This window comes from Silene latifolia, unplaced genomic scaffold, assembly GCF_048544455.1.
Source record: "Silene latifolia isolate original U9 population unplaced genomic scaffold, ASM4854445v1 scaffold_195, whole genome shotgun sequence".
In the NCBI taxonomy this organism is placed as follows: domain Eukaryota; kingdom Viridiplantae; phylum Streptophyta; class Magnoliopsida; order Caryophyllales; family Caryophyllaceae; genus Silene; species Silene latifolia.
The window spans coordinates 1-69529 of record NW_027413159.1 but is presented as its reverse complement, the minus strand read 5'-3'; the positions used below and the strand labels follow the sequence as shown (position 1 = coordinate 69529).

The following is a 69529-nucleotide window of genomic DNA, read 5'->3' as shown; positions in this document are numbered from 1 at the left end:
CCGGCTCACCACTGCGGTTTATGAGCCAAACTATAGTTCTCCACTCCGGGTTATGAGCCAAACTATAAATCTCGGCATTTTCGTATGCCCAGCTCGCCACTGCGGGTTATGAGCCAAACTATAGTTCTCCACTGCGGGTTATGAGCCAAACTATAAATCTCGGCATTTTCGTATGCCCGGCTCGCCACTGCGGGTTATGAGCCAAACTATAAATCTCTAGTCTTGACTTTGAATCTTAACGAATGCGCTAATAAATTGTAAAACTCTTAAAACAAAGCCGAGTTGTCATAATATAAAAAAAACAATATAATTACTTAAATAAATCCAATCTCCCATAACTGATTCTCAACCTCAAAACCCAAAGAACAATACTCGTACAAACAAAGCAGACCATCTTCTAATTCTTAAACTTACTATATTAGGTACAACTTATATTCATTGAATGCCAATAGCTACTCTCCATTCACCAATTATGAATCTACTACCTCACAACTTGTAGGTTTATAACATAAATCAAAGTTTAAGAGATATACCTGCTATACAATTTCTCCCACTAAACTTGCGTACATTAAGGCATAAAAACTAACTTTGGATTACAAGAACTTTGAATTTCTAATCACTCACAACAAAATAATAATGATTACTATTAAGCACAATACCAATTACCATAATCCATCACCTTGATTGATCTACATCTCGTAAATCACAATACGTCAATAACAATTAGTAATTAAAATATACAATCCCAAATAATGATAAGATCAAGTATTAGGGACGGTGGAACCGTGTTACCTCGAACATATCGGAAACAACCTTGAGGAAAATGTTGGTTAAAGGCGGAGTTCAAGAAGATCCATGACCATGATGTCAGTTGGTATGAACATGGCAAACAAATACAAGTTTGACGAATATATTACTACAAACTGATGATGCAATTGATAATCATACAAATTAAATCAAAGTATGAAATAAATTGATGAGGTGATGAATCCTGTGCTTGGGATCATTACCAAGAAGTTAAGGGGAGATGTGTTAGGCGGCAAGATGAGACAAAAAGAATGGATAGATAAGAATAAGGGTAGACCTCTCAAATAATCAATCGACTTTGATTTTTTTTTTTTTTTTTTAATATATTCTAAAATATAATATTAGACTATAAAACAATTATAATCAAATAAAAGATAAAATAATAGGGGTATTACAGATACAGGAAGAGAACACCTCTGATCGCATCTTTATCTCTTCTGCAATGTTGTAGTACGCCAATAGTCCCGAAACTGAGATCATATCATCCGACAGGTTCAACATGAACCCTTCTCATTTGCGAAGGTCTGCATATTTTTATAACTAAAGAGGCCACTAGAACCTGTACCCACTACAAAATTTGGCGGGTATCCTCAACGTATTTAGACAAGGTTTAGGTACTCTGACGACTAGCAGATGGGGACGATTCCACAGCACCAACTGCATTAGGATTCTCACTGTCAGTGCTAGTTGTTCCATTTGATAGACTTCTACCTGATTTCTCCTTTTGTGGCTGTTCCTGGTCCTTTACCATCAGAGGTTTAAACTGCCAACAGATGGAAAAAATGCATGTGTACAATGGCAATAAGAATTAGCAAGTCATAAATCCATCCCTTCTTTTAACTTCTTATATATTTACATCCATACATGGGCAGTAACATGGCAATAAGCAGTAGTAACTGAATGTAGTAAAGAAGGATCAGATTTGATACAGACCTGGTATACTGCGTATATGACATTTCTTCTTATCTGTGCCATCATTTCTAGGAAAAGATTATAACCCTCAAGCTTGTACTCTATGAGCGGATCTCTCTGTGCATATCCACGAAGACCAACAGCTTGTTGGACAAACTTGATTGCTTGCAAGTGCTCCTTCCATAAGCGATCGATGTTGCTCAAGATAAGATATCGTTCTGCTTCCTTCATCAAGCCTGGCGTTTGTTTTTCTACCATGTCCTGCAGCAAAAGGTACACAAGGGTTTATAAATGGTTGCTCAATCTTGGTGATTCCCATACTAGGTAGCATGGACACTTCTTTTAATCAGCCGTCCCGTGTCCGACACCGTGTCGGACACCGACACTCCTCGGACACACGCCGAAACGTGTCGGACGCCTATAAAGCCGTGTCTAACTTTCAACATTTATTTGGGTATGTGTCCGACGCGTGTCCATGGTGTTTGGGCCGTGTCCGACGCGTGTCCATGACATTTGGACATCATTTGGAGTGAATGATATTCTTTAGACGGAAAATGAGCTGTTGAAATAGCTTGATTAGAAGATGGGTTTTGATGCGAAATGAAAATGAGTTATAATCATGGACAAGTTTTACCTTTACTTATTTAAATTTAATATCAAATACTTTTATAAAAATAAAATCGAATGTTTATAACTATAAAATATATATTTTATTAAATTTATATAATGTGTCCCGTGTCCTAAATTTCATGGGATGCCGTGTCACGTGTCCATGTCGTGTCCGTGTCCGTTTTGATGCTACCTAGCGGGGAAGTACTGAAATGTTATTACTATTGTTTCATTAATAAGAGTAAAATATTAATAGCGGGAGTAGTGAATTTGTCTTAAAATTTATTTCATCGTAATTTTAGAATATATATCATAGAAAAATATATTAATGATAAATTTATGAGTTATGCAACTTTAAGTAATTTTATTTAATGAAAAAAACTTTAATAGAAAGTAGAGGTAGCCCGGGCGAAGCCACGCGACCAATACTAGTGTATGAAAAGAAAGAAAACCACGACCAAATTGTAGTACACACCATAACCCCACCACAAGTTCAACCACCACCCATAGATCCATAGAACCATCGTCAAATCTCCACCACTCACTAGTCGGTTGCTGCGCTAAGCCCCACCATCCCCTTGTCAAACAACCGGTTCCCGCCCCTACATGCACACAACCACCAACGAACAACCTTTCACGACCTCCAAATCCCCCCCCCTCCCGGCCGACCCCTCGCCGGCGAAATCGCACCATTCGTTGCTCCTCGACGGCCCTCTTCATCCTCCCCCTTACGCTGACGCCACATACTCCGCTTCCCCTCCCTAGCGGTAACATCGTGGCCCGCACAATTGAACCAACGATTTTACGTCGTGCTACCCCTACGCTGCGCTCTCCTTGTGCTGCCCTTCCCTCGCCGTCCCCACCCAAATCGTTTGTTCACCATCACCAATAACCAATCTTTCATCCCCCTTTAACTAAAAGAATAAGCAACTCTAAAAAATTTCCCGCTCAAATATTTTAGTTAGGAATTGGGCCTCCTGATTCTATAGAAATATTCTTTTACACAAGTGAATATATTATCTTTAATAGAAGTATCTTTCCAGACTAATGTTTGAAATAAAATTGCAATATACCAAGTTATGTAGCACAACAAATCTTTCACCTTAAATTAAATATACCAAATTATATTCTTATGAGATGTAGTTGTTGCCATATTTTTTACTCATAGTATTATTAACATTTCACATACATATATCTTAAATTTTATAATTTTTTGTCAAAAATTACCTTATATTTAGGGGTATTTGTAAAAATACTACCTTATATTATTTTTCTTGTTTTAGACTTGATCTTTGTTTTCTCATTTTTTGGTCAATAACTACCTTCGCTAAGAGTCTAGACATATTTGGTCTATTTTAACAATAAGTCTTTAACCAAAAACTCTCAAAATGACTTCTTTTATGTTTTAATCTTACTTAGGCAAAATATTTTGGGAAGTGATGATGTACTTACGCTTAACTTTAGTAGATGTTTGTAGTTATTATTAAAATGTAAAATTCATAAATTTTTCTTATCTGAATTCAAATTGTCGATTGAATGTGATTGATCATTGTTGTTTGATGTTAACAAAGACATAAATTAGATAGGTTAATTCCAAAATCGACCAAATCTTGCTATATTTTCTTATTAGTTATTGACCAAAAAATGAGAAAACGAAGGTAGTCTAAAACAAGAAAAATAATATAAGGTAGTATTTTTACAAATACCCCTAAATATAAGGTAGTTTTTGACAAAAAACCCATTTTATAATTATAATCACTAATTTGTTCAAGTATTTTTCAAGACTAATGCAAAATGTTTGACGTTTATAATTTGATCTTATATATTCACCATAATTGCTAAAGTCTCAAAAACCTTCATCTAGAAGAAATCATACAAATTGTACGGGATCTACACTAGTTAACAATAAGTCTTCACCAAAACCTAACCCAAAATTAAACAAGAAAACTCTAACAAAACATTGATCTGATTCATAAATTTGAAATTAGCAAAATAAATCAGTTTTTAGTTGAATTTTGTTTATAGTAGAAGAAATTTGATTAATTGAAGAGAAGGTACTAAGAGAGAGAGAGAGAGAGAGAGAGAGAGAGAGAGAGAGAGAGAGAGAGAGAGAGAGAGAGAGAGAGAGAGAGAGAGAGAGAGAGAGAGAGAGAGAGAGAGAGAGAGAGAGAGAGACTTTTGAACAAGGGTACGCAAATGGAGAACATTGCGTAAAATGTACTATAATGAGTAAAAAATTTACCGCGAAAATAAACTACGTTTATAATTTATACGATGTTTAATAGGCATTACTTAGTTGTTGACAGGACAAAGGGAACGCTTATTAGACCTGTTGTATGCAACACAGAAATGTAAAAGACTACTGACCTTTTTTTTCAAGTAGGCTTCACGACCAAGATTATGCAAGTAATCTCTTAAATCTTCGTACGTTGAGCAGCTCTTGAAGAGTAACTCCGGAGTTAAATCCTCCAACAAACAGCAGTACCTGCGAAAAAAAATTCCTCTTAGAAATCACAAGCTGCCACTGGGACAAATTGGCATCGAAGATGCAATAAACATGCTGTTCAAGAATACAATGCTGTGTTTGTTTGAATGGGTAGTGGATCATTTATTTATATAACCACATGTAAGAGGCCTTGAGAGTCCCACATGGCCATATTCATTCGAATTTTTTGTTGAAATAGTGTTAAAAAAATAATTAATTTCCATTTTAGGTTGGGAAGTAAACTATTCTTCATTTAGAGGTCCAAGTAGGCATGTTTTTGTACGAGCCTAAGGGGCCTAAAGTCGCCATTGGGCATGCGGGTCTAACACAAAACCGCCACTGGCCATGGCGAGTTTAGCGTGTAATATTTTACTTCACTTGTACATAATATGCTTCTACTGAACTCAAAGCCGCCATTGGGCATGGCGGTTCTATCATAAAACCGCCAATGGGGATGGCGGCTTTATCCTAAAAAATAAAGCCCCAAAACCGCCATACGAGATGGCGAGTCTAGGCTCTTTAGGTTCGTACAAAATCCATGCTTACGTGGACCCCTAAATGAGAAATAATTTACTTCCTAGCCTAAAACGAGATATAATTTTTCTTTTAGCATTATTTTAACAAAAACTTCCATTCATCCTCAACCACACAACATGCCTAAAAAGAAAGCATAAACGGTCGTATATGTACAATATATGCGGGGATTCAAGGAGTATATCCTATGGTATATTTATGGGTAACAAGTAAACCTATAAATTCTAACCAGACCCGTAAATTCGACTCGCCGACCCATTCTTTCAAGGCTCCTCAACCCGAGACTTATAATTAAAAAACCAATATTATATAATTTTTGTAACCTCTAATAATGAAATAATTATTAAAATTACTTAATTTCTATAATTGTGTCAATATAATTAATGTAACCATTTAATATGATTAAAATATTGGTTAATATTAAAAATATTTTGTTTTAAAAAATGGTAGAAAAAGCTCATGTTCTTTTTCAAGGATGTCGATATAGTGCCATGGCCTCCACGTAATCTAAAGAATGATACATCCCCGGCAAAATAAGTGGATTTTGCTCAAACCAACAAATAAATCCTGCAATAACAGTACATCTTGCTGCTGCCCAAACCTAAAAAAGGTCTCATATGAAATAAGTCTGACAAATATAGGATACATCCAGAACTCCTCATAACGGTAACTACGCTACAACTTCCATGCATAACATTGGTGAAGGGAAAGATGACGACTGGTTTCACAACCACGGTTAAGTAGCCAGACATTCTGAAAGTAAGGAACACATTGGACATTTCAATTTTAGTGACTAAAAGTTTGTATTGTGTTTGTTTGTTTTGAGATTAAAACAAGAGCTTACAATTCCAGCAAAAAATAATGATGAAGGTCCTTAACGGCTAACGCCATTTCAACATCACAATTTTGGTTGAAATGAAATGTCACATCTATACTTTGTTTCCTTTTATGGCACTAGGCAAAATAAATAAGCTAAGAACATACGGGAGAGGTCGATTAACGGGTCACTTTTTTAAAAACTTTTCACCGACATTAATTTAATATAAACTCGTATGTTGCCAACAACAACAACAACATCATATCCGTAATCCCAAATGATTTGGAGTCGGCTAACATGAATGATCCTTTAGAACCGTCCATGGGTGAACGCGCACCTCAAAATGCGAAAATATAGAAAAGAAAAAATGAAAAACAAAGGGGGAGTGAAACATAATACATAAGAAGGTAAACTTGTAGGTTTTAAAATCGAAGTCTGTTTTTTTTTTTTTTTTTATAAAAACTTAGAATTTAAATCGAGAATAAATATTAAAACGATTTTGAAAACCGAAGTAAAACTTAAAAGGTCCGGAATACCTTAAAAGTGAACCAAGTATTAATATATAAGAAAGTTATTGGTAAAAAGGTGTAATAAATCTGAAAAGAATGAATACATTTTAAAAAAAAAAAAAAACATTAAATATTTCAAATAACGTCAAATATTAAAAATTTATAAACTCGTATGTTGCCAACTTGAACTTTTTATAGTAGGCACTTCGTACTATTTTGTAAAAAGTGGTATATAATAGGTAGTTATCGACGATTTTTTCTTCTAAATATATGATTATCCTCAAATTTGAGAAATATATTTGAGAGAAAAAGCGAGAAGTTATTTTTTATGTTAAAAATGCTCAAATACTAAACATAATATCATTGCCTTTATATAGGGTTACACCAATACCTAAAACGTTATAGTACTTCCCTTACAACAATTTTTCTTATCGAACAATATACGCTACTTCAAAAAAGAAATATTGGACCACTGTGGAAAACTTATGAATGGCCCTAGATGTCAATGCAAGTAATAAGGGTATTATTTGCCGGCTTGTCGCTGTTACAGCAACGCAAAAGCCACTGGCTCCGGGGTATTTTTTTTCCTTAGCATGCATGGAAAACCTACACATATTCAACAAAGTAATGATCTACAGTTTTATATTGCTCCTTTAATCGTGCAAGTGGAATAGTGAAAGCTATTTCAGAAGCAACAAATAGTAAAAAAATCATAGTGGTCCTTCTTGTTTATATTACTCCTTTAATCGTACAGTTTCCGTATTTGGGAAGGGTATTTGTGAAACTGAGGGAGTATTAGATTCTATCGAGTATTTTAGTAAACACCGTCTACCTCTTCTGAGTTTGGCTCAAGTGGTCCAGTAAATAAGCAGCTAGAGGACATCCCATCTTAGAGAGTTGTTTAGCGATGGTACTAAGATGGATTGTACTACATTTTATTGCAATAAGATCACTATCAGTTAGCAAAAATCACAATTAACAGGTGCGCATTAATTAGAGTAAGAAGCAGTCATGGGTAATCGCTATAACAAAATATATCACGTCAAAAGGAGACCCCAAAGGCTGTGTGTGTGTGTGTGTGGGGGGGGGGGGGGGGGGGGGGGGGTGGGGGAACTCCTTAAGCCCAGCTGATGTCCACATCAGAAGTCCATTCTTGCGAAGGACCATCAATTTGGGTACTCAAGAAAATTGTTTCAAGGTTGTTTTGAAATTTTAAACCGGGATAATTGTGTTACTCACTGTTGAAGTTTTGCAATCAGCTTATTAAGATCCCAGCTTTCCTTTGGAACATCAGGACCAATATTTGCCTGTACATGAACAAAGGCGGTAACAAAGATAAAAACAGTGTTCAAAGAAACAAACTATTTTTGCAACAATTAAAGAGTAACGCAATTATATTCACCATATTACCTCTAAGATGTCATCCATTGTTAGCTCAGCATACTCAATTAGAAGCGATTCAAGATTATCTGACTCAAGGGCTCGCCTTCTCTCTGCATAAACTCTGTCTCTTTGGCTATTTAGAACTTCATCATACTCAAATAGCTGCTTCCGTATATCAAAAAAATAACTTTCAACTTTTCTCTGAGCTTCATCAAGTGCTCTTGTCAGCATCTTGGACTCAATAGGCAAGTCTTCTACTCTGAAGGCTCGCATCAAACCCTACGGTACCAGCCAAAGTGTCAATAAATGTGGCTTTAAAAACGAAAGTAGGTTTGGAGAAGGATATACTTGAATCCGGTCGCCACCAAATATCCGGAAAATGTTGTCTTCGAGGCTAAGAAAAAAACGAGAACTTCCTGGGTCCCCTTGCCTGCCACTTCGACCACGCAACTAAACAAAAAAACCAAGCACTTAGATATTCTTCATCTTGGCAGTAGGCAGCACACAAAGAAGCAAAAAAAAAAAAGAAACAAGACTACACAAAGTATAGAAAAGAGAATGACAATATATGATCTCCATCACCTGATTATCAATACGACGTGACTCATGACGCTCAGTTCCAACAACATGAAGTCCACCGGCTGAAACTACCTGAACTAATATACATCATCAGACAATTGTATTTACATATTCACTTGCAATTCAAATCTAATGAATTACAAACCTTGACTTTCTCTTCCTCGGTATAAACCTTGTATTCTTCAGAAATTTCCAAAAAAGCGCGACGGAGTTCTGCTATGACATCGTTCTGAGTAGGACCCTGGCTTGTAAGATAAAACGACAACAAATATGACTTTAGGAAATTTCTATAACCGGCAAAAGCTTTTCAACATCTAGATTTTCAATATCCGGAGGTTTTTTTCGAGCGATTATGGAGAGTCCAAATTATATGAACTACCTAGGCCTAAATAATGAATTTAGATTAATATAATATATTTACGTAGGCCTAAATAATGAATTTAGATTAATATAATAAATTTACGTAGAAGCATTCACACTAATTTAATATAATGATCTTTATGCCTACTAAAACACTTCCACGAGATAAATAAAAGAGAAGATATAGTAAGATCACGCACACTTGGTAGTGTTTGTATCAGAATGAAACTATAAGGTTTGCAATTTTAAAATATTATGTATGTTCTGTATCTTTCAAATAGCTAATTCACTTATGCACAAATACTAAGGCCTCGTTTGGTTCATACCGGAATTGAATTGATGTGTTAATTTGCAATGCACGTGATTTAAACTCCTACATCGAAATTCACATGAATTGCAATAATATGTTTGGTTGCTCATACTGGAGTTTATTTCCTAGGAGTTTCCAATGACCATGAGAGGGGTAGGTAGTTCAATTCCCCCATGTAGGAGTTGGAAAATCCTATGGAGTTTGAAACTCCCCCATTTTATAAAATATAGGGTAACCAAACACGCTCCCAAAACCACAATTCATGGGATTTTAGAATTCCCATGAATTGGGTGGGCAACCAAATGAGCCCTAAGTATGAACGTTTAAAGATCTAAACAGATTTGAAAGCAAAACACATGTATAAATATGATAATCAACTCACGCACACCACCGCCTTTCCTTAGCTTATTGCTCCCTCCGCCACGCATGCTTTTTTATTTGTTGATTTTGCATATTACTCCCTCCCATTCACAATAAACCTCCCATTTCATTTTGGCACAAAAATTAAGAAAACACACTACCCCACCATGTAATTAAATTTGGACCACACAAATACACTACCCCACCATACAATTAAATTTGGACCCCCACACAAATATTTACCAAAAAAGGAAATAGGGAGGTTATTGTGAATAAACGAAAAAGGAAATAGGGAGGTTTATTGTGAATTGGAGGGAGTATTTGTTTTACTTATAATATGTTTATTGCCTATTACTTATCATAATGTGTTGTATTCTTATTATAGGCCTATCTAAAGTACTAAGGGGGCGTTTGGTTGGAGGTTTATAAGAAAGGGAAAGGGAAAGGGAAACAAAGCTATTGATTTCCTTTGTTGGTGTTTGTTTGACACAAACAAAGAGAATGAAACTCCCTTCCTTACCCCTCAATCCATCTAATTCCTTACCCCCACCCCCCCAAGGTATCAGATTTCATTACCCCTGTTACCCTTCAACCACCTTATTTACCTACCACCACACTTGCGACTCCCACCACAACAGTCACCATCAAGAAGCCATCACCACCACCTTCAAAACCACCACCACAGCCACCCCACATAAACCACCACCGCCACAACCACCATGACGCCGCCACCACCATCACCACCACCACCATAGCCACCGCCACCACCACGACGCCATCGCCGCCACCACCAAAACCACCTCCACCACCACCAAAACCACAACCACCCCACATAAACCACCGCCACAACACCACCGCCACAACCACCATGACACCACCACCACAACCAACCTATTGCCACCACCACAACGCCATCGCCACCGCCACAACCACCATGACGGCACCATCACCACCACCACAGCCAACCTATTGCCACCCCCCCCCCCACCACCATCACCACCTCCACAACCACCTCACCTAAACCACTACCCGCACACCAAAACAAACCATAACCCACCACAATTCATTTTCTTGATGTAACCAAACAACTAGTTAAATTTTAGGTAATCACTTACCTTTCCCCCTCTTACCCTTTCTTATTTCCTTTCCCTTTCCCTTTCTCTAACCAAACGCCCCCTATTAGTGCAATGTGGTTTGTAATTTCAGGTAATGGTAAGGGTAATGGTTGAGGACTGAGGACGGATAGTGTATAACATGGTTAAATTCATAACGAAACAAATCTTCTAATAGTACCACCAGAAGAGGTATATGTTTAATACCCATATCGTTTTACAATTTATGAAGGTATGGAGGTAATTTTGAAACATATCATCCTTCGTCCCATTCATTCAATTATAACTTTCTCTACGGATTTGATTTTCAGAATGCCACAAGTCCAACCAAACTTCATAATAGTTTCTCAGTTTTTTTATCATTATTTAAAGCAAGCATACAGAAGTTCTTCTCGCGGGCTAGGCAAGGTGCATGAGACTAGACCTGAATGTAGAAAGTACTCCATGTATTTTAATTTCATGAATGATATGATTAAGTGTTCAACCTACAACACACTCGAGGATAATAATTCCTACATTTACGTTTATATTTTAACTCGTCTATACTTGGCCCTAAAGCGGATGTTGTGACTTGTGAAGTGAGTAAATAACTTTGTTGTTTTCGTATATGTTTCTCTTTGATGTCTACCGTGTATTATTTATTAAATCTACCATACTTTTATAGTGCTTTTCGTTCATGTCTCATTGTCTAGTGTTTAGTGAAATACTACGCTCTTCGTCTCGCTTATTTGTTTAACTTTGTTAATTTTTGTAGGGGGTATTTTATCAAAGGTAAAAAAATGATTGTAACGGACGGAGTAAATCTTCCCAAACAAGTTTATGCACCATTACACCATGGTTTACTCATTTACAAGAAAATTATTTGCAACGTTTATAACACATAGTGATGATAATATGACCCGTAAGACATAATTTGATATGTTAAAGGACTATAAAGGAGGATCACACATAATATATTGTAACAAAGATAGAGAGGCAACATATTGTAACAAAGATAGAGAGGCAACAAGTCCTACGCTATTGCACGAAGATTTTGTTAAGACTTGTTGATACGAATCCGGATGATTAAATAATTCAGTACATAGAGATCAGAGATCGAACACGGGTGAACCGAGTTTGGATTATAGGGAGTAGTTTAGATAAATAAAAACTGTTCATTGTATCAAAATTAGTTATTTTATGAGTTGTTAGATTAAGTTTAAGATTATTTTATTATTTTTAATTAGGTTAGTAGTCTTGTCCATTTTCTAAACGATATCTATTTAAGTAGGACTTTCTGATTCATTGAAAGTTAATAAAAATTCCAGAAAAACGATAGAGGTTGATCAGTTCCAGATTTGAGAGAGTACTTCAAATCTTTGATTTAAGTTAAATAGGTCTTAAACTTAAGCATCCATTGTTCGAGATATAAGTCTATTTCGAGGAAATATTCCATTGACTCGAAGTCTTATCGCACTTTTAGTCAAATACCCCACGGAGTCAAACTTGTCCCTCAGTCTAACGAGTTCGATCCTCACTACTATCATGTTCCATTTATTTAAATCGATTCCGCATTCGTATCATATGGTATGAGAGCTTCGACTCGGCTCTTGATTTCCTTATATCTAGACGATCCTAAGTGCGTCAAAGCCAAGTTGTAACTGAAAATTAATATTATTTTTTTTTATGAATTATTGTACCTTCTTTTAACTTTCTTCCGATTTTATTGTCAATAAGATGTGCTTATTAGACATTAGATTAATGTATTGACGATTTTAATTTTTTTTTATACGGTTAACAACAAATTTTACTGAATTTGAATACATTGTAATTTTTTTTTTGATACACTTAATAAAAAATGTTATTGAACTATATATGGGCTAATTTCTATTGTGAGTTTTAAAAAAAAAATGAAAGGAGAGGAAGAGATAATTTATTCCTTTGCAAGTGGGGAGTGTGAGCCCATATCATTTTTTATGCTTTTTTCTTGAGAACCAATGACAGCTTTATATGAGTTTGCATTTATATATAAGAGATTTTTTATTTTTTATTACAAATCATTTTATTTGACTTCCATTATTTATTTTATTTTTCAAACTTTTGCCATTTTAATATTTTCCATCGCATTTTCTTTTACTTTAGTTTTACTTTACAGCTTACAGTATTTGGCTCATGCTTAAACGGATTCGAATGATGTATCATGTTAGCCGATCCAAATCATTTGGGGACTAGGGTTTGTTGTTGCAGAAATATTAAGCATTTTCAATTACTTCACCTTTTCACAGGAGTAAGACAGTCTCTCCTCAGCCTCCAGCTCACTTAAGGATCTTTGCCCCCAAGTTGTAACTGCTAACTGCACTGCCTCCTCAACCAAATTTGTCTTTTCTAGGGAGAGTTTGCAGGGAAACAAACTTTCTTTAACCTGAAGGAAGGCCAAAATAAAGTGATGTAAATATATTCACAGTTTCAACACAAACTTTATCAGTAACAATATCAAGGGATAATCAGCTAACCTTCCAGGTTTTCATGGGAGAAGGCTTCTTAACAGAAACAAATCCTCCATCTCCTTGCCTAGCTATCCTGCAGGAGTCATTCGAGCCTACAGAATTAAAGCATGATCTAACAAGCATGGAGATAAAAAGACTATCTGAGGACAAAAGTTAATAAAAGCACCCACGTTCTGAATGATTTCGGTACCAGATAAGCGTGCTCAGAACAAACAAGAAGATCAAGTTCTAAAATATATTGACATCTCAATCTCAAGATACTCAATGACTAAGCTTATTATGTGATGGTGCATCTTAACTAAACTCGAAAAGAGCGAAATCAGGTAGGCCAAAACCTCTAATTGTCATCACCATTAGTCATTACTCAATACCCCAGTGGCATACTGGATTTTGCCTGATTTTTCAGGAATAGTAATTATGGAAAGGGATATTAAGCAAACTGGATGGCTCTACTACCAGTACCTTGGCATAAGCATCTCACGAAGCTTCAACCTTGCCATGAATTCAGCATTACCTCCGAGAATTATGTCTGTACCGCGGCCAGCCATATTTGTAGCAAGAGTAACAGCTCCAAGGCGACCACTTTGGGCCACAATCTCTGCTTCTCTTTCAACATTTTCTGGTTTTGCATTCAGAACCTTCACTTGGAACAATAATCAGCTATTTTCACCAGGAAAAAGGAAAATTATCTGACGAAGATACAGTTGCCTACATATATCAATATTGATTAAAGCCAACCTCGTGTGGTATGCCAACTTGTGTCAACTGCTCAGACAGTAACTCACTCTGTTCCACACTTGTTGTTCCCACTAGCACAGGTCGGCCTGTTTTGTGCATTCTTGATATTTCTACCACCACGGCCTGCCATTTTCCTGTAGTGGTCCTAAAAACTACATCAGATTCATCCTGAAAGGACAGCAAAGGTAAGAATTGTTAGCATGAAGTGAATCTCTACAGATGGGAGTGCAGATGTGAGACGAAGGCAACGATTCAACCAAACAAACTTACAATTTGAGTCTCATTGGAAAGGGAATTGGGGGACTAGGACTCCTAAATATGTACTCCTTCCGTCCCGGTCAATTCTTTACTTGAGGGTGTCTCAGTCAATTCTTTATGTTTCTTTATTTAGCATATTTTTCCCTTGTAACATTACCACCATAAAGACCTTACACAACCCATGTGCAAGTAGGCCTACAAAAACAGAGGACAAAAGTAAGGGGTAGCTTTGTACATTTGTAGCATACCTTGGTCTTTGTACAAAGCAAATGTAAAGAGTTCACTAGGACAGAGGGAGTACAATAATTAGCATTGAAGCAGGCGAAACCTTTTAAAACTAAAGCTCATTGATGACACATAAGGTCGCAAAATTTTACTCATTGACTGGCTGCCATGTGTTCAGGATGCAGGTCATGTGTTCAGGAAATAGGGTCTGAGCACTCATCACTGAATTGGAGGCACATGATCCTGGCCGGAGTAGCCAGGATTGTACTTCAGTGAATAAAGAAACTCAGCTTGATTCAAGCATGAAACGATTACACCAAAACATGTAACAGTAAAGTAAGTGGCTCACACACTTAACAAACAAGGCAAAGTACTTCAGTTCTTTTAAGTCATTATAAAAAACTAAAAAGCTGGAAATTATCTCCAGGGGATAAGAAGGTCATTCTTCGCAGATCTGCGAAAACTCGGAAGTTGAAATGTTGCACTTTAGTAATTCTTAGTTTCATGGAGAGTGTCATAATTAATGCAGAGCAAAAAAAAAAAAAAAAAAGAAAAGGATAAATCACAGACCTTTCTCATCATGGGCTTGTTTGTTGGTACAATAGTGACTTTAAGCTTGTAGATGCTCTCAAATTCTGCACTTTCAGTAGCTGCTGTGCCGGTCATCCCACAAAGTTTCGGAAACTAAAGTGAAAACAATATCACTTTTGAGAAGTGAGGAGAAAAAGGGCCCAATAGAATTTGATATTCGTTTGTGAAATGCGGAGATAAAGGATCTATGTAAATGTTGTTTTCATCGCCATTCCGCTAGATTTGTTAAATATTAGAAAAATACAAAAAAAAAAAAAAAAAAGTGTCATTAGATTTGCGCTGAACAAAGGTCTCATATAAGTTCTGTTGATTTATCACAAAGTTTCATCTCAAACCATAAATGATAGATACAAAGGAATGCATAGAGCAATTAATTAAAAAGCTCAAATATATTAGCAGCAACCTGAAGAAAGAAGTTCTGGTAGCTAATTGAAGCTAATGTTATTGTTTCATTTTGTATAGGCAGTCCTTCTTTTGCTTCAACAGCCTGATGAAGCCCATCACTCCATCGCCTTCCCTGACACCAAATATCAAACATTAATAATAGTTATGCACGGCAAGTTACTGAACTATGTGTATTTCTACAAACCTTGGGTTCCTTAGTTGCCAACAGGTTTACGCCTCTAAGACAACGGTTTGACCGTGGCTTTACATTTATTTATCAATTTTTATTGAAAGTACAAACTTTATGAAAGATTTTTTTATTACTTGTGAAAATATTTTAGTATCATAATATACTTTCGATATTTCCCGATATAATTAAGGTCAAAGTTTTAAAACTTCGGACTCAAATAATCAAACATGAAGATCATAGTGAAAAGGAGGGAATAACTCTTAAATAGAAAAGATGTACAAACATTTAAATAATCAATGTGCAAAGTGTGAAAGAGCAATACAACCAAATTTAAAGAGGATATGAAATAAAGGCAAAGCAAATCAACGACGGAGGCAAGAAAAACCACCATAACTTTCGAATTTAAGTGGAACACTCTATTCGGTTAACGCGCGAGGGCATACTTCTCTTTTCTAGTTCAGGGGAGGGGAATAACTACAGTGCACACCGAGGTTACACCAACAACATTACCTAAATGCCCCAAAGGCTCCCACCCATGGAGGCATACACCACAAATACCATGTCTTGACATTAATGAAAATGCGTCAACCATTTCACTACTCCACAATGTAAGAAGTGCATTGTAAATGAAAAAAAAATGGCCATTATAATATAGTCCAGTATAATGCACATATATACCAATCACACAAAAATCAAAATTCTGGCCAGTAACAAGTCTAACAACCCATGTGGCTAATAGGTCAATTACCCGATCAGTCACTTGATAGCTATGCTTTCATACTAGAGAATGAATCATCAAGCAAACAAAAGAAACATGTGGGTGGAAATTACACACTAACAAATCAAAGAAGAAACATCCCACAATTACCTGCATAACCCGACCTGTGAATTCATCCACTATAAGAATCTCCTTCCCACGGATAATGTAGTTGACATCTTTCAAAAAGAGCTCTTTTGCCTTAATTGCATTCAAAATGTATAGAGCCCATTGCTCACGTGGATCATACAAATCGTTAACACCAAGAATCTCTTCAGCATCCTGATAACCTTGCTCTGTAAGCAATATGGTTTTCTGCTTCTCATCTACCTGAACAGATATGAGCATGAAAGTAAAAGAGCAAACACTGAAGAAGTTAAATCTAGCTGCATCCCAAAAATACTGCAGGTCACAGCTAAGACTACTGAAGTGTTCCAGACTAAGCCAAAGTTACACAAGCGAGCTAGGAATCATAGCACCTTACCGTGTAGTGTATATCAGACTCAAAGGCAGCGGCTACTTTAGCAGCTTTGTAGTAGCGATCACTTGGCTTCTCAGCAGGTCCAGATATGATCAGAGGAGTTCTTGCTTCGTCAATAAGAATGGAATCAACCTCGTCAATGATGCAGAAATTGAAGTTCCTCATAACAAGCTCATCAATGCTCTGCAGCATATAATTGTCGCTTTGAGTAAAAGGAGGCCTCTAGAGAGTTGTTTAGGAGGTAAAAGAAGATGATGATGAAGATGAGTACTTACTGTGGCAAGGTTATCTCTCAGAAAATCAAATCCAAGCTCACTATTAGTGACATAGGTGATGTCACACGAATAATTATCTCTCCTGACTTGACTTGTCATGTTTTCTGGGAAACAGAAATGAAAAAAACTTGGTAGTTAGAAGATGAGAAAGTGAGATAAAGTTGAGGAAAAATGAAAAGGAAAAAGGGAAAAGGTACGTTGAATGAGGCCAACAGAGAGACCGAGAAAGCGGGGGACTTGACCAACCCATTCACAATCACGGCGGGCCAAATAATCATTGACAGTGACGACATGAACGCCTTGAGAGGTGAGGGCATTGAGATAGGCGGGTAAAATGGCGACGAGGGTTTTGCCTTCACCGGTGCGCATTTCAGCGATTTCACCTTTATGGAGCACCATGCCTCCTGGGAAACGCAACCAGTTAGTTGATGGAGTGAAGAAGAAAGCAAAAGAGAGTGAGATAGATATAAAGATAGATAGAAATGAGAATACCGATGAGTTGGACATCAAAAGGGCGGAGACCTAAAACTCTGTTGGAAGCCTCCCTAACGACGGCAAAGGCTTCCTGCGGGAATTATTATTATTATACATAGATAGAATCAGCACAGCAGCAGAAGCAATAAACTAATAAAAAAGAAGAATCAGAAAGAAAAGTAGTGAGAACATACAGGAAGTAGAGAATCGAGTGTTTCGCCGGAAAGAGCGCGTTGTCGAAGGAGAGAAGTGAAGTCTCTGAGCTGGGAGTCGGAGAGGGAAGCCATACGAGGCTCCAACTCATTTATACGATCAACAGTAGCCGCATACTGCTTCCGAGTCGACTCGCCGGGGTCTCCTCCCTTGAATAATAATCCTCCTACATTTTTTAAAAGAGATGCCGACACCTTAATCCGCCGTCGCCGTCGCCCTCCTTGTTGTTCAACATTCCAATTCAAGTTCCGATTCAAGTTCCGAGACGGAGACGGCACCCGCAACAACTGCTGCTGCTTCAGTTGAATACAATAAGGTACACCACTTGTTGCACAGCAGCTAATCGCCGATGACGATGATTCCCTCACCCTCATACTTGCCGCCCACGACATTGATTCTTTCGTTGTTCAAAAATAATAATAATATTATTATTATGAGTGACGTGGAATGCTAGACACACACAAGCCGATTGAGTGAAAGGATAAGACTCTAATCACCGCTCTGCTGTGTCCTACCTAGTACCTCCTAGTATTTCATTCTCAAATGTTTACATGTCAACATTCGTCACAATCACACTCTAATCAAGTGTCTAACAATTTAATTACGCTACAAGCTAATTGGGATATCCTAATCCTAAATTCTTATTGAAGATGGACAAAATTCGTCATTTTTTGAAGAGATGTGAGATAAAAGGACAACTGACACTCTAAGAAGGCAAATTGGAAAGGGTGTCTCTTTAAAGAAACGGTCACAAACAAGACGCTTTGTTGGAATATCACAAATTCTATTCATTTGTTGGGATATATGGTACATTTCTACTCATTTGAATAATAGATACTCCGAAGTCCGAACTTCAATCTATACTCCAACACTTCACTTAGTTATTATTGTCGCTTGTGTACCTTTCGTGTTCGATACAATATTTTCCTTTCAACATTTCACTTTAAATCAAAATATTGAAATTTTTTTGCAACCCTCAGCTATTTGTCTCATTGTTTCGCTAGTTTCATTAATTGTAAAAAAAATAGTCTTAAAAACTTTAAATATATAATCATTATAAAATAATAAAAATAAAGGTCTTCTAACTGTAGTGTATTCAATATCTATGAATTTCAATTGTACTTGAAGAGTGCACCTAAATGCCGATTTGAATGACATAAACGTTGTCATTTTCATATATTAAACCACAACTTAACACGTATGCTATTTGATTATCACTTCATATACGTATTTACTTTATTTTTTGAATAGTTGGATAGATAATAATAACCGCTTACAAAGTTCGAGCCTTTTTGGCGGTATTGTGCACCAAAAGATTCAGAGTTCTAAAACGAATATTAAACCAGTGAAAATATTTCCCTACTTCTAAAATATCACAAATAGTAATAGAATTAGCACGATGATTTCTTGAAGTGATCTCAATGATCTACAAGATAACTTTGAAGTTTGAACCTTTGAGGCAATCGGACAAGTATGTGTAGAGCACATACATGAAGGATGTCCACTCATCTTTGAATATTAACTTCTGATCGTGATCTATATTAACAACAGTAATTCCAACTCCATTTTCCTTCCTATGAAGAGCCTTGACACCTTCCAATGTCGCAAAATGTTCCGTTTCATAGATTTTAACAATTAATGCCAATAAGACTCATACAGGAGAGGATCATGAACTCAGGATCATTTTGGGTAATGAAGAAGTTAATCCAGCTGATAATCCATTGTTTTACATTAATAGACGCATCCCAATCAGTTCTTATACCCAAGTGTGACGCTTTCCACAACCTAGCTGCAATAGGGCAAATTTTGAACAAATGATTGCTAGATTCTATTTATTTAACTTGCGAGTTACAGAAAAGGAGTTGCCAGTGAATCGTACAAATATGCAGCTTACGAGTTACAAATGACTAGAAATTACTCTGCCCCAAACTATTTACAATGTTGTGAATTGAATGATGTAGTTAAAAATCCCGCCATATAGTTGTCGACCACTAATCCATTTTGATCAACATAGAAATAGAATTACAAACAACCATATCAATTTTATTTGAGATCTCTTAGAAATCCTCATTGTTCACCTTTCAAGCAAACACTACTGGCCAAAACATGCCAAGTAGTAACTTTGAATGACCTATACACAAAGCAGCGGTGAGTCACTTGTCAATTCTGAGGTGTTTACAGAGATAGCCAAGTTCAGGCCGAGCATTCATCCAAGACGTAAATGAAGTGTCAATCGCAGAAGCACAGTAGAGGTAAGATCTGAATGTTATCAAGAAAAAGTACCTCCTGCACATGGAATCAGCAAGATATTATTCACACGGAGAAAAATGAATGACCTATCTGTAATAGATACCTAACAAAGAATAGCGGAGGTAATAAATCCAGAATTTCAACCATAGAATTCCAGCTTCAGTTTTGGATTACGTCACCTGAACTTTAGGTATATAATTATATTACCAATTATTTTGGAAGGTTACTTCAACCCTAAGACACTTGAGTATATATATACTCTCTAAAAGTTTGAGCCCGAGAAACATACTACAGAGTACATAGACATCAAAAGGCAGCAAATTAGCACCTTTTCATTTATTAGGAAACACATCCTTTCAACAGTACATTATTACACCTGAAAGAAAATGAATGATCTTTCTGTACTCCAAAATTGCAAATAGTCCATGCCACTTTGACCATAGAGTTCCAGCTTCAATGTTAGATTATGCTGGCCTAAATCTTTTTAGTTTTTAATTATATTACAAACTTGAAGTTACATAGGTACCAGAAGGATCCACCTTTTCATTTAATAGGGAACAAGAGTTAATATTTTAAACCCTAATAAACATGGTCAAAAGCCTTTCCAAATATATATATATATATATACTCCGTATATAAATATTGTCATAAGTTTTGAGGTTTCTATTAGAAGTACTTTGTAAGAAAACGTACATATGGTAGCATACACCAATTAGCCTTGGAATAATTGACAATCAAAAGATAAAACTCATCATGGTGGACAATTGAATTACCTTAACGCCTTGACACCCATATCTATTAGGTAGGCTTGTCGCTCTTCATTGCCAGTACAGGCTTGCTTCAGTTCCACAGTATAGCTAACAATATCATCATGTATGTTACCGGCTCCTACACATCTATGAAGGTGCAGCAAAGACAATTAAATTAATAGAGGTTCAGCCTTAAGTTATTATAACCATTATGCTAATTAATTAGATACTGAGGAAGAAGCAAAGCATGTACGTTAAATTACTTGATACAGTAAGTACTGTGGAGTACATGAGATATGCGAGATATTTTAAAAGATTGGCTAGGCAGTTCACAGAATTAGATTATAAAAGGATATAGTGAATTTGGCCTGATCTTGCGGTGATGAGAAGTCTACGGTAAAGCACTACAGTTACTATCAATATATTAATCTTGACAATCATGAGATTGTGACTTCATGATAGTGATACTATGCCTGCTGGATTCTCTCTATCCTTCCAATGTTTACTCCTCGGTCAACTCCAGACACCAGTTGTTTTCATACGAGTGTTTTAAAAGATAACAGAAGGGAAAGAGTAGCTCCTTTAAAGCGCAAAAATCCCAACTATCTTTACATAAATGCTCGCCTAGTTACCCTTTTATTGTGTCAAAGAAGCCACAAGGCAGTACAAGACGCTAACCTTTCTATGATACTGTCAACACACGCTTTACTCCTAGGCCCATGAGGAAGAACTCTCATGAGGCTGAGAATGTCCCTATAATCTCCTGACTTGAGTGTGGCTTCACCAGATGCTGAATAAGACAACGTATCAGGTACAGGAAGTGGAGACTGAGTGACAGCCAAAGAGCAAGAAGCATCATGTTGCACATTTAGATCAGCGTCAAGTCTTGTGCAAATGATTACCATAGCATAAGCCACCCCTCCAAATCCTGTATGTGACACATACAAATAGCATCCTGCGGAGCTGCAAGTGAAAGTAACATAGATCAATAAATAAAGATTTCACTTTAACTCTTGCACAAGTGAGAAACATCCTTGACAGGGGAAAAGAAAAAAAGCAGTCCCAGTTACTCACTCGTCTTTGCAGTACTGGATCGCATCAATGTCAGAAGAAAAAGCTTCTCTCTCCCTTGTTAAAGGTATTCTCCGGTATACTATATCAAAGCCTTCGTCCTTAAGTGTAGCAAAAACTTCTGCAGGAGTCTTAACATCTTCGGTGAAGATATTCTCCCAGTATCCAACAACACTAGATTGATTCAGCGTTGGACTGTATTCTTCTCTATGCAAAAGCATACGTCCACCAGATTGAGTAACCTCCAATATTATATCTTCTTTCAGTCGTGTCTCCATATGTTCCACCTTTATAATTAGGGGGGAAGAGCATGGTCATTAAGCCTAGTAACCTTTGCTCAAGGATACTTTAAACAGTCAAATGATGCATAGTGTAAAAGGAATTAATGGAACATACCACCGGACCAGTAATTCCCACATGTTTCAGTGTATCAACAGGTTTGTTCAATTCTCGGAGCACAAAAGGTATGCCATTGATGTAAACCACAGCCTCCTCTCTCAAATCAGTTATCACTACTTTTTTCCCACTTGCAGCACCCTTGGAAACCAGGAAAGACAGCATTTCCTTAGCACCAGTGATTGTAGGAGTGGCCATGCTGTAGACAGGGTATCCTGGCACCTAGGTTAAAGGTAGTATCAGATGCGAATATGAAACTGTGACTTGTGACCATAGTAAGACTTGGTAAAACATAAGAAATTATAATGTAAATACCGACAAATATAGAAAACCAACTTCTATACCTCATAAACATGAGGTGCCCCATGTATCTGTATGTTGCTCGAAGTTCTTTGACCAGGAAAGAAGTACATTTTTAGTATAGAACCCTTCCCCAGCACTGAGCCATTTCGAGCCCCGATAATAGCCTCCATTACTGCATCTCCATGCTGAGTCTCATATGGTGTTCGCAGGTCTTCCTAAATCATGAAAGCCAAATAATTGGCACAATAAATTAAAAGGAGACTAATCCTCTATCTACTAAAAGAATAGGTGATCTTAAAAAATTTCCCTCCAAAATGCATATTTTTAAATAAGGAAACTAATAACAATTAGTTCATTCACTAAATAAGGAATCTAATAATTACAATTTATTTCATATTATTTCATTAAAATTAATCTTTTCATCAAATTATATTATTCTCATTAAACTCGAAATTATAATATTTTAATTAAAATAAAATAAAACTGATATAAAATGTAAATTGCTAAATCTTATATTGATGCTATTATTAAATAAAGAACATGCCATACTCTGAATAAAAAACAAAACTATAAATCGATATTATTAGTTTCATGACAAAAAAAAAATTGAGAAGAATCTATAAATTGAAATTATTAGCTTTATGGTACTTATACAAAATATTTTCATTAAATTACATTTCATCTTATTACTCAATTCTCTAGATGTTCCAACTTTTTTTATCAAAGCAAAATACAATAAAGAGAAATGTGAAGAAATAATGACGTACCAATTTTATGTAAATAATTTTATAAAAAATAAAAAACTTTATGCACGGGATCTAAACTAGTGAGTGATGAAAACTATAGTAGTCCATTTTTGAGTCTTTATGTTTAGGACGTAACACATAAGCCAAAGAAGACATTACAGGAACAGTGAAGAATCGTCCTGGACGCAATCTTATGCTCCATTTCATTGCTTGGACTTCTGATCTTTGCTGCAACCAACTCTTGAACGTCATCTTGTATTCTCCTTGGCCACAAAATCCATCAAATGCTTCACTTCCGAGATACGCTGAAAATGCAATTAAACGAAAATACCGCTCTAAGTACTCAGCACCACGGTTTAAGGCAACCCTTCTAACCCTTGGCTCAACTCGCTGCAAGTTGAATAATTCGCGATATCGCAGGACAGCATCCCGTATATTCTGCAGAGCTGAACATCTATCAATAACAGCATCTAATGCCTCTCTACATTCAACCCCGTTATCAAATAATCTTGTGATTTTCCACAAGAGTAATATATCATTGATGCCAAAAGCACGGCTTGACTTTCTGCCTGTTCCAAGATCAACCCTAGAACTCGATACAACTTCATCACCCATAGTCTCTTCACCACTTGAAGAACTATCATCCATTACACAATTTGACCAGTCATCAGACAGAATGCGTATAGGCTTCCCATAATCTATTCTAAGTTTGAGTAGGCAGGCTATCACTGTGCCCGTTGTCGTCCTTCCTCTGCCCATCTGTACAAGATTGAAACGGTATTCAAAATCCCCTTAAAGTGAACTCGTTGCAAAAAGTCAATGACATTTGCACCCACAAATAAACATACCTGGCAATTGAACACAAAAGCAGTGTCCTTTGAAGCTGAAGCCACATTTTTAGACAATGTGTCGAAATCAGAACTTTTTGGAGCTTTTCCGTCAGTTATAGGGACACGTGCATACTTCACTTGATATCCCTCAGCCTCTAGGCAACTGAAAACTTCATGTGGTGTTTGAACTAAGTCAGAATTGACATGTTCCCAGGCATCATATATTTGGCCATCGTCTGTTTCATGGATAACCATAATAGCACCTCCAAAGCGTTCAGACTCACTCAAAATATCCTGCTTAAGTCGAGCTTCCATTCTCTCAACTCTCTCACAATCAATTCCCTGGACAGAGTAGAAGAAAGACCCAATAAGTTACTCTTGCACAATTCATTGCAGAAATCAAGACCCTTGAACATCCATCAAGCTTCACAATAGTCAGCCAAATGCAAGTAATTGAATCTACCAACAAGAACAATAACTGAATATATTTTCCAGCCATACAATTTCGGATTTCATACCTGCATTATCTCAAGTTCACAAATAAAATGCACAGAATAACTATAGATCTGTACAAGCATACTTGTAGATAAAAGTTTTGGGAGAAAAAAATAATATACGTACTGTGTATTCCAACATGTTCTTATAAGGTCTTTCAACTTCACGAAGCACAAATGGTTTGCCATTGATGTAGATAACAGGCTCCTCCCTCATGTTGTGCCAAAAGACAGGACGGCCTGCTTTTGAGCTACCAACTCGCTGAATAACAGAATGAATGCCATCAATTGTTGGATTTGCTACACCATATACAGAAAATCCAGGGACCTCTCTGAAATTTGGAGCACCTTCTACCCTCTCCGGCAAAGTCGAGTTTTGACAACCTGGACAATGATCACTCTTTAAAACCGTTTGACTGCCCAGTACCGCTCCGTTTCTCAGTGCAGCAACAACGCTCATTTCATATGGACGGCCATTTGCAGATTCAGCTAACTTCATAAGAGATTTTTCTGCATTAAGATAACCTAATGCACCCATTGGGTCTCTCCGCAACAACCTGTACAACGTTGAGTTAGCAGAACCATCATCAAAGAAAAAGACAATTATTTGAAATGCATTTGTATTAGCCTACATACCTACGAAGTATGCTATAGAGTTCTGGCCTTGCACTCATCCACTCGGCAAAACTACACTCCACAGTTGATGTAACGGCACTCTTGGTGTGAAGATACACGGCGAAACATATCAGAAAATAGTATCTCTCCAAATACTCCACAAAAAAGGAAAGTGAAGCTTCTCTTTTCATCTCATCTGGTTGGTGTAAAATACTGTTGCGATAGGTCGCTATAGCTTCTCGTAAATTCTGCAATAATGATAATGACATAAATTAGCGCCAACCTACCTCTACAAACAAGGAGTCATAACGGGTGTATGATCAGTAATTAAGTATAACCCTAATCAAGTACTCCCTTTTTCCCAAAACAGGTTAGGGATGCAGCCTATGTCTTATAGTCAAAGACATGGTTTGCAAATTAAAATACAATCTCATTTATTACATTTGAGGCTAGTATCCCAGATCAATATATTGGGATTATTGGTAGTGGGCAAATCCTCACATCCCTTTACTAATGTGACCAATATCCTTATCCCGGGGAATATAAAGAGGATAGGGGAAAAGTGCAAGGTATGAGTGACAAACATTCATCGTGATCTTTTAGTATGTACAGGATTTGCCATTTATCCATTCACGATTTCACCCCATGCCAGATTTGCCATTTATCCATTCACCCCATGCCAAACTGAATTGACAAGTGTGCAACTCTCCGCCTTAATGTTTCATGGTAAGGCTTTAGATAAAATGTTCAGTTTAAAGATAAATCTATTGTTCATAAATATGCAACCTCGCTCACTTATTTCGTAATGTCATTTTTTAATCTTGAAACCTCATTGTTTTTATCTTGAGACCTCCCGAATTTGATCATAACCTTAAATCAAGACTATCACATAGGAGAATTTTACTGCTTCACGAGCTAATCACAGAAACCAAAGACCGAACAATTGGGGAATAGACAAATGGGCCTTAAGATTAACGAGCTGTTTCGATTATTCGTGGCAAATTTAACCTCAAAAGTCAAAACACACATCAAATATGTCAAAAATTATCAATAGTATTGATGGGTTAACACCGTCAATAAGAGCAAGAGCATGTAACAGCAGCCATTAAAGAAACCACGACTAAAAGAATAAAAGAGACGGTGGGTCATTGTCGAAACGACAATTAAATAGATTGACACACAATGAGTCAATCATGTAATCGAAAATTCTACAGTGGAGACACTGCATAAGTAACACTCCCTCCATTCCATTTAACTATTCCTTTTGAGCTGGAAGTCATGTACGGTGTATAAGATTTTGTGGTAAACTATCATTATTTTTTACCCCTTGACTCAAATAACTTACATGCATGCAGAGATGTCATCCCCTCCTGACTATGAGTGCCAATGGGATGAATAGAATGTGTTCCTTTTTCTAATTTTAATAAAATAGAAAGGGATCAACTTTTTCAATGTGGACCAAAAAGGTAATGGGGATAATATAAATGGGATCACAAATTCTTGTTTACATATCCGTCTTAAACATAAAAACATAAAACTGGTCAAACAGATAGATGGGACAAAGACATAGGGAATAGCAAAAGGCTTGTCTCATCTATCTAAATGGGATACAATTTGACCGGTTTTAACTTTTAAGCCAAAGAAAAATATGCCCGTCTTAAAAGAGACCAACTGAAGCTGAATAAAGAGAGCATGAGAGGTGGAAACAAAAATTATCGTTGGAAGTCCAATGAGGGGTAACTGGCATTACCTGCATAGAAGCACACCTGTCAATCACTTTGTCCACCTGTCTTTTACCTTCCACGCCTCCCTGAAAACATTCACTAAAAGACTCTCAAATGTGTATTCCCTGAAAATATTCATGTAATAAGAAGTCATTCATGAGGAAGGGGAGGAGGGGAAAATATCGCACCTCCAAAACACGAATCAAGCTTCTAATGACGGTATATTCCCCCCTACGAATTGCCTCCTCTGAGCTAAGCAGGCTATCAGCACCATTGTTCATATCAGAAACTCTTCCAATGGAAATACTCCTACTAATACCTGTTGACATCAATGGTCACAACTCGCTCATGTCACGGCAAATTGTCCTTGGCTGTCCAAGTAGCAGGTATACCGCTATCTCTTATCGATATCTTATACCTTCAAATCATTTTTTTTAATAAAACTACAAAGATATCCCCTTAACTATTTTCTGTAGAAAATGAGGGGAAAAAAACGCTCATTCATTTATTTAATCATTCCGTTTCGAACAAAAATTATTCTTACACATTTATCCGTTTAAACAAAATGGGTAAATTATCTCGGTGCTCCTTTCGAACCTAGTTCATTGTAGGTAGGTTTCTACGAACTCGAACCTGTTCTTCGAGCCAAATCGACTCCCGAATCAATAACACTGGGGCCAAATGTCGACAAAGTAGGTACGATCGTATTTAGAGGAGTGTATGGCATGATACAATGGCTTGCTAGAGGTAAGTTTTATATGACAAAATCAGTTTTTGTGCCTATTTCATTTATTTGACTCTATTCCAACCAAAAAACATGAAACATGGCACAGGATACATATCTGAAATCAAAACTTCATAAAGGTGGGAAATCAAATGAGATTAGTCCGGGAATATGCCAATTACCAGAGGCTCCAATTCGGTTGAAGTAAATCAAGGTAGCAACCACCATGCCTGTTGTTGTTCGTCCACGTCCCATTTGACAGTTGAAAATTATCTGAGTACTAAGCTCCTCATGAGATATCTTATCGACCTGAGATAAACAATTAATAAGCCTCGTTACTCTGTATTATATGATGAAGTAAAAAGAAGTTGGATATCCAAAATACGGGAAGAAGATAAAGGGAGATGAAAACATATGTGCCTAAGTGCCTAACCCATACCTTGTCAAAACAAAGCATTACTATTTGGGTTTAGCATATTATTGATTATAAATAATTAACTTAGATGCGAAAATCCCTCTAAAAGATGGAGCATCATTCCCTACTTCCCAGAGAACCTACTTATGACTTCATATCTCATAGAAATTAGCTTTAGCATCACTATTGACACTATCAAAATAAACGGATCTCAATGTCAAAATAAATGAATCTCAATAGAGCCTATGAAATTTTTGCCTGAAAACTTAGGAGATTGAGAATAACTATCTTTGGGCTTAAAAAGTCCTTTGCCAGCAAAAGCAAGGAGGAAGGAAAATAGCTCGATGTATCAAGAGAATATTAAAGGTCTAATTATCAGTTTGCTGAGGTCCTTTGACAATACAACCCATTCCCAAAGGCGACAAAGATCTTATGAATATGAAGTATAAAAAAATTATACAAAACGTACGAAACTTCTAAGAGAAACCATTAAGCCATCCTCGGCCTTTGGTCTGCACACAACTTCTCCAAACCAAAGACAATCTCTTTCCCTCTGCAAGAATTAGTCCTCGAATCGTAAATTGGATGTTTGACAATTACCAATGTAAGATAAAAACTGAGCTACCACTCCTAGCTCAAAAGGTTACAAATAATGCTCAGGAACAAGGCTTGACAGGTAGTCTTTCATATATTCATGGATGACAACCCCCGTGCTCCTTTTCACTATTGGTTGAATTTCTTTATCCTACTTAAAAAATAATAAAATTAAAAGACAAGAAAGAGGATTCCATCATTCCTTGCTGTATTGATTGTACATTTTCTAAACAAGCATATGAACCTACCAGGATATCAAAGTCGGATTCTTTAGGAGATTTCTCGTCAGTCACAGGAACTCGTTCATATTTGACAAGAAAGCCCTCCACTTTTAGTTCCTCATAAACCTAGCAAATGATATTCATAAGATATAACTAAAGAAAAAAATGGCACATTGTCTGAGAAGCAATTTAAGTTGTTGTACATGTACCTCAAGTGGAGTTTTCACCAAATCAATAGTTACTGGCTCCCACTGATCTACCATTTGGCCATCAGGCAGTTCATCAGTGACAAGAATCTTATTTCCATATCTACAAGTGATGGCCACGTATAGATTAAGAAAAATAGATCAAAACTTTCATAAACACATAAATGAATATCAGCACAGCATAATTAAGCACCTGGCAGCCTCCAGTAAAATGTCTTGTTTTAATCGAGATTCCATGTCTTCCACCCTATCCCTGTTGATTCCCTAATTAACTCAAAAACAAATTAAAAAAGAGAAAAAATAAAATGGTAGAAAAGAGAAAAGTTTTGACAACAAAATACCTAGATTAATTTGTCTGTACTCCCTAATGGGGACGAGACAATATAAGCAGGGTCATATAAGTTGGCTTAAATGTTGATTGACAGTAGAGACATACCGTATACTCAAGATTGGAGAAAGGTCTTTCAACGTCACGCAAAACAAAAGGTCGGCCGTTGATATACACAACCTATTATATGTATCAATCATGGTAATAAAGGTGATTAGAAAATGAAGGTAGAAAAATGTTTGAAAAGTAAAAAAAAAAAAGATGGAAAAGAGAAAATACGGGTTCCTCGCGAAGGTTAATCCACAAAACAAAGGTTGCAGATGTATAAGAGCAGGCTCCAATGTGTTTAAGAACATTACGGATACCGTCAATAGTTGGAATGGCAACACCATGAACATGCAAGGAGTCGGCCTAAGTATTTGTGTATTCAATTAGACTAAATTAAATTAAATTAAATTAAAAAAATGTAAATTAAATTAAGGGAAAGGGGGTGGTAAATTAAAGAAAACCTGGCGGTAATTGGGAGCACCATCAATGTTGGGAGAAAGGCGTTTGTTGTGGCAGCCTGGAAAATGGTCGCTCTTTAAGATGGTCTTCTTCCCAAGTACGGATCCTCCACGCAACTTCATCACCATTTCTGGTTCTCTTGCTATCGACATCCTCCTCAATCAACTTGTTGTTGTTGTTGTTGTTGCTGCTGCTGCTGCTGCTGCTGCTGCTGCTTATATTTTTCTGCATATATATTATATATTATATATTATATATTACCTTCAATTTGATTCAACCTCCAACTTCCCCAGATCCACCACGCTCACCGGATTCTTCACTCGCCTCTCTACCTATATTCGATTATTATTCTCAGCCTTTCTATTTTTTATTTTATTTTTTAGAAGAGGATACATTCATTATTCATATCATATGTCTATGAAAATTTCATACACTACCCCGACACGTGCCAAATTTCACTTTACTTCAATTGATTAGTTTAAGGTTAACTTAGTCATTTAACATATTACAGTATATAGCTAACTTTAGAAATTAAAAAAAAAAAGTTTTTGTCCTTTTTCATTCAATTACTCAAATTCAATTTTTTACTAAAAACTTAATCGAAAACAAAATATTTAAAAGGCAAATGATAACAATTGTCCCCAAGACATTCGTTAATACAAATATTTCACCATTTTTTAAAAAAATATATAATTGAAAAAAAATTAACATATACAACCTTGTTTGACTTTCTTATCACACTATGCGATGTATCTAATCTTATCAATTATTATCATGCCCCAAATATAACAACTCCATCGTCACCTTTATCTTCCTTATATCAATGATGGTTAAACGTATGGCCTCCATTGTTCCTTAATGTGAAAGACTTTCATACTCGCTTAAATTCAATCAATTATGATTATTCGGCTTCAATGTCTATGAACTCGTAAATTGTACGCACATGAAGAATACGAACTATTATGAAAATAATATGAGTTACTATAAAAAGAATACAAGCTTAAACTAAATTGTAATGTACTTTAAAAAACTACAAGCAACTATGAAAAGAATACAAATTATTATGAAGATAATACTAGCTAAAACTTAATTGTAATTTACTTAAAAAAATACAAGCCACTATAAAAAGAATATGAACTTAAACTTTCAAGAATACATAAAGATGTAATTTCTAATTGTCTTTCCAACATTATTGATTGAGTTAAATGTTTCATTTTTCAATGAAGTTTCATGCTCTTTTGATGTTCATGTTTCTTGATGATGATATTGATGTTGCATCCGTCATTGAAACTTCCTCCACTAAATGCTAAAAATTGATTAAATTCTTACTGATTTTAATTGAAGAAGAGATATAATAGTTGATAGAATCATTTAAGGGGAGAAAATGATTAATAAACTGCATAATGAAGGAAGATGGAGACCAGTTAAAAAGATATGGAAGCAGTTATAGAGAGAATGAGGATGAAGTGAATTACGTTAGTTTTGTTTTAAGTTTTAACAAAAATAATTGAGAAAAACTAAAATATCCTTTGATGTATAGTAGTATTGTTGTACATCTGGATATATAATATATGAATTGGTATACTATATAACTATAGCAACACTCTAAATTTTCATTTGTATTAAAAAAGTTTGTAGATAAAGTATGCATAGAGAACTAAATGAATTACTTCGCTTTTTTATCCTTATTATGTTTTGAATTAATAGTTAGAATCCTATTTACTTATATTTTGTGTATGTATTCAAATTGCAGAAGGATTAATGGTTATAAATTTTCTTTACACTTTTCTTTTGTTTTGAATACTCTTTCATTCTTGTCGATTTTTCCTTTTTATTGTAGTGTATGTGCAAGTTCAAATTCCAGTATGAATCGTTTATATGTGGCACATAATATATGTTAACCTTGAAACATTAATTGATAAATTTTGTAAATTGTACTATATTTTTTGTACTCTTTCGCGCAATTTACCTTTCTGTCTAACATTTCTCTTCTATGTGTATTTTGTCGAACAAGTTATAAATCAAATGTCTTAGTCGAAGTGTTGAAGTATGATGCATTTTGCAAGAGGATGTTAATTTGATCCTTTAATAGTGCACAAAAACAAATATTTTGCATGGTTATTGGTTGGAAATCAATGTTTATATATTATCCAATTCGTTGTTCCAATTTTGAATGCTTTTAAATCATTTTTTTTTTTTTTTTTTCATCAAATATGTTATTCAAGCACTCACAAACTTTCTCCGATAATTTTTTTTTTATTGATTTTTGTGTATTGGTCTTTTCTTATGAATTAAGAAATCTAATTTTAATAGTATTGTTTTGATTGTAATATTAAACTAGTTTAGGCCCCGTGCATTATATGCACGATACTTTAATTTTTTTTTTTTTTTTTTTTTTATAAAATTACTTATATGATATTGGTATCTTATAATCGTTTACATCTCACGTAATTGCATTTTGCTCTGATAAATAAAAGGTAAAACTGAAAATTAGTTAAAAGAATTTGAGTAATGAGTTGAAGTATATTTTAATGAAAATATTTGTATAGCATAAAGCTATTAAGTTTAAATTTATTTATTTTTTTTCAATTTTTTATGTCACAAAAATAATAACAACGATTTCTATTTTTTGTCTTATACAAAATATGGATCAACACATCATCTAATAATAGGATCAATAATATATTTAGCAATTTATAGTTTTTTGTTATCAATTCTATTTTATTTTAATTAAAATATTATAATTTAGAGTTTAATGAAAATAATATAGTCGATTAAAAGATTATTTTTAATGAAAATAAATTACGTAGATGAATTATATTGTAATTGTTAGTTTCCTGGTTGAGTGAATGAACACAATTCTCATTTTTTTCCTTTTTTGAGAATATGCTTTTTGACGGAAAAATAATAGACATCACCTATTCATTAAGTAGATAGGGGATGAAAAACATCTATACTTACATCTCACATGTACGCCTAAATCATACTTAAATCTCTAGTTCGACCCTGTTCTTTTGAACTAAAAGTCACTTAATTTAAGTTCACTTCAGATCCTATAAGTTATAAACGTAGTATAATGTATGAACAAATCAATGTATATAAAGCGAAAAAATATTATTATCTTACCTTGTGTTTTAGACTATATTTTCTATCAGTATTCTCTCTTAGTTGCCCACGAATTTCTTGTAATTTTTTTGTTTAATCTCAATAAAAGTTTGCGTTTTTATAATAATAATAAGTTGCGGTTTTATAAAATAATAATTATAATAATAATAATAATAATATTATTAATGAGAGAGAGTGAGGGAGCGGCGAAAAAGGCGACAAGTGCATACATGCGCGATATCCGTTACTTCTCCGTTGCTTGTGCCACCATCTTCACCACCGCCCATCACCACCACTTCTAGTCGGCCAGTTCGTGTCGCCTGCTCCTGTGGTGTCCCCTGGTGGTTTTGGTGGTTGTTTTGCTGTGGTTTTCAGTTGGGTTCCTGCCGTTTGCTCTCTAGTCCCTTCGCCGCCACTGCTCGCTGGCGTCTTTCGTTCCCGTCTGTCTGCCTCTGCCTCGCTTTCACCGTCGCTTTTGTCGACGTTGGGTTCGTCGGAGTTGGTTGTTCAGCTTCTGTGTGTTTCGTTTAGGGAATCCTCTTGCCTCGCCCCCTTGGTTGCCTGCGCACCCATCGTCCTTTTGCTCTACTGCCCGTCGCCGGTCCTGCTAGTCGGCGGCTCTTGTCGGCAGTAGTGCTGCTTTGAATAATAATAATATTCCTTTTATTATTATATTGGGTGTGTGTGAGTGCGATCTGCGCTTTTCTTGGGTGCGTGCTTTTTGTATTTTCGAACTTCCTGCCGTTTGACTGCCTTCTTCACCGCCGTCACCTCCTTCCTCCTTCTCCGTCACTACCCCTCGTCGGTTGTGGTTTTTGGTTAGGGCTGTGGGGTGGTGGTTTTGTGCTTCTTTGGCGCATGGTTCGTTGGTGTCAGTCGACGGTTGTGCTCCGGCGTTTTGGAGGTTCTTTTTGGGTGTTAGGGGTTGTCCCGGGACATCGCCGGCCTGCCTACCGCCGGTGTGTGTTCTTTTCTCTTCTCGTTTTCCTTTTGTTCGATTTTTGTTTTTCGTGCCTCTGTTTACCTTTGCGGTTGTCGGATCTTACGCTTGTGGCCAAGCCCGCTGCACCGCCCCACTAGTGTTTTGGTGGGTGTGGGTGTTGTGGGTGTTACGGTTTGCTAAGTGTGAGGGGGTTTTGGGCCGTTTCAAAGGCTGCGGTGGTTTTCTGTTCTATTTGGGTTGGTGCTCGGCTTTTCGGCGCCGTGAGTACGCAAGAGAAGGGTGTTTGGATTGGTGTCCTTTCATGCCTGAGCTAGTTAGGTACAATTGTCCTTTTTCGGGTCTTCATGGATGTCGGGATGGTTACGGTAGCGGCCTTACCAAGGCGGCTTAGCGAAGCATTTCCGGACCCGACATTGCCATGATGGAGCGTTGGACCTTACGCGTCGGACTCTTGCGATAGTTTGTTGTTTACTCCAATGCCGAGAGTTCTTTGAGACGGATGGGGCTTTGGTTGTGCGGGGTGTGTTTTATGTCCCGTACTGTCGGAGCTAGATGCCGGCATAGTCGGGGTGATGTGGTCCAGCGCCCGGAGTGTGTTGACGGCATTTACACCTTTCATATATACGGTATTCCGAGACCCACGCTCCTTCTACTTCGGTTTCTTCGATGTTAGTGTCGAGCTCGTCCGTGGTCTACATCTTGCTTGGATCGTTTGTTGTCTTTGGGCCTTCGCACCGTAAAATCTATTCCTCCTAAGTGCCGTCTTGGGTTTGCTCGGGTTTTGAAAGGGGCCTTGGATTCGGTGTATGATGCCCCTAGTGATCTCTCCCGCTGGATTCGTTTGCTTGCCCTACCACTTTGCTTGCTCCGGACTTTCGCTCCTCGGAGTAACCATGAGTGTCGGACTGCTATTCGGCGTCGGCTTCGGGAGGAGGAGGGTATCGCCAGGGCTATCCTTGCTTGGGGACACACAGGGGAGGTTTGCAGTTGTTACAGGAGTGTTTTGATGAGGGCTCTTCTTCATTTTCGGTGGATGAGGGTCTGGATTTGAGTGAGCTTAATCTCCGCCAGTGTCGGCGGAAGATCTCTGATGGCCACTATACTGCTTCTGTACGGGTGCTTTCTTCCTCTGGGGTCGCCCCCTACTCCGATGCCACTCTCGTGGCCTTGCGTGAGAAGCATCCCGTTGCCCCGCCCCTTTCATTGCCTCCTCTGTCTGGGGACTATCATCCTCTGGTGGCCTCTTCGGCGGTTGTCTTGGATATGATACGGAGCTTTCCTCGTGGTACTTCCTGTGGGAGGGATGGTCTTCGTGCTCAGCACCTTATGGATTGTTTGAGTGGCGCTGCTGTTGCTATTTCAGATGATTTGACCACTTCTATTACTAGGGTGGTTAATCTTTTTCTTGAAGGCCGCTGTCCTCTTCCTCTGGGTGAGTACATTGCCAGCGCCCCTCTCACGCCACTCGTTAAACCGGGTGGTGGTGTTCGTCTATTCTTTGTTGAACAGTGCGGAGACGGCTTGTCTCTAAGGTTGGTGCTTATATGGTTGGTCCGTCTTTAGCTTCTTATTTTGCTGGGCTTCAGTTCGGGGTGGGTGTGTCCGGTGGAGGAGAGGCTATCTTGCATGCCTTGAACCGCTCGTTGAGGCTCGGGGGACTCGGTCGGGCTTTCCATGTTATTGGTTGATTTCCAGAATGCGTTCAACCTTGTTGACCGCTCGACCATGCTTCAGGAGGTCCGCCGTCGTTGCCCGGCTCTCTCCCGTTGGGTGGAGTTTTGTTATTCCAGCCCGGCCCGCCTTTTCTATGGGGAGCACTTTGCTTGTGGTCTTGTCGGGGTGTTCGGCGGGGTGATCCGTTGGGGCCTTTGCTTTTCGCGTTGGTTTTGCATCCCTTGGCTTGCAAGATCCGGGACACTTTTGACCTCACCTTACAGGCCTGGTACTTAGATGATGGCACCATTGTGGGCGATACTTTGGAGGTGGGGAAGGTTTTGGACTTGATTAGGTTGGATGGCCCCCGTTTTGGATTGCATCTTAATGTCTCCAAGACGGAGGTCTTCTGGCCTGTTGAGGATCCACGGAGTCGGCTACGGGGTTTTCCCACTTCCATTTCTCGACCATTGCGTGGTGTTACGTTTTGGGAGGACTGTTAGTACCGCCATGATTTTAGCAGTGAGATTGTGGCGACGAGAGTAACTAAGACCATTGAGCTAATGGACTTGGTTGCGAGGATTGAGGACCCGCAATGTGAGTTGCTTCTTCTGCGGGCTTGTACTGGTATCTCTAAGCTTTACTTCTCCTTTCGTACTTGCTCCCCTGGTGTTTTTGGGTCTGTCCATCTCCCTTTTGATGCCGCTCTTCGTTCTAGCTTGGAACGTATTGTCACCGCCTCTGGGCCGGGTTTTGGGGATTGGCAGTGGCGCCTTGCTACATTCCCTTTCCATCTTGGTGGTCTTGGTGTCTATGCGGCGGGAGATGTTTTTTTCTATGCTTTTATTGCGTCTCGTTTGCAGTCTGCTGGTTTGCAGGCTAGGCTCCTCGGCCCTTCTGGTATTGTGGCTGCTGGCCCTGCTTTTGATGATGCCGCGCAGGTGTTTACTGTGACTACAGGTTCTGGTGTTTTAAGTCACCCTAGTGAAATTGCTGCCCCCAAACTTATGAAGAAATTGGCAGATATTTATTTCTCGAAGGTTCTTTCTTTGCCTCGTAGTCCTGTCTTCTCTTTGACACCGCGCCGGCTTGCTTTATGGCGATCTCGGCGGGGTTCTCACTCCTCGATTGGTTACGTCTTTGTTCCTATCTCGGGTTGGGGCAGACTATGAACGGGAGGACTTACCGTAGTGTGTTGGGGTATCGTCTGGGTATTCCGTTATTCGCGGTGTCTAGGCCCTGTCCTGCATGCTCTCGGGTTTTTGCTGGGGATGTTTTTGGAGACCACGCTGTTTCTTGTCTTGGTCTTTGTGGGTGTTAAACATCGACATAACCTTGTCCGGACACTCTTTACGACATCTCGTTATAGGTCCCAGGTATTCTGCGGGAAGGAGGTTGATATCGGTTTGGTTGATGGACATGGTGGCTCTCTTCGTCCGGGGATTTATTGCTTTATTCTTGGGACGGGCGTGATGTGTGCGTCGACTGACGAGTTCTTCCCCCTTGACTCGGGGCCCAGGTTGATGATTTTGTGCTTGGGCCGGGTTGTCGTCGATCTTTGCTCTCTGAAAGTGTGCCAAGTATGGGGATTTGTGCGCGGTGCGAACTGCGGCTTCCTTCCTTTCTCTTTCTCTTCGCTTTGGGGAGTTGGGTTCGGATGCGGTTGCTTTGCTCAAGCGGGTCCAGAAATTCTCGGTATCTCAGGATGCGGGGGCTCGGGTGGCCGCTTACATTTTTACTAGACTTAGCTTTGCTATTGCTAAGGGTGTGGGAGCCCAGATTGTTTCTCGGCTCCCCACCAATTTCATGTAAACTTCAATCTTTATCTTAATGAAAGCTGCGTGCATTTTATAATAAAAAAAAATAATAATAATAATAATAATAATAATAATAATAATAATAATAATAATAATAATAATAATAATAATAATAATAATAATAATAATAATAATATTTAAGTTAAATTAATTTAAATTCGGATCGTGTAAGGTCCGTTCAGATCCTATAAGTTTAATTTAGTTCAGATCCTATAAGTTCGATTCGATTCGATCCAATAAGTTCGATTTTAGTTCGAATCCTATAAGTTCGATTCGATTCGAGATCCTATAAGTTCGATTCGAGATCCTATAAGTTGAGTTCGATTCGAGATCCTATAAGTTCGATTCGAGATCCTATAAGTTGATTCGAGATCTTATAAGTTGATTCGATTCGAGACCCGGATCCTTTCAGTCCAAAAAAATAGGGCCGAATGCCATTTGAAAAAATGTAGTTAGGCCCTGTTCTTTTGAATTTGAAATGTCTGGCTTGTCTGAAACTGAATCAATCAATGAACTGAATGAGCCCCGAATAACTTAATAGAGCTTTGAATCGAATCAAACAAAAATAAAAAGATAATAATAATAATAATAATAATAATAATAATAATAATAATAATAATAATAATAATAATAACAATAAATAGTATAATACTAATAATAATAATAATAATAATAATAAATATTATAATAATATTATTCATTATTATTATTATTAATAATATATTAATATAATCTAATAATAATCTAATAAGTAATATAAAAACTAAAATAGTAATATAATAATAAATATATTAATAATAATATAATAGTAATATAAATGATAATATTACTAGTAATATTATAATATATTAAATAATATAATATGATAATAATAATAACTAAAAAACAAATATGATAAGTATAATACAAATATTATAAATACTAACAATTAATATAAATAATAATAATAATAGATGTAATATAATAATTTATTAATATAATAAAAATAAAATTTTTATTAATAAAATAATAATAATAATAATAATTAATACTAATAATATTTCCATTAATCATAATAATAAAATAATAAATAAATATAACTAAAATAATAATAATAATAATAATAATAATAATAATATTATTATTATTAATAATAATATAATAAATAATAAAAATAAATTTTAATATAATAATAAAAATAGTAAATAAATTAATATAATAATAATGATAACAATAAGAATATATTATAAAATAAGAATAATAATATTAATGTTGAACTGAACTCGAATCCAAATCGAATCGATCTCGAACCAATCGAATGAATGGAGTGAATCAATCGAACTAAACTTAATCGAACTTAATAGAGTGAATCGAACTTAATCAACTTATTAGAACTCAAATTAAGTTCAAAAGAACAGGGCCTTAGTTTTGCTAATTTTCTATTACAAATAATTGGCAAGTCCGTCTCTAGAGTTGTACTCCTAGAACGGCCTTTTGTGTATTCTATCAACATTATTATACTTTGTATTTACGTTATCATAACGTTATATTATTCATCAAATCTTCTTTCTTCCTCAAATAAATTGTTGAAATTAATTACAAAAATGTTCTTATATAACTATAAAAAAAATCCTAATTTTCATATATAATAAATATAATAAAAAGACAAACTAAAGTATCACATTTCGCCATTTCATTCTCATCAGCGGGCCAAGATTTTTAGAACGCACCAAAATGATAATAAAAGTAATAAATCAAATACTAAAATATCAAAATTGTCCCTTACATTGCACGGCACAAAAACTAGTTTATTTTAATTAATTATCTAAGTACGGATTAATAAATCATCAAGTGCATTTTATGTATATAAGATGTACATTAAATTTATAATATAGGTCAATGTAATACTTATTAAAGATACATATTATGTTTATATTAATTAGTTGTCAAGTATATGATTCGATAACTTATCATGTACACACTCCGTATTATGTATGTAAGAGGTATACTAAATATTCCCTCCGTATCAATCATTTGTTTAGAAGATGGGAAATGACCACTTGTGATTAGAGTTATTGAATGACAAGTTGATCATAATAGATATGGGTAATTTAATGACCCATAAAAAACACTCCCAATATAGAAAGATAACAAATAAACTTGAAATCTCAAGAAAAAAAATAGGACAAGAATTGGGTTGAAGGAGTTATATAACAAACAAAACACAGCAACATTCATCCATTTTTTTGGTTAATTTTTTTTAGCTTAATTTTATTTCCTGGATATTTTACTTGTCAAGTGCCAACTATCAATGAATCGAAGAGAGGAGCTGGTAAGAAGCTTTGGAAGATGAACTTTTCATTACTCTCTGAGTTTACAAATACTATTGAGTTTGCAGCTTCGGAGTAACACATAGAAGTATTATCTAGAAACTCAGTTTACGTTGCAAATTCAGAAGGCTATAAAAGTTTAGATCAATGTACATCCAAAAATATAGTCTATGAGAAATTAACATCCACTTTAATCACAGGGCTGTTTCGATGTTAACCCAACACCACATCCTTTAAGCACTCTCCAACGGCGAATTTCAATTGTTGCATCTTCTTTTGTCTCATCTGCGATGTTGGACAATGCAGAATCATGTCAACATTCATCTATGACAATGACAATACATCATTAAAGATCATAAATAGCATCGGTAACTAGGAAGGATTAAGGGCTTTTAGGGCTTTGCTTTGTTTGGGGAAACATTATTTAAATGAAATGATTTTCCCACTTTTCTTTTTTGATATGGTAGAAGGGTAAAATTCATTTCTTTATCAAGAAGAGTTAATTTTCTCTTTCAATCACACTGACCGCTGACGGCATGGTGTATGCCGTTGTACAGGACTATCTTACCTGCCTAATGGAATATATAAAAACTAATAAAATCCTTAAAAAGTACATGACTTTCAGAATGCACAGAGATGCAGGATTTTCCACCGAACAACATTTCAAGGCTTTCAGCACATACCTTACAGACAGACGTCATTTTTCTGTGGGCATCACTGATATGGTTCTCAACTGCTGCTTCTGCTTGTGAAACAAGCTTCCTTTGTGATACTTCTGCAAGACAAAAGAATAACATGCACAGGGACAGATAAACAAATCATATAAAACATCTTCTTCTAAATTCATTATTACCAAAAGGCAATGCAATAGAGGACTAACACCCATGCGATAATTAGTCAGCAGCTATACTTGGTTCATATCTCTCATAAATTTAAAATACCTAACAGTATGAGGCCTCTATTGACATTGTATTTAAAAGGCATGGTATCATCCTTTCATTGTTCTGAATTAAAGAATGGATTTCCATAGTCAAAACTATATCCAGTATGAGCCCATATAAAATTCTGAAGAGAAACACCATCATGTTCAATCTGTTAACATATACCAACATATGTTTGTCTTCAGTTAATCAGAAAAGGACTTCTTGTTCAGTTAACCAGGGCATGGAACTATGGAAACTTACATCTTATGCTGTCTAGAGTTCAGTATGGTGGAGTGAAAAGCTAACTTGGTGTAGCTATTAAGCCTATTTTCGGGCAGTTTAGTGTACTATGTAATTAAAAATGTGAGTACCGCACAGTCAACGCCAATAAAATTGTTAAATTATAAGCACCCTTTTAGCTGAACATACCTAACAAGAGAATGTGCCAAATCCCAAACAAAAAGGGGATAGTACTACAACTCTGCAAGAACATTAAGAATAAGAGAAACTCACTTTGTGCCTCTAAGGCTTCTTTTAGTTCGATGTGCTGCATTTCCAGCCCTTCTGCTGCACCTTTGCAATCCTGAAGGTACATATGAATCTCTTCCATAAACTTTTCATGTATGACCTTGAGACATTCTTGTTGTTCTGCATTACAAATACAATTTTAGACATTTAAACAATTGCAAGAGAACCAAGCCTCGTCATCAAAACATGCAGCACTGAGGATGTTTCCATGTATGATCTTAATCCCACATTCTACCTGTTGGGTTTGGGGATCAAAGTTTGTCACTTAGTCCGTTATTTTCTCCATATATGCTTAAATATATAATGTAAAGTAACTCTCTAAACTAATTGCACTTGTTTTCATATTATTATCTTACAAAAGTTTTTCCTATATATCAAGAGTAAATATAGATCAAAGTTATCGTTGGACAATCAAAGTCAAATGGAGACCAAAAAAATTGGATGAAGTATATCTTAGTCTGTCACTTAGTAGTCCCTTAAAAAAGAGTGCACACTGACTACTGACATACGGAGTATTAAATTAGACTCTGTTAAAGGAAGTTTAGAGAATCCACATTTAGGCAAGCACCAACTCATGTATGTTTAAAATGATGTCATAGTGGCAAATCCAAACAGTGGGAATATCAAGTCTTAAGTAAGAAGCATTACAGAAATTAACTTGAAATTCAAGAAAAATGTAACGTCGTTGATGAATTGACACAACAGCGATGTGTTGATTACCTTGAAGCATAGTCTCCAGATGTTTTCTTTTCAATGTCTTAAGGCACGTAAGCTTCCTTCTGAACAATCAACAGTTACCACTTTTAGGACTCAATAATCTACAGGAAAATTAGTCAAGAGGTTGAGAGCACCTACACATCAGTCTGAATCTGAGATTCAACGTCCTGTAACTGTGAATGAATTTCCTTAGAAGCAGACATCAGTATATCTAAGCATCTTCTGTTTGCCGCCAATGCCATTTTGCTCTTAACCTTTTCTAAAGCCAACCCCAGTAATGAAATTACTCTGAAATATCATCGGGGAAGATCGGTGTTAATAAGCAATTCATAGCACACGGGGGGAAAAAAACAAAGCAATGTTTAATTAATTCTCTGGTTTTCCTAAAATCGGGATTAAAATGAAAACCTTGCAATTCCATTGTCTGCATTTTCCTCTGAAGCTTCCATGAATATATCATCTGGTTTCCCACCAACTGCCCACTCATAATTAGTCATATAACAAACAGAAAAGGACATCTTTACGTTTACTAGAAGACCCTAAAAGCAGAAGCATGCTAAAAATGTACCTTTTGGATTGGTGAAAGCAGGACTGACGTCGTCAAAATCAACATCTTGGCTGCGATGTCGTTTGTTCCAGAAGAATACTGGTTTCTCAACAAGCCCAATCTCTGAAGATGTTTGAACATCTTCCATATAGGCTGTCGGGAATACCAACAATTTTCATCAATAAAATAGACGTGAGGAAAGAGAGAAGGACTAACAATTATAGATCCATGTATATTGTGAAGAACGATGGCACAAAACTTGGTTTTCTGGCTGATAACACATGTCTCTAACTACTTGTCTCTGAAGTCTTAAACATAAAAAGTTAGCTATGTACTCTCTTTAATTAAATCGTGATTCTCCATAGAACAATTAAGGTACTATCAATGTATTGACATACAGATCAAGGGCTGTCTGTTCCTTAAAGAGCACTTGTTAGGGTCAAAGGTAATCCCCTTTTTTTGGCATTAATCACAAAAATATGCACATCGCTTTGGGTAAAATGGGAAAATAAGGGATACTCCTTTTAATCCCTGACTATAGCATGTAAGCACGCTTCTAGAGCTTCAGTGTTAGTAGACTTGCTGAGCTCTGCTAATGCATCTGGATCGGCAGAGTGCTTTGTTTAACAAGATCAGTTAGCACTAGATGCTGCATTTTGGGAGTCTTGAATAAGCTTCCTACTCTAAAGCATCTGGACACCCTTACATACTGCAGCAACTTCCATCCTGAAAACTACTAAGTAATTGTCTTCTAGTGAGTGGTTAATTTATACTCCGTATAACACAGCCCCTGATACCATAAGAAGTTTTAGGACTTTAGGCACGGATAAAGAGTACTTTCAACAATGCCTGTACTAGGGCTATAAAAAAAAACAAATATTGGCCAAGAATTTTGAGTTCCAGTAAGGGAAGACCAACTAAATATATTAATTTCTAATGTAGAAATTAATCCACATAATAAGTAGAATCTGCATCAAGATATCGGCATATTGCTATTAAAATCACATGTATCAGAAAATGAAGACCAAAGCTAAGCTAACTTAAATTACATAAAATGTAGAGTAAAATTTCCTAAGGTAATGTTGATGTGGCATATGCACATACGCAATTTAAAAAGACTGCTAAATGTAGCCTTCCAGAACACTGCAAAAAGGATGTGATTCTATTTCTCTTCAGAAGAATTATTTACCCAAACAAATTGTGAATCACGGCTTTTCGGAGGGAAGACATATCCCTCATGTACATTGTAAGCTTTTACATCTCTGACCACAATGACTTTTCTAAGATAGAACATCACTACCATAATGCTTCCTGGAGGCTTACAGCTACTAGAACAATGACCTAAGTCCCCTCCCCCCCACTAAATGACCTGATAGGTTGGTGAATGAACATGAATAAGCAAGCATAAATGAGAGTAAAAGGAAAGCAACCTCTCTTCAAAGATGAAACTTCCTCGGTGCCATCAGGTTCTCCTTTACCGGGTGTGAAGAGCCCATCATCAGCATCCTTCTCTTCTGAGTCACTGGCATTGGAATATCTGTCATCGGGTGTTGCTGTGCCATCCTGTGAATACAACAGAAACGACAAAATATTACATGAATAAGTGGCGAGAGTGTGATAGGTGTATGCACGCATGAAAGAGTCCTAGTAAAAATTAAGATCGGGAAATAATAGTGTCCTCACAGAAGAATCAGAATTGTCATCGTTTTCCGTAGCTGAGCTGCTCACAGTTAAACATTTATCTTCAACTATAGACGGACCAGCTTTAGGGGGAGATCCATGTGGTGGAGATGAATTAAGAACAAACCCTGTCATTTTAAACAATGGACAATCAGAACAATCATCGCGATCTTCCTGCAGAGCTGCAGGAGTTTGAAAGCCAAAAGACTCATGATGCTCTGATTTTTCTCGCAGAACTGGATTTTCTGAGTCTTGCAGCTCAATGTTTTCATTCAAACAGCCATGTGAAGGAGGAGGTCTCGTGACACTTCGCAATGGTAGTTCTTTTGCAGGTGTTGACTTTTCATCCCCAGTCACCACGGGCTGGATGTTCTTCAAGCCTGTCAAAGGCAACAGAAAGTCACCTGGCTTGATTCCACAGCTTTTCTTGGCGCCATCAGTATGATCAGTCGTCAAGCAGCCACGATTTACAGCACAAGATTGAGAAGGCATATGCTTTTTGGCAGAAGAGGATAAACTATTACACTGTTTTGCCTTTTCATCACGAAATAAAGACTTGGATTTAAAATTTCTAGTCCGACCGGCAGTGGGAGCTTTATATCTTGCAAGAGACCTGGTTACTGGCCTCTTAGTGGTAAAACTAACATTCTCAGAATCGGTTTCTATGGTGTCTGAATTCTGCCTGAGTTTGGAATGGCGATCAACTTTGGCATTTTGCCTCCGCATCATCTGATGAGTACTCACATTCATCCTTAGAGCTTCTTTGCTACTAATTTCCACACCACTCGTCTGCTCTTGAGGCTCCTTTGTTACTGACACACGAGCTTGGTTGCAAACAGCAGAGAAATTCTCAGATCTTCCGTGTGTACCAGACATGTTGCCGTTCTTTTGAGAAGCGTTGTCAGCATCTCTCTTCCTGGCAACATCATGTACTAACAAAGCTTCATTCTGAGCATTCTGTACAGAATGTGTTTTGGCTGGTGAGGATGCTGGCTTTTCAAATTGACCTATGTTTGCATCAACTTTGGCATTTTGCTCCCGCATCATCTGACGACTACTGACATTAAGATTCTGTTGAAAAGAGAAAGGAGTAGGTCCTAAAATTTGGCGGAGCTTCAGCCTTAGAGCTTCTTTGATTCTAATTTCCTCACCACTCGTCTGGTGTTGAAGCTCCTTTGTGACTGACACACAGAAATTTTCAGATCTTCTGTGTGTATCAGACAAGCTGCCATTGGCAACAGCATGTTGTAACAAAGCTTCATTCCGAGCAGTCTGTAGAGAATGTGTTTTGGCTGGTGAGGATGGTGGCTTTTCAAATTGACCTATGTTTGCAGCAAGTGATTTCACTCCTTGGTCGACATTATGATTCAGCAGACGGTGAGCATTAGAAGGTTCCTTGATCGTATTTGAAAAATTACTTTCCTTAGTCGGCTGTGGAGCTACAGAATTTACCACAATGCCGACGGATATCTTTTGGGATTGGGAATTATACACAGAACTCGGACAGTGACTCATTTAAGCCTAACCTGAAAGAAATCAAAAAAAAAAAAAATCAATCCATAACCCTAATCCTAAAGTGGAACATTGAAATTGAAATTCCAGAATGCAGTGAGAACATGTTACTCGTATATTTCATTTCATTTTTGTAATGCTAACTCAAACAAAACATGCGTAAGCTTAAAGGTAGTTAGTAATCTAATTTCACGAACTGGAGAGAAACATCAGAGTCACACGCAGAAATAGTAGAGAAATGTGAACAAGCTAAATCTGAAATTCAAATCAAATGATAAACCAACTAACTAATGGTCAAAATTAAGAAATAGTAACCTGTACTAGCGAAGATAGAGTATCGAATCGAAAATAATAAATCGAAAATCGAAAAAAGAGGAGACGAGGATAGGGATACCTGACGATGTAGATGATAAATTGAATTTTAGAGAGAGAAATATGGAGGTGACGATTACGATCAGACGCAGACGCAATCGCAATCGCAATCGCAATCGTAATCGCAATCGCAGCCTGAGGAGATGAACATGAACTTTGCGCCCTTAATGTACTTTCACTTTTTAAAACCCCAATCCCTACCAAATTTCAGGTTTCTCCCGCCCAACTCTCAGGATTTTGTGGTTTCACAAACTCGACTACCAACTTTTTCAACCGTATTTTCTTTTCCCAATACTCCGTATTACCAAGTATTTAAAAGGGTTTCATCTACGCATTATTATTGAAGTTAAAATGCGTTCAAAATTATCCATAATCCATGATAATTTGTGGATGAATAGAAAACATATAATCTTCACCCCTTGTAGTTAAGAAGTTACGCAAACTCTAATGTTAAACATTGAAATTTTTGTCTAATTTCAACATCATATTAAAAGGAAAAAACATCTACATAAAGAACAATTTGGAATCCTTTTCATTTCTTTTAAACGGTTAAAATTAAAACACGATCTAACGGTAACTAATAGAAGTAGTAATGGATGATGATGTGCTTGAGAAATAATCCAGGTGCGTATTTTAGTCAGTTCAGTACATTTTTCACATTAGTTTCCATTTGCTACCCTTTTACAACCCCCAATAGACTAAATCCTCCCAAATTCTAACCATATTACCTCCTAAATCGATCATAATTCTTCAGTTACGAATTCTAATTAAAATGTAAAACACGTATTTCATTCGTTAATGGAAATTATACATAAAATTAGTAGTGTGTTCCATTTTTTTTGTATTATTTGTATATGGTTTTGGTCTCATAAAAGTGGGTTTGGTGGTTATGGGCGGCGTGGATGAAGGGGCGGGTTGTCAGGTGGGCGGGTGGAAGGGCGGCGCGTTCTAGCGGTCGGAATCAGGGCAAAGTGTAAGCTGCTTGGTGAGGGTGTGTGGGATGGGAGGGGTAACACTGGAGGTCACAATCTGGTGGTGCAGTCACAGGGGTTGGCTCCGTGGTCGGCGGACGACGAGGATAGGTTGGTTAAGGAAGTGATGGGAGAGTTAATGAGGGTCGTTGATGAGTGAAGAAGTGGCCACCGGTGGGAGTTGCTCGGAGATTCACCGGCGTCCAACGAGGAGGTGGTTGGAGGCTTGCAAGTGGGTGGGCAGGGGTGTTGTAGGCAGTTACTGGGGAGGGGATGTTAGAGGTGTACTGTACACCTAATTAATTTTGTAGTTGTACTATACTGCGTAGTTCATGAAAAGAGAGTAAATAGATGGAGAGGGTGGGTTCAAGAGAAACAGAAATGACAAGGGTATAATTAAAAAAGTATATTGTATCGAGTAAAAAAAATATACTGTGAAAATACACCCCTAAATCTATTAGAGATAAAAAGTAATCGAAGGATCCTTTTCATAAAAAGGCGTTAATCATGAAAAAAAAAATTATCTAACCAATGTATACCTAATACCGGCGTATCCATATGCACTGTAATCAATCAGAAGATTTGTAAGAGTATTTTTTTTTTTTCACTAAATGTGCTTTGTTATTAATATGGTACTCAAATGGAGTGAACGACACAACCCTACTCCGCCACTGTTGCTAATGGGAAGTATTGTCAATTTCAATTTCCGCATTGAATGAAACATAAAAATTCCTTTCTGACCGAATAGGTTTCAGTCAAAATTAAATTGACTTTTAAGGGAACATTCTGCAAGCCTGAGTAGAAATTTTATTAAGCTCTGAATAGGGAACAAGAATTAGAAGCCCATACAATGCCCACCCTTGCCCTGTGCTGAGTAAAAGTGTTCTTATCTCAGAGTTTGACTGTGTATGTCGTCCTGTGCGGAGTAGAAGTGTTCTTATCTCAGAGTTTAACAGTGACGTAGTACAATAAAAACCCACACCCAAATGTGTGGTCACCACCAAACTGCAGCTCAGTTCAGTCCCTCAACCAACCAAAGACTCTGATCAAGATTGTCAACTAGGCTCTGGTGGCACCAGTTTTAGGCTTCGCATCCACTCACAGAAGCTTGGATCATCAAACGGGATAAAGCTACTCTTCAACTTAGCCCTCTCTTCTGCTCCTAAGGTTCGCAGCTGCGGAAATCTTGCTTCCTGCAACCATTTACCATACACCTACTTTAGTCCTAGGAAAATTCCTACTTACTTGGTTATTGTTCTTCCTTTCTCTCTTTTTTTTCCATTAATCACCACAACAAAGCTTTAGTCCCAAATGATCCAGCTAACATGAATCTTTGTTTGAAACCATCAATGCAAAGTAAACAACAACATTACCCAAGTGCCTCAATGGATCCCACAAATGCGAAGTAAACAATAAACATAGAGAAAAAGAAACGTGTAAAAGCAATAAAAAGTAAGGACGAATACAACAATCTACATAAATAACGAGTACATAATAGAGTGTCACACTAGTTTGGACACTAATAAAATGAATATATAGTGTAAAAAATGGCTTTGTTGCAGGTCAACCAAGGCGCCAGAACGACCATGGTGGACAATCATGTCACGTATCTAGGTGAGAGAGTAAGTTGGAAGCAACGGAGGTCCTGGACTCTTGGACGTTGGCTTAAGGGAGGGTGGGGACATGGAGGTTAATGAGGGCGTAAGGTGGAGGAAGGTTGTTCGGGGTGGTGGGTTGGGAGCTAGGTTGCACGGACACTCCTCCTAATCGGTGTTCCCGTGTCGGACACCCGTGTCGGACACGACACTCGTCGGACACACGTCAAAACGTGTCGGACACCTGTAAAGCCGTGTCTAACTTTCATCTTTTATTTGGGCACGTGTCCGACGCGTGTCCATGGTATTTTGAGCCGTGTCCATGGTATTTGAACACACCTTCAAACGGAAAGTTGAATTTAAGGTAAATGGCGTGAATTGTTATATGGTTGAATTTGGTGGGCAAATGATGTTCTTTAGACAGGTAATGAGATGTCGAAATAGATTGATTATAAGTTGGTTTTTGGTTTTAGAAATGAGAATAAGTTATATTTAATGTCAAAATTTACCTTCATTTATTTAAATTTAATATCATACTTTTTCAAAAATAAAATCACACATATATAACTACAAAATATATATTTTATTAAATTTAAATAACGTGTCCCGTGTCCTAAATTTCATGGGATACCGTGTCACGTGTCACGTGTCCGTATCCGTTTTGGTGCTACCTAGGTTGGGAGTTGGGTGGTCAGAAGGGGGGAGGGGGATGGTGGTGGTGATGGTAGGTAAAAGAAATGAGAGAACAAAAAATAAAATTGATGGTGATATAGTGGCATCGGGTTTATATGGCTTATGATGTGCGAATTAACAAGGCTTCATCATATGATAACGTCATATTAATAATAGAGACATTTAACTGACGTACAAAACAAACTGCTAATAGGTCCACAATATATTACTCATAGTGGTAACTGCCCACCTGCTCGTAAGCTGGATCCTTGTGAGCTGGTATTAGTCTAGAGACAAAATATCGTGCTTGGGAGGTCCCTTCCTGCCAAGGATTAATAAAATAGGATTCACCATTTATCTGAAGAATGGAAGAAAAAGCTTAGACGAGGAACTCAACAACAGAAGAGAAAACAAATGTAACCTTGAATGCAAGAATACGTGGAGCAGGAAAACGTGACTCGCTAAGCTCTTCAGCCAGTGTTCTGCAGGCTGCTAAGGCTGCAGCACATTTTCCTTCTTGAGCAGATAGCTCAGCACCCTGAATATTAGAAACTGATTAGAAGCCAGAATGGGCGAAGGAGACTGGAGTTTGACAAGAAACGGGTATGCAAGGAATGCATTTAGCAGAAGCTAATTAATGGAGTGACGGAAAAAATTGCCAGGAACCCTTGACCAAATCACTGAAATAAGTCAGAAAATAGAGAGTATGACACAGTCAATTTAACTGACCTGCCCATACATTTTCTCTTCACGGCTGTCTACAAGACTATAACACAACAATTATGAGCATCACAACCCATACCTTCTGAGCCAGGTATGATTGTATAAAATCACTCAAGTCATGTACCACCTCCATCCCATTTTGGTTGTCTCCATTTAACATTGAGGGTCAACCGATGTCAAATTTGGCTATTAATTTCTCCCAACATGTGTAGAAATCCAATGTATCTTTAGTCCCCTTAAATTTTTGAAAACAATTATTTTCATTTTATCATTTCAAAGAAGTTGTATGGTCACTTGTACCGAGTGTATACACACTACAGAGAGAAAATGTTGGTCAAAATTGACATCGTTTGATCGTGAACAAATAAATTGTCTGCATGCCCTTCCTTAGCAAGTGACACCCATCGCGAATACCTGGCATTGTATTTTCTATACTATACACAGTTCTCACCAATTATTGATTCTCCCAATGGAAAATTAAGACACTAAGATCTAAAAAGCAAATAAGACTTGATGTGAACTGAGTGTTCAGTTCAATGCATACATGACATCTTGACAGTTGATTTAAAGATGCAGACACCCTTAAATGATGAATAAACAGAGCATAATAGTACAGGAAGTTGGGGGCAGAAGGAGCTTACCAGCCAAATGAAGATGTCTGTACCATGATCCAATACTACAGCAGTGTCTGACTGCATTGCCAGATCATAAGCAGGTAACTCTTCAAAGGTACCCCCTTCACGATGCATTAGACATCTAGGAGCAACCATTCGCAGCGAGAGATCAAAGGATGCATTAAGAAATATGTTCCTCAATACAATTCTCTCATCCTCGTGACCAACAATGCTTCCCAACAATGGGCCTCTTCTAAGATGGAACAGAAGCTCTGGCAAAGAAGAGAGCTCCTTGGGGAATTTATAAAGCTTTGATTTGGGAACTTGAGAACCAAGATTCAGAGCCATAGCTTTAACTCTTTCATCTATGGTTGACCGCATGTCAATAGCATCTGAAGCAGTTTTGGCTCGCAAAAGAGTCCTCTTGGCAATAAGAACTGCAGCCACTTCGTCTTCAACACTGTCAAGATAGGCCGAAAGACTATCAACGGTAGGCAATCTCACTGTCATAACTCTAGTAATATCCGTTTGGTAGACATTGGAATACTGTATTGCAAACTGGAAAAATACATGATCAATCTTGATGTCTCTTTTCAGTTCCATGAACACTGAGAAGCTTTGTGTTTCTTCCACACTCAGCATCTGAAGGGAAATAGAGGTATCATTCTTAAAACTATCCCGAGTATCCAAATGGGCTTCCTCGCCAGGACCAATAAGCTGGGTAACAACAATATCCTCAGGGGTCCGAATCTCCAGTAAACCATGTGAACCTGAAGCCCTACTGGAAGCCCTCTGCAAGTTCACACCAAAGGCCTCCCCAAAATCATCTTGAAGGATGAGAACACCACCTGAAGCTCCAGGGAGAGGTTGCAAAACTGGAACTCGCACAGGACATGTGCCAGCACAAAGAACATCCACAACTGTTTGTTGTCTATGAGCCTCTCGACCCAAATTGTCCATCCACTTGGTCGCAGTCTTCTCGAGAAAGGCATAGTTTGGGTGAGTGAAAGAATGAGGAATCGATCCAGGTCCGAAAGTATTGGGGCCAGCAGCACAAACGAGTACCCTGCTATTACCTCCAGGCCTCTTAACCACCCCACGAGACATTTCAGCAGACGGGCCTCTAATGATTGCTAGGGCAACCTCCACTGCGGTACCCAAACAGCGGTCCCTTGAAGCCTCGGGGGTGTTTGCCTTGTACGGCCTGAGTGAGGAGAAAATAGTATGGGCCACAGGTAAGGAAACATGAAGAGGGGACAGGTATACACCGGTCCCATAGATCAAAGCTTTTAGACTGTCCTCGGACGGTGACTTATCACCAGGGAGCAAGTCAGCAGATGCAACGGATTCTTCAGAGAAGTCATAGACAGAAACAGCGCGGCCATAAGAAATAATTCCAATCCTAGTAGCAGGGGGGAGAGAGTCAAGGAAGGCATGGAGGGAACTTTGCAAATGTTGTAGGTGGGGTTCGTCTAAAGACTCATCAATGACAAGCACAAGAGGAGCAGACATCCTAGAATCGGAAACAGGAACAAAGCCAGAGATCCTGGAAGCAGTATGGAGGTAGTCAACGACGGGGGAGGAAAGCTCAGGGAAGTTATGAAGGTCGTCTTTGGTAGAGGCAACATACTCGCCTTGGCTGGCGTTCAAGGAGCGACAGAGGGCACATTGCCATTGGCCAGAGACGGGAAGGATGTTACAAAAAGGATTAGAATAAGCACCACAATTGTGACAGCGGTGAGGATCGCGGTCGATGATTTGAGGGGCAAAGAGATGTCTTTAGCGGGAGAGATCAAAACACCGAGACCCAAACTGGGGAGATTAGAAAGCTTTTTGTGCTTGAGAACCTGAAAAACAAAAGAAATGAAATAGGGATACATAGATAGATAGATAGATAGATAGATAGATAGATAGTAAAGAAAGAAAAAAGAAGAACCTTATAAGCAGAAAAGAGAAGGTGGGGAGCAGCAGGAAGAGACATCTCTTTTGCAGGTGAGAAGTGGTGAGGGAGATCTGAGTGGGCAAAACCAGGAGGTGAAGAAGGTGGTAGTACAGCTGGTTGTGGTGACGCTGGTGATGTTCTGAATGGAACCGCAGCTGGCTTCACCGGCGACCTGAATACAGGTGGTCCTGGTGGTGTGCTCATTTGTGGTGATGATGTTGTCGTCGTCGTCGTCTGATTCTGATCCGGTTTCTGCAACAATGGTGGTCGAACGAATCTCGGCATTGTTGCTTCCCTTTCCCCCATTTGCCGCCTTTCTTTCAATTATTCATCAGCCAAACCCAAACCCAGATTTTAACACAATATATATAAACCCCCAATCTCTTCCTTAAATCTTAAGTCGGCAACAACGATGTAATCCAACCGCACAAAGTCAGTCAGGGCGGTAGGTAGACGAAACAAGGCGGATGTTGGATGAAAGTGGGGGCTGAGAGACGATGGGGCTTTGGTAGGGTGGAGTTAGGGTGCTTATCAACTTATGATACTAGTATACATCCCTCTGAAAAAATATATAATTTCTCCAAAATAAAATAAAAAATATGATATCTCCTCCAACTAAAATGCTCCCTCTGAAAATTTCCCTCGAAAATGAAAAATAAAAAAAACGCCAAATGTCATATTATTATTTACACTGTATAAAAAATGCTATATATCGAGTGGTAACGTGTCACTTTAGTTCCACCCTAGTGTAAGGAAAAACACCTTGGATACAAAAATAAGCATAAAGGTGGTCAGGTGGGTGCCTAGAGTGGGACGGGACATGAAAAAGGATTTAGGGATTGTGGCAGCCTAATCAGATTTAATGGATAGACAAATAGATAGATCTTGTTTAGGGTTTTAAATGAGCTAAGCCCATTCGACAAGCTCTCGAAATTGGCTCGGTCAAAGCTCGGCTCGAGATCGGTCAAATTGAGTTTAAACTCGGGCTTCAGCCATGCTGAGCCGAAATCGAGCCGAGCCCGAACACACTAAGACTCGATTCAGAAGTTCGTTTGAGCTCGTTATTTTATAAATTATTTTATAAATTTTTATCAGTTTTATGATAATTAATCAAAATGTTAGCTTTAAAAAAAAATTACATAAGAAATCTTATTTCAAATTAATAAACGGAAAAAATTATAGCTTAAAATGAAATATTTAATTACAAAATTACATTAGATCTAAAATAATACTCGAAAAAATGGGTATTATAACAAAGCTCGAGATCGAGCTCGAACTCGTAAAATATGACGTGAGCCGATCCGAGCCTTGATTTTAAGTGCTCGAGTTCGGGTTTGGACTTGACTTTTACAATATGAGCGGAACTCAATCATATGTGAGCTTGAGCTTGGCTTTGTTTACACTAGGGGTGTTAACGAGTTGAGGCTGAGCTTGGCCTTACTCGGCTTGTGCTTATAAAGTAAAACTCGAGCTCGAGCTTACCTGAGCTTTAAAAAATTGCGCTCATTATCAAGTTTGCGAGCTTTAACGCGAGTTCGAGCTCAACTCGAGCCTATTTATATTTGTCGAGTATTCATTTTTTCTCTCGATATTTTCAATAACAAGGCTCAAAAGTTTTATATACAAATATTGGAAAATTAAAGAAACATTTTTGATATGTGTGATACAAATATATAATACAAAATATTTTTATAAAATATGAGTAATCGCTTATGTACTTACACAAGATCGAGCCGCTTACGAGTTTTTCAAGCCGAGCCAATGTTAGCTCGGCTTGACTCGTTAAGCTCTCGAGCCGAATCCAAGCCCGAGCGAAGATTTAACTGAGCCGAGCTCGAATTGATCACGAACCATCTCGTCTCATTAAGCCCCCTAGTTTACACCCCTACGGCAGGTTTACGCTTGTAATGTAATGGAAGAGATGAAGGCAACATATGCATCTGTATAGTGGAATAGAAGGAAAAATAAAAGCGACAAGTAGTGATGGCAGAAGAAGTAGGCGACGGTCCTCCTCCTGGTACTGGTGGTATTAGGCTGATGAATTTTGTATCACAGGAACAGGTTTGTATTTTTCAGATTTATACTAGGTATTAACTAACAACCCTAATTTAATTTTAATTTATTTATGCTGAAGAAACTCTAATTCAAAATCTCAGTTAGATGAGGCCAAGAGAAGCAGGGGTGAAAGACTCGAAGATGGCACTGCTCAGAGGGACCGTCCCCTTTTCGAGGTTCTCTTTCTTTTAATCAATCATCAATCATCAATCTTTTAATTTGAGAATTTGACAAATGCATATTAGTTATTCATGATTTGGGATTTCACAGATATTAAAAGAGAACAAGGACAAACGCGATGCGGAATTTAATGACCGTTTCAAGCACCGTATGTCGTTTATTCCTTCCTTCCTTCCTTCTATTTCGAGTTTTCGACTATCTATCTGTTTCCTGCTTTCATTCTATTCTGTGTTTGCATCACCACCTCCTCCTCCCTAAGGCCTAAGGGCTAAGGGCTAAGGGCTAAGGCCTAAGGCTTTCCTGCTTACATTCTATTCTGTTATCTTTCAGGACCCCCTAAGGCTTTGGACCAAGATGAGACTGAATTCCTTGACAATTTAGACTCCGTCTGATTCACCATTTCTCTCTACTTTCTCACTTTCCTTGTTTCTTCTTCTTCACTCTCTAACTCTATTTCTTCTTTCGCCAGTCCCGCAAGGAATACGAACGCCTCATTGCTGACCAAGAAGCCCAACAACTCCGCACCTTCCAAGTATCTTCTATTCTTCCTTCTCACTCTTTCTTCACCTTCTTGTTTCTTTCTTCTATGCCAAACTGGGATGGAGGAACTATTATTTAACTTGAAATTGAGGAACCACCCATTCCCAAGGAAGCTTCAATACCATTGAATATCAACTTTAAAACATTAATCCAAAACAGAAACCCTTTGTGTACAATACAGTAGCAAATTAGCAATGCTTCAATGCCGCACATTGCCTAGTTGCCATTAGTCATGCACATTGCACAGTCCGTCCACTCTGACATTAGTAATGCCTTCTTGTAAGCCACTCTAACCAAACCTAAGTATTATCTTCTCACTTGTGCCTTCTGCAACTATATTTCCTACCCCTCCCTTCCTTTACCCCATTATGCTTCTCATACCTTTTTAATCTCTTCGTTTATGTAGATGTCACTCGGTTCCATGGTTTATGTCGATTCTCTCTGGGAAATAATCATCAATTCATCTCACATCCTTTCAAACCCATCTAGTCAATCAGTACTTCTCTCAAAAAGCTCCTCTGTCACTTCCTAAGTGTCAAAGTTAGTCCCAAGCCTATAGATCTTCTCACACCATACAAATAAATTATGATCTCCTTTCCCTTTTTTTTCATTACTACAAAGTACAAACCCACTTCTACTCTGGTGGCTTTCCAATCCAATAGCTTACACCATTATCAATCTCGCCCCTTTCATGTAGGTCCAACGTCATTTTTGAATGCTCCCTAACATCTTCTCCGATGTATAAAAGACACCATCACTTCCACCTCTAGCTATTCACCTAGTGACACGTCCATTAGTCTCTATGCCTTTGTGATAGGAGTGGACTGGAAATAAAGAGGCTTGCACTTCTACCACAAACAGTGTAGTGTATTTGGCCACAACCCCATTTATTCCCCCATTTATTGGGCCTGCCACTGAGGCAGAGGCCGAGTAAGCATCAGTTGTAGACAACCAACTTATGACCTAAGTTCAAGGGAAGAGATAATATGTACAAGCACGACTAATAGAATAATTTGGCATTATCCTTATTACGCCTCCGCAAGTTGGATGGTCCATGGCCAATCATGGATAGTAGAAGATGATAGTGAGTAGCTCAACGGCTTAGTAAGAGCATCAACAAGTATACCTGCCAAAAACAACACTACCCCGAGGCCTCAAGGGTACTCGCAACACTACCCTCCTCCCTTGTCTTTTTCCCTTCCTCCTCCAGTTACTTAACAATGCTTAGCGGTTCTAAACAGATGGCTGTTTTATTGTTGTTTATTATTACTAGTAAAGTTTTTAATGGTATACATAGTTGCATTATGTTACTTCGTGGAGAAAAGATTCCTGAAACATGAACATGTGTAAAGGAGGGAGGGGAGAAATGATGATGAACGGATATGTTGGAGCAACATCCTGGCCATAAGTGAACGATTCAAGTGCGAATGACGGAATGAATGGACGTTGATGCATTGTAATTTGTGAAATTAGGGTTCATAATAAGGGATATTAACAAAAGTGTAATTGAATGTGTATTGTTAAATTAGGGTTCCAAATATATTTTTCTTTTGATCTAAAATCAAGTGTAAATCCCCACGTTCAATTTTTTTTTTGTCCGGAAATGACCTTACGTAGCTAAATTTGATAAGAAGTCGACTAAATTGTAAAATTTGGAAACAGGATTTTGGGAGTATATAAGGTAGTAGCTTGTAACTTTTTTGTTTTTCTATGATAATAACAAGCACTAGTTTATTGGTTTTTTCAAACTAAAAAACAAATTTTTTCATAGCCCTCCATGTGATGCACTTGTGTTATCTACTGCATTTCTACGAGCTTTTTTCCCCCCCTTTTTGCTTACGTACTGTTTACAATTTTACTTCTTTTTTTGTTGTACGATTTTCTTTCTTTTGCTTCCTATTAACCTGTTTCAGTGTTCTCTATTCTGGCTGCATCAGATGTATATTGCTGGCAATACAAATGATTTTTTCTAAGTTCGTGCTTTTCAATTGCAGGCAGCTGTGGCGGCACAATCTTTGACTGTACAACAGTTTAAAGAAATACCTCCGGTTTCTAATGTTCAGGAGGTTTGTTGGGAATAATTACTTGTGTATTTTTTTTTTCTCTTGAGGGTGAGGGTGGGGGATGAAGGGCTGGGCCTATATGAATGGTTTTGGAAATTGAGGCGTTGCATGCTTCCTTTTGTGGCCTATCAATATTATTAAACTGTTTTATTGTTGAGTAGTTTAAATGTAATGAGCATGAAGTATTATTGATTGGTACTGAGGCATTTGGTTAAGAAGGATGAATTTACTGCTCATGGAGAATCAACTGAATGTGTTTCTTGTTGACTCATTGATGTACTCCTACTTTAATAGGGAGTAATATATTCTATTCTTAGAATCGGAAGGTGAGGCTATAGATGCTGAATTGGGTTTGGGGGATAACTGGAGTTGTGTGGCTTCTGTGAGCTTGGAATGGAATTTGTTATGCTCTACTGCTTTAGTAACTTGGTTGTTGATGTGACCTGTTGATAGGATCCAAAAAGGATGGTGGGAAAGAAAAATCAAGGTGGTCAGCCAGTGGGAATGATTATAAAGGTTAAACCGCAGGCTAAGAAGGCTAAAGTGGAGGAATCTGCAGGGCCACAAGCAGGAAGTAATATTAAGCGCCTTGCAGAGATGCAACAACAGTTAGGGCAGCAAAGAGCAGCTAGTCAGCGTGATCCTCTACAACGTTCTGAGGCGGAGGGCAATGGGGAAAACGTCAACGATGTAACAAAGATTGGTCTGGTTTCATATAGTGATGAAAGTGAGGATGATTAGTGAGATGAGTTAGGGTGTTGGTAGAAAATGGGGGTCATTTTGCTAAGTTGCAGCTGTAACTTGAATATTTAGTTTAAAGTGTGTAAATCATTTAAGAGATGTAATTTGTGTTGTATCAGAAATATGCAAGTAATACCGTGGGGGTCATTTGATAATACGGATTACTCGTAGTTGCTAACGTATAAGCGAGGGGTATGTTAGAAATTTGAAGATGAAACAAGCATCACAGCAGAAGAGGGGAATGGTAATACAAAGGTAAGGAGTATTAAGAATAAAAGTAAAATGCAAAATTGTGGTATAATGGTAATTTGTAGTCCAAAATCGTCCTATAGTGGTAAGTTGGCATGATTAAGTCAAAGAAATGAGGGCGTGTAATGTGTTGGTTGGTGGGATAGTGAGAAATGTAACTTAAATAAATCTGGGAAAAATAAATAAATAAATAAAATAAATAAAAAGGCGTGTTAGGGAGTATAAGTTGAGGGAGTCGAAAAATAAGCAAGTGATAGGAGGATGATGATGATGGGGGAGGAGGAGGAAAGGCAGCCTCTCTTCTTGCCTATATCATCATCATCATCATCATCATCATCATCATCAACCTCATCCTCATTTCCCCAGGAAATTGAAAAAGAAAAAGACAAGGAATTATCATCGGCATGTAGTGCCCCAATCCCGAGTGAGCAGCTGCCGAGATCGAAGTCGGGGCTGCACAGGTGTAGAACAGCTCCGGCCATGGATATGGCGGCTGTACTGAGGGAGATGCAAGCACAAGCAGCAAAGGAGAAGGAGGATGATGATGAAGATTCAGATTTAGATTTAGAAGAATCAAAGATGATTGGTAGGAGTAGGAGTCCAGCTCAGCAAGCAAGTGTGCTTCTGATTGTATACCTGTTAATGGGTGCTCTTGTTTACGGACTTAACAGGGATAAGTTCACAGGTGTTGAGACACATCCACTTGTTGACGCACTCTACTTCTGCATTGTCACCATGTCTACCATCGGCTACGGTGACATCACTCCCCTCACCTCCTCCACTAAGCTCTTTGTCTGCGCCTTCGTCCTCGTCGGCTTTGGTTTCATCGACATTCTTCTCGCCACTGTCCTCAATTACGTCCTTGATCAACAGGAGAAGTCCATTCTCGCTGACATTCAACATCGCAACCTCCTTCTTGTCGACCTCAGCAAAGGCCGCATGCGTATCCGCCTCAAGGTCGCCCTTGCTCTCTTCGTTCTCGTTCTCTGCATCGGCATCGGCACCCTCTTTCTCTTCTTTGTTGAGGGATTTTCTTTCATTGACTCCCTCTACCTCTCCGCCCTCTCTGTCACCACCGTTGGTTACGGGGACAGGGCCTTCTCCACTCTCTCTGGTCGCCTCTTCGCCTCCATCTGGCTTCTCCTTTCCACTCTCGCCGTCGCACGGGCCTTCCTCTTCCTTGTCGAGGCTCGAATTGACAAGCGGCAGCGCACTCTTGCTAAGTGGGTTCTCCAGAGAGACATTACTCCTCAGGATTTGTTTGCTGCTAATATCAACAACAATAACTTCATCACGTACCCTTCTTCTTCCTCTTCTTTTGATTTCAATTCCTTATTTCTCAACTCTAACTGTCTTGTTTTTCATTCTTCAACTCAACTGACTTTTGGTATGCTGCCTGCTTTCCTAGTTAACAATATCCTAACATCTTGTTTTACCAATCTATAGACATTATAATTATGGGTGTGGTGGTTGAATGTTGTTTGGCTTAAATTTGCAGAAAATCAGAGTATGTTATTTACAAGCTGAAAGAGATGGGTAAGATAGGAGAGCAGGATATATCTCAAATTTGCAATCAATTCAGTAAGCTCGATCCCAACAACATGGGCAGGATAACTTTACCCGATCTCTTGCAGAATCATCATCACTCATATATGCCAAATAGATAGATGCTACCTACTTGTCTGTCAAATGTCAAATGTCAAATGTTACGCAAGTATATAAGATAGCTCAGGAATTGCAGATCTATATATGCAGGTTTAGTATCTCCATTTGATGATACTCAAATTGGTGGGTGACTTGTTTGTAAATCATTGTTATGAAATTAATCACAATTCTATGTTTAAATATTTTCCTTCCTAAGCTAATGGCAGTATGGCATTCTACATGAAATACTGCTGAATTTGTGTATTACCTGTTTCCCTTGTATGTTAGTTATCCTTCATATCTTGATTTTCAGCCCTGTTATCCTTGTTTCGTTTGTTTTTATCCATCACTACTGGTTTCAAATTTTAAGCAAACAAATAGAAGCATACATACATTAGTAATTATGGTTTTTGTTTAGATTACTTGTGTAATTTGGATCACAAGCAGCAAGATTACATAAGTTTCATAATGGATTGATTAATAGAAAAAACAAGGAGCAACAGTAAAAGGTGGTGGTGTAATGGTAGATGAATCAAGAAGAGGCAAGAAGGCGACGGTTGGTGATGTGAGAGGGAAGAAGAACTTGGTGAGAGAGCTGCTGATTAAAAATGGTGACAACGTCGAGCATGTCAACGCTAAGTTGGGTGGCAGAGCTGGTTCCAGCCTTGAAAAGTTGCTGGAGCTGAGGAGGAGCCTCATCAACACAAGTAGTAGCGAAGGTGTTGACATCACCCAACTCGATGCGAATGTTAAACAATTGAGCTTGGTCCTTAAAGTTATTGGGGTCGCAAACTTGGGTCATGGCATCTTGGAGACGGTCCTTGGCTAGTTCCAGGAGGTGCTTACAGCTTTTGAGAGCAGGGTTGGTAGAGGCCTTCTCCATCTCAACTAAAGCAAGCTTCACCCCTCTTTCCACAAGGGTTTGTGGGGTTACACCTTGGCTATGTGCCGCCGCTTGAAGGCTCTTCATACATGCATCCTTGTAGGTTGCGACTCCACATAGGGTCTCCAACATCTTTGATGTCGAATCACCTCCTCCATTCTTGTGGCCTTGTGCATTCACCACTATCAATAAGGTTATAATTACCCTTGCAACCATCGCTCGCCCCTCCATATTTATTTTTATTTTTCTCCAACAAATGCAAATTCCTAATTATTATACACAAAGACAGAGGTAAAGAGAGTTATGTGATGTTACCGCTCTATCTCTCTCCCTTCCCTCTCTAATAATTGTGGCATTAGCAGTATTATTTTGGTGCCTCTTTATACCACAAAATTCATGATTACTAATTTTAAATTTTCTCAGATTCAGCATCTTATTTTTAGAAATTAAAACAGCGCTTTTATTTCTTGGATCTCCTCATTTTTCTCCTCTAAAAATTGTATACAACTCTAATTATTGGTTTTTCATTAGTGCAAGCAATTCCCAAATTGAAGTTTTGATTCAACATTATGAGGAGATAAATCCCCCGAGATCGTCCAACATTGCGACTCTTTTGATTTCTGATGCTAACCTCAATTATGTAAATGGTAAATGAATAAATGCACTCCAATTATAACCTCAACAACTGCGATTGGGAGGGGTTTAAATACCGTAATCCTTGGACACGCCCCGAAATCCGGATTAGTCGGCCCAATGTGGTTCGGATTACCGGATGGTTTAGACCCAAAAAAAAAAAAATTATAACCTCAACAAAATTTCCTAAGAGCAAGTCTAATGAAATTCTTATATAAAGCTTTTTTTATGTCAAATTATATTTTGTCAATTACTAAAATTAAGAACTAACTTTTAATTATAACTCACTATTAATTTTCTTATCTCCCTAACAAAATTTTATTTTTTTGAAATTATCAAACAAACAACTTGATTCTTAAATAAAAAACTAGTTCGTTGCTACCTAGAACGCGAGGAACTTTATTTCTATAGTTCTTATTGATAAACTCGAGAGTCGAGACTAAAAACCATTGTTGTACTTGCTCCAAGAATTTTCAATTAAGTTTCATTGAACAAGTCGAAGATGTCTATGTAGGAATTTAATTACACTGAAATTGACAATTACCTATAGAGTATGATGAGAATTTTTAAAAGAAGTTAGTCCAAACATTTATAAAGTTTCCTGAAAATATGAGAGGTGAAAAACTTATATTTTATCTCATAAAATTTTTCAATTTATGTGTTTTTATTAAAATTGGCGTTAAATCTTTTTTGTTGTTATTACGAACTACCTTCTCTTTTCATAATATCAACGAGAGGAATATTATCGACTTTCTCAATAACTTTCTATTCTAGTCCTTAGTATAGCATTAAAATAACATTTATTAAAAACAAAAGTTATAGAAACCTTGGAATCAGCTCGGTCAAAGCTCGACTCAAAATCGTCAATACTAATTCCGAGCCGAGCTTTACCAAATTAAAGCCGATTCCGAGCTTTAATATTTTGCAATGTTTTTGTTTCTAATCAAATTTTATTTTAGAATTTACGATTATATTTTTATTATATTTGTTAAGTATTTGATATTTACATTGATCTTAAAATATATTTATTGATTTTGAGTTTTAACCTTTTTTGGTGAGTTTGAAGCCGATTTAGGGTCCGAACCCACCCGGCCTAGTTTTAGTTCAAATAGGGTGGGTTAGCTGTTGGCACCCGATTCGTAACATTTGTTGGTAGTAATTAAGGAGGGAAAGTAAAGTACTCCATATGTATGGCTCAAAAAGGAAGACGCGGAGGGAGAGATTGTTGAAGAGTAAAAGAAAGATGAAGAGTGGTGAGGCGAGGCTTCTTCTAGGATTTGATCCGCATTCTCGCCCCACCGCTTCTCAGGTTTGTGTTTCAGATTGTTAATTCAAATTCAAATTCAATTCAATTCAATTCAATTCAATTCAAATTCAATTAAATTTGCAGATCAAAGCCGCATATAAAAACAAGGTTTGGGATGTTCACCCTGATCGTTTTCCAGAGACTCAAAGGAGCGTCGCTGAATCTCGTTTTAAAATGGTGATTTCACTTATCGCTTCTCCCGATACCATTCAATTACCCAATAATAATAATAATATTCTTGTGTGCTTATGTTTTAGTATGATGCTTCTTTTTCCCTGCAGATTTCAGAAGCCTATACTTGCCTCCTCTTCACCGGTAATTATCTCATTAATTTATATAAACAAACGCAAGGATTCAATTAATTTAGTAGCTAAACTAAATGCTCTGCGTTGCTTTCGTATTTGCAGCTCAGGAAAGCTCTCATTCCGGTAATTCCTGTATCCCTTTTTCACTACATCTACATGTGGATGTTCCTCATTACTTTGCCTTGTTGTTTTAGTTTCCTACACACGAGTTGTCAAGACCGGGGTTCCAAGGCCAAATGGAGGTGGAAGACATCCTTTAGTTGGCCTGCCCTTCCTTTTCATCATTCTCGCAACCGTCGGACTTGGAGGTTTCAGTGTTGCCAGGTGTACTTCAATTTCTGCTTATTCACTTTATTCCACTTCCTTTTTATGTATGTATGTATGTATGTATGTATATGACTCTTATTTCTTACTTTTTGGTTTTGTTTCTCAGGGCTTACAGAAAGGAACAAGAATCAAATCCCTCACATAATCCCTTCCTTCCCTGATCAGGACATGAATAGTCTAGCTCCCATGGATGGCGTTCCGTTACCTACCGAGGGTCATCTTGTCATAGACAGCTTCCATACTTCTATTGACACAAAACGGATCGTCTTGATGAACTTTGTATCAGAGTTGCATTGATTTGATGCACATAAGGGATAGTCTGTGCATGAGTAGTGTGAGTAGGAAGTATAAACGTGAAAACATATTCATGTTGTCAGACTTACGGCACCTGCTGCCGACAGACAGATGGATTTTATTACTCTTTATTACTCGTACCTCTCTCTTGTTCTTATGATCTGAATTCCATAACTTCCATTGTTGATGAATTTTACACACTGCCCAAACATGAAGGATATTGCACAACTGTTTAACTGCAGGTCCACCTAAATTAGGGCTATAATATCCACAAAAGAGCTCATTAAGTATTTATTTACACTTTTAATTTCTCTTGCACAATCTTGGAAATTTGGTTCTCTTCTGTTTGATCCATTCTTTTCTTCCCATGATTAGCGCACCATTCTGCTGGGGCTGCCTGGTTGTGCTCCTTGGCAGACTCCACAACCTGGCCTCGAGATTGCATCTCTAAACTGTTTGTTTATTGCCTTTCACTATACATGCTGGAGTGATTTGCTCAAGTCTTTCAAAAATTAACCTGAGATTTTAGTTGTTTTCGGCCAGATTTACGTCATCACTATGTTTTCTAAGCCAACTGCATAGTCTGCGCACAGTATTGTTGGCTCCCAAATCTAAATCTCAGTTTTGAAAGGTATACTTTAACAACTTTTAAGAGCAAGGTTCAAGGAGTCGCTGGTGAAAATGTATTGAGGTGCTTTAAATACATCTTTTTCGCGAGGCACTACTATGCCATTGTTGCCTTCGTGCACTTTGCCCCTTTCAAAACTACGGCCTGAAGTAACTCAGACCAGTAGCAGCCAGGTAGCCAGTGAGGGTTATAGAGAGGCACAACCCCGTCCTCCGCGACAAAAAAATAGTAGATAAATCATTAGAATTCGACAAACAATCAAAGCAGAAAAGCAAGGTAAGTACCAATCTTAGAAAGTTCTCCACAAAGTACTTGCATAATTTGAAATGCATTCAGAGATACAATCAGACCCTTTTCCCCCAGTCCATTAAAGGATTAGGGACGCAAAGACCAACTAAGAAAACAATGACAAGCCAAGGAATAAGTTCATAATAACACTAATAAAATGCAAATTTACACAGGACGAGAATTAAAACAGTAAAGAGTCTTCATAACCACAATAAAATGCAAATTTACACAGGACGAGAATTAAAACAGTAAAGAGTCTTCATAACCACAATATTTCACGTTTATATCTTCATAACCACAATATTTCATCCAGCGTAGCGCTAAAATAAAGTGTCTCCCAACGTTTCATAGAAACATTTTGCTCAAAAAGTAAGCTCTGCCTTGTGCCTCCCACTCGCAAGTCGCAAAACAAGGTCACAAAATGGTAACAAGCAAAAAAGCACATTGTTCCAGCATAGTTCATCTCATCCATCCATCGTCATGGAATCCAGTAAGTTGAAGTTTTGTCCTTCAAGATATTTTTAACTACTATTTTCTCTCTTTAGTCTTCATTGACAGCAGTTGCAGACTGTCAGTTCCAGTTCCAGTGACAACTGACGACCCAGATCATTGTTGATAAACGATACCAGAAAAAGAAGCAACCAGACTAGTAATATTGTAAACCTCCCAGCTGTCCTATCCAAAGCCAACGAGAAACGTAGTATGTTCTTCATACTATCCTATATATCCTTGCCCGTATCAAGCAACGCTAAGCTTCCCGATATTAATACTAACAACAGTTCGATAATTCATATTGAAGCCCATAACAAGTTCGACTAGTTTCGTAAGTCTTTTGGTCCCGAGTTTTTTCTAGAGAACTATAACCCAGAGCTGTTATCTATAGCAGACTGAATTTTAATTTTCTTCAAAGACTAATTTTAGTTTCTTTCGGAGAATGTCTAGTAACCTTCCCTTTTTCCAGAGAAGATGAAGTCTCCAAATATAAAACCATAATCATCACCGTCCTTGCTAACAATCCCCATCATATGTTCCTTCGAGCTGCAGTGACTATATTGCAACAAATCTACGAAGTACCACTAAAGCGACATTTTCTGTAATTAACTAATGAATAAAACCAGAAAAATATAGGTGATAGGATAAGCATACCACTTAAATTATCTTCTATCACCCTGGCTGATACCTTATTAGGAATCAGCTTTACCAGTATCACCCTGCTTTAACGTGACTATGACTGGCTGCCATCCTGATTGACGATGTTTTATCCATCGTTTGCAAGCAATTGACATATTCAATATACGGATAACTTGGCCAAGTGCAAAGCCTTGCAGGCACGAATTTTTCAAGATTAATGCAGCTTCATAGCTGTGAATAAGATTAAGAATTGTCAGTGGAAGGCAGGAAGCAATTATCTTCCAGAAAACAAATATAATAGGTAAAATGATTAGGAACTTTGTTTCTCACCTGCATACAGACGCAGTTATAGCAGATCTTCCATTCGAAGAAACAAGGAACTCCTGAACCTTATCCCACGTTGCCTTGGTGAACTCATTAGGATTGCCACCCATAGGATTGACACAAGACCACACCCGCGGCTGATTCTTGAGAAGATAAAGCTGAACTTGACCCATAGTTTGTATTTCTACCATGTTTTGGTTAATTGCACATTCCAAAGCCTTCTTGACATCAGTATCCCGATGCCTAGAATCACCAAATCTTATACAATCAACTATGTTTGCTTCTGTTGGAGTAATCAGGTCATTTCTGAGGCTGTCCAAGGCAAGCAAGACAAGACCTGCAAGGCCTTGCTCATGTTCGGAAGGAGGTGAGATGGTACCAGCCCCTTGCTGCGCACGAGGGAGTGACGTAGAAGCAGCAGGGGGTGCAGGTACGGAATGTGTGGTACGAGCAGGAGCAGATGCTTGCCTGTTGAGAGTATTGCGTTGAGAGTAGTTGATATGGTTGTTGTTGGTCCCTTTTTGGGGTAAGTTTCGGTTGGTAGAACTTGAATATTTGGAAGGATTAAACTTAATATCTCTTCCAGCTTGTTGGGGAAGATTGACGGAATTTTGGGCATAACACGGGCGTTCAGATATATTTAGTCTACCAATATCAGGAGCAGTATTAAAAATGGGAGGTGAAGGGGGTTGAGGTCTAGGCTGGGGAGGACGGAAAGAATGGTTATGCGCAACGGGAGGAAACAAGTTCCCAGGGGGTGTAGCAGAAAGAGCAGAGGCATTGGTGGGCCTAGGCAAAAGAGGATAGGAATTCTGGTGATTGGGTGCAAAGTCAGAATTATTCCTGGGAGAGGGGTCGAGATTTCCTGGGAAGCCACCTGAAGCAGACCAACCTGCAGAGGAAAGAACAAAAGAATTCATGAGGGGCTTTTCTAACAGGTTTGGGTGGTTGAATAGAAGACGTGTTGGGGACATATACAAAGGCAGGTGTAGTAAAAAGAGGAGGAGAAGGTGGGTAATTACCATTAGTAGTAGTAGTTGAATTAGAATTCTTATTGTTGGGAGGCGGACGGGGCGGAGAATCATTACGAGAAAGAGGAGGACCACCGGCAACAAGGCTGGTCCAGAGCCAGACACTCTTGGCAGCAGCAACAAGAGCATGAGAGGCTTTCACAGGTTGGGCAAGTAGTATATTATATCTGCGCATGCGGAGTTGATGGAGGGCGTTCGCAAAATCACGGTCACCAGAGATTAACAGATAATTGCCAGGGGAAGGGTTATCAACTGCCCAGAACAGCATATCAACTAGAATCTTCTTATCACTAGCATCTTTAACACCTAATTAATAGTATCATCAAATCAAATCAAATCAAATTAAATAATAAAAATATAGTATACAGTAGTAGTAGTAATGAAAAGCAGTAATAAAATCTAAAATAGAATACCGGCAGGAACGTGGTTGAGAGAGATGCCGGTGGAGGAGAGAGCCTGCTGAATGGAAGAAGGGATTCGATTGGTATCCCCGTATGCGGATATGGATACGGATCCACCGTAATCCAACTTGGATAGGGCTGCCGTGATGTTCTGTGCTATTGTGTGTGGATCGCTGCCTTTTGGTACTTGGCAATTCTCTATGTCCCACCACACCGACGTTTTAGCCCTTCTGTACTCCAACTCAGCCTTCTCCTCCCCACCGCCTCCTCCTTCGTCGCCTCCCATTTATTTATTAATATTAATTAATAATCCCTACTTCCGTTTCTTAAAGTATGCACTGGATTTGCAACTCCTCCTCCTCCTCCAGTTTTATTTTACTTTTTAAATAAATAAAAATCTCCTTGTCTTCCTTTCCCTTTTTACAGTTGATTTACTTGACTTATTTGACCTTTCTCAATCGTGGTCAATACGACATTACGACTTCCCCGCTCTACTCTCTTCCACTCACCTTCACTTGTCTCTCACTACCCCTTCCCATACGCCCCACTATCCTCTTCTTAATTTTAACCTACTTGTCCTGTTCTACCCTACCCAAGCCCAACCACTTTTATCATCTTTTTCTATCAACACGCTTTCGTGACCTGATATAACTACTTTGTTCTATTACTTTATTTTTTTCTTTTATTTTTTTTTTTGATTAGGTAAGTGCAAACTAAAAAATTAGGGATACTAACCTTATCTCATCCTTTCGAATTTTTTGTTTTATTGTATCAATCAAACCACGTTTTTCGAAAAAAATCTTTGTCCGACAAAGAATTACATGTTACGAGTTTTGTTGCAATGAAATGTTTTTTCAAATCACGTCTCGAAAAAATGGGCCTAATTTCACATCCTCGATTTGAAAAAAAATTTCACCGCTTTTGCCTTTGACGCCAAGTAGTTATGGTTGGTTAAACATTTTTTAACGAATAAACTTATCACCCTCCACAATTAACTTTGATATTCCCGAGTATTTAAACGTTTCGCTAAAAACCCTTTTTTTCACACGGAAGACCTCTTAAAGATCTTGTGGATCCGCATTTGAAAAAAAAACGTTTATCGTATTGATCTTTAGAAACAAGAGTTATTTAACTAAATAAGTTCTATTACTTTTTTTTTAAAAAAGTGAGTAAATATCATGAAAATGAAAAATTGAAGACTTTCTTTTCACGAGAATATCCCAAAAAAGAAAAATTACTCAAATCTTGTTTAAGTCAATATCCGTCTTAAATTTAAAACGAATTAAGTATTATAAAATAAAATTAGTGGTAACGAGTCGAGCCGAGCCGAACACGAGCTTCAACTTGCTCGACTTATGCTCAACAAGCAAAACTCCAACTCGAGCTCAAAATTCGTTAGTGAACTTATTCCCATGACCTCCTCGTTAGTCCTTACACTTCATTGAATCGTTGTATACCAAAGAAAAAAGAGCTTGTACATAGGGATGTGTGGTGGGTTGGGCCGGTGAGGACTGTGCTGGGCTTAGGGAAGTAGAGCCTGGTGCACGACACTAAATCCAAACCGGGTTGGGTCGAGTCAATGTTAGGTTGGTGCTACACTAACCGCAACTCACTTAGTAGCGGGCCAAGGCCAAGCTGGGTTGAGCCTATTTTTTTAAAAAAAGTTAGTGCTTAACCCGGTCAACCCAAAAGTTGGGCGCTAGCCCGACCTGAGGGTGACGATGTGAGATCCGGGCTGGCACTAACAAATTCAATATTACCGAAAAATCTCAGGTCTGTGCCTAACAAATTCAACTTATTACTGAAAAGCCTCGGGTCTGTGCCCATCGAAGTATTATTACTTTTGAAAAAAGATTTTTCA

At 37.8% G+C, this 69529-nt stretch overlaps 8 protein-coding genes across 9 annotated transcripts; 3 read left to right on the top strand and 5 right to left on the bottom strand.

Moving 5' to 3' along the window:
• Positions 1–1156: 1156 nt before the first annotated feature.
• On the bottom strand, positions 1157–18557 carry LOC141638192 (protein translocase subunit SecA, chloroplastic). The gene is made up of 20 exons (XM_074447596.1): positions 17831–18557; positions 17655–17727; positions 17360–17566; positions 17163–17266; positions 16891–17070; positions 16518–16736; positions 15479–15592; positions 15055–15168; positions 14002–14169; positions 13726–13901; positions 13270–13336; positions 13032–13178; positions 8781–8876; positions 8639–8707; positions 8405–8506; positions 8084–8335; positions 7913–7980; positions 4696–4813; positions 1741–1980; positions 1157–1570 (listed from the first exon to the last, which is right to left on the bottom strand). Exons 1-20 carry the CDS (start codon positions 18239–18241, stop codon positions 1418–1420), a joined length of 3078 nt encoding a protein of 1025 aa, XP_074303697.1. The 5' UTR covers positions 18242–18557; the 3' UTR covers positions 1157–1417.
• Positions 18558–19653: 1096 nt separating this feature from the next.
• Positions 19654–30454, bottom strand: LOC141638201 (uncharacterized). Of its 2 annotated transcripts, none has more exons than XM_074447606.1 (19): positions 30025–30454; positions 29795–29926; positions 29624–29695; positions 29381–29451; positions 29191–29290; positions 29009–29107; positions 27934–28060; positions 27216–27346; positions 27054–27113; positions 25325–25551; positions 24816–25245; positions 24213–24536; positions 23524–24123; positions 22660–22833; positions 22316–22537; positions 21923–22206; positions 21527–21811; positions 20873–20995; positions 19654–20135 (listed from the first exon to the last, which is right to left on the bottom strand). In XM_074447606.1, the coding sequence occupies exons 1-19, from the start codon at positions 30172–30174 to the stop codon at positions 20003–20005; spliced, it is 3744 nt and encodes a 1247-aa protein (XP_074303707.1). In that variant the 5' UTR covers positions 30175–30454; the 3' UTR covers positions 19654–20002. The 2 variants fall into 2 exon arrangements, with proteins under 2 accessions (XP_074303707.1, XP_074303708.1); XM_074447607.1 differs by having other exon boundaries at positions 29381–29440; positions 30025–30419.
• A 9395-nt stretch (positions 30455–39849) lies between these two features.
• LOC141638200 (uncharacterized) lies at positions 39850–46504 on the bottom strand. Its single transcript, XM_074447604.1, has 10 exons — positions 46151–46504; positions 44248–45770; positions 43995–44127; positions 42586–42717; positions 42426–42492; positions 42156–42305; positions 42021–42079; positions 41286–41420; positions 40533–40624; positions 39850–40134 (listed from the first exon to the last, which is right to left on the bottom strand). Exons 2-10 carry the CDS (start codon positions 45757–45759, stop codon positions 40063–40065), a joined length of 2352 nt encoding a protein of 783 aa, XP_074303705.1. The 5' UTR covers positions 45760–45770; positions 46151–46504; the 3' UTR covers positions 39850–40062.
• Positions 46505–47886: 1382 nt separating this feature from the next.
• Positions 47887–53092, bottom strand: LOC141638199 (protein transport protein SEC23 A). Its single transcript, XM_074447603.1, is given in 6 exon segments — positions 47887–48292; positions 49617–49688; positions 49788–49904; positions 50731–52472; positions 52475–52550; positions 52640–53092. Coding segments are annotated over 6 exon segments (2457 nt in total). The 5' UTR covers positions 52952–53092; the 3' UTR covers positions 47887–48154.
• A 1279-nt stretch (positions 53093–54371) lies between these two features.
• On the top strand, positions 54372–58406 carry LOC141638198 (uncharacterized). The gene is made up of 7 exons (XM_074447602.1): positions 54372–54706; positions 54802–54876; positions 54971–55028; positions 55211–55266; positions 55350–55412; positions 57415–57486; positions 57937–58406. Exons 1-7 carry the CDS (start codon positions 54629–54631, stop codon positions 58222–58224), a joined length of 690 nt encoding a protein of 229 aa, XP_074303703.1. The 5' UTR covers positions 54372–54628; the 3' UTR covers positions 58225–58406.
• A 238-nt stretch (positions 58407–58644) lies between these two features.
• Positions 58645–60363, top strand: LOC141638196 (two-pore potassium channel 5). The gene is made up of 2 exons (XM_074447601.1): positions 58645–59768; positions 59972–60363. The coding sequence occupies exons 1-2, from the start codon at positions 58735–58737 to the stop codon at positions 60138–60140; spliced, it is 1203 nt and encodes a 400-aa protein (XP_074303702.1). The 5' UTR covers positions 58645–58734; the 3' UTR covers positions 60141–60363.
• Positions 60364–62776: 2413 nt separating this feature from the next.
• LOC141638195 (uncharacterized) lies at positions 62777–64073 on the top strand. The gene is made up of 6 exons (XM_074447600.1): positions 62777–62942; positions 63024–63116; positions 63221–63254; positions 63347–63367; positions 63439–63568; positions 63678–64073. The coding sequence occupies exons 1-6, from the start codon at positions 62820–62822 to the stop codon at positions 63730–63732; spliced, it is 456 nt and encodes a 151-aa protein (XP_074303701.1). The 5' UTR covers positions 62777–62819; the 3' UTR covers positions 63733–64073.
• Positions 64074–64763: 690 nt separating this feature from the next.
• LOC141638194 (uncharacterized) lies at positions 64764–68304 on the bottom strand. The gene is made up of 4 exons (XM_074447599.1): positions 67681–68304; positions 67259–67573; positions 66243–67128; positions 64764–66143 (listed from the first exon to the last, which is right to left on the bottom strand). Exons 1-4 carry the CDS (start codon positions 67952–67954, stop codon positions 65966–65968), a joined length of 1653 nt encoding a protein of 550 aa, XP_074303700.1. The 5' UTR covers positions 67955–68304; the 3' UTR covers positions 64764–65965.
• Positions 68305–69529: the final 1225 nt, after the last annotated feature.

What these genes read in the sequence shown, in the direction of transcription:
- LOC141638192 (XM_074447596.1), bottom strand. Translation starts at nt 18,241, where the DNA reads ATGTCGTGGGCGGCAAGTATGAGGGTGAGGGAATCATCGTCATCGGCG. An exon ending in CACTCGATTCTCTACTTCCT is followed by an intron (nt 17,728 to 17,830) that starts GTATGTTCTCAC and finishes TAATTCCCGCAG; the next exon opens with GAAGCCTTTGCCGTCGTTAG. An exon ending in TCACAGGTCGGGTTATGCAG is followed by an intron (nt 15,593 to 16,517) that starts GTAATTGTGGGA and finishes ATTTGGTGTCAG; the next exon opens with GGAAGGCGATGGAGTGATGG.
- LOC141638201 (XM_074447606.1), bottom strand. Translation starts at nt 30,174, where the DNA reads ATGTCGATAGCAAGAGAACCAGAAATGGTGATGAAGTTGCGTGGAGGA. An exon ending in TCTCCAATCTTGAGTATACG is followed by an intron (nt 29,452 to 29,623) that starts GTATGTCTCTAC and finishes TGAGTTAATTAG; the next exon opens with GGAATCAACAGGGATAGGGT. An exon ending in GACGATTCTTCACTGTTCCT is followed by an intron (nt 22,834 to 23,523) that starts GTAATGTCTTCT and finishes TTCATGATTTAG; the next exon opens with GAAGACCTGCGAACACCATA.
- LOC141638200 (XM_074447604.1), bottom strand. Translation starts at nt 45,759, where the DNA reads ATGAGTCACTGTCCGAGTTCTGTGTATAATTCCCAATCCCAAAAGATA. An exon ending in ATGACAATTCTGATTCTTCT is followed by an intron (nt 44,128 to 44,247) that starts GTGAGGACACTA and finishes TTGTATTCACAG; the next exon opens with GATGGCACAGCAACACCCGA. An exon ending in TCTGGAGACTATGCTTCAAG is followed by an intron (nt 41,421 to 42,020) that starts GTAATCAACACA and finishes TTTGTAATGCAG; the next exon opens with AACAACAAGAATGTCTCAAG.
- LOC141638198 (XM_074447602.1), top strand. Translation starts at nt 54,629, where the DNA reads ATGGCAGAAGAAGTAGGCGACGGTCCTCCTCCTGGTACTGGTGGTATT. An exon ending in GGGACCGTCCCCTTTTCGAG is followed by an intron (nt 54,877 to 54,970) that starts GTTCTCTTTCTT and finishes GGGATTTCACAG; the next exon opens with ATATTAAAAGAGAACAAGGA. An exon ending in CGGTTTCTAATGTTCAGGAG is followed by an intron (nt 57,487 to 57,936) that starts GTTTGTTGGGAA and finishes ACCTGTTGATAG; the next exon opens with GATCCAAAAAGGATGGTGGG.
- LOC141638196 (XM_074447601.1), top strand. Translation starts at nt 58,735, where the DNA reads ATGATGATGATGGGGGAGGAGGAGGAAAGGCAGCCTCTCTTCTTGCCT. An exon ending in AACAACAATAACTTCATCAC is followed by an intron (nt 59,769 to 59,971) that starts GTACCCTTCTTC and finishes TTAAATTTGCAG; the next exon opens with AAAATCAGAGTATGTTATTT.
- LOC141638195 (XM_074447600.1), top strand. Translation starts at nt 62,820, where the DNA reads ATGTATGGCTCAAAAAGGAAGACGCGGAGGGAGAGATTGTTGAAGAGT. An exon ending in CTCGCCCCACCGCTTCTCAG is followed by an intron (nt 62,943 to 63,023) that starts GTTTGTGTTTCA and finishes TTAAATTTGCAG; the next exon opens with ATCAAAGCCGCATATAAAAA. An exon ending in TCAGGAAAGCTCTCATTCCG is followed by an intron (nt 63,368 to 63,438) that starts GTAATTCCTGTA and finishes TTGTTGTTTTAG; the next exon opens with TTTCCTACACACGAGTTGTC.
- LOC141638194 (XM_074447599.1), bottom strand. Translation starts at nt 67,954, where the DNA reads ATGGGAGGCGACGAAGGAGGAGGCGGTGGGGAGGAGAAGGCTGAGTTG. An exon ending in TCTCAACCACGTTCCTGCCG is followed by an intron (nt 67,574 to 67,680) that starts GTATTCTATTTT and finishes ACTATTAATTAG; the next exon opens with GTGTTAAAGATGCTAGTGAT. An exon ending in TTCAACTACTACTACTAATG is followed by an intron (nt 67,129 to 67,258) that starts GTAATTACCCAC and finishes TTTCCTCTGCAG; the next exon opens with GTTGGTCTGCTTCAGGTGGC.